Source organism: Sander vitreus, chromosome 6, assembly GCF_031162955.1.
Source record: "Sander vitreus isolate 19-12246 chromosome 6, sanVit1, whole genome shotgun sequence".
Lineage (NCBI taxonomy): Eukaryota > Metazoa > Chordata > Actinopteri > Perciformes > Percidae > Sander > Sander vitreus.
This window is the reverse complement of record NC_135860.1, coordinates 19,361,954-19,422,901: the sequence shown is the minus strand read 5'-3', so window position 1 is coordinate 19,422,901 and position 60,948 is coordinate 19,361,954. Positions and strand designations below refer to the sequence as shown.

General features: G+C 39.7%; 3 protein-coding genes across 3 annotated transcripts in view; all 3 read left to right on the top strand.

The window, feature by feature from the left end:
* Positions 1–546: 546 nt before the first annotated feature.
* LOC144519886 (tumor necrosis factor receptor superfamily member 11B-like) lies at positions 547–19,851 on the top strand. The gene is made up of 6 exons (XM_078253391.1): positions 547–686; positions 8,795–9,022; positions 9,716–9,860; positions 16,150–16,365; positions 18,146–18,370; positions 18,486–19,851. The coding sequence occupies exons 1-6, from the start codon at positions 639–641 to the stop codon at positions 18,878–18,880; spliced, it is 1,257 nt and encodes a 418-aa protein (XP_078109517.1). The 5' UTR covers positions 547–638; the 3' UTR covers positions 18,881–19,851.
* Positions 19,852–22,457: 2,606 nt separating this feature from the next.
* On the top strand, positions 22,458–27,890 carry LOC144519887 (uncharacterized). Its single transcript, XM_078253392.1, has 5 exons — positions 22,458–22,550; positions 23,473–23,863; positions 24,184–24,363; positions 24,515–24,596; positions 27,277–27,890. The coding sequence occupies exons 1-5, from the start codon at positions 22,533–22,535 to the stop codon at positions 27,500–27,502; spliced, it is 897 nt and encodes a 298-aa protein (XP_078109518.1). The 5' UTR covers positions 22,458–22,532; the 3' UTR covers positions 27,503–27,890.
* A 6,740-nt stretch (positions 27,891–34,630) lies between these two features.
* LOC144519885 (F-actin-uncapping protein LRRC16A-like) overlaps positions 34,631–60,948 on the top strand; it is a 74,492-nt gene continuing 48,174 nt past the window's right edge. Inside the window, exons 1-2 of the mRNA XM_078253390.1 lie at positions 34,631–35,113; positions 41,030–41,127. Coding sequence (XP_078109516.1) covers positions 35,074–35,113; positions 41,030–41,127 — 138 coding nt within the window. The 5' untranslated portion in view covers positions 34,631–35,073. The remainder of the gene's footprint in view (positions 35,114–41,029; positions 41,128–60,948) is intronic.

Genomic DNA, 60,948 nt, shown 5'->3' with positions numbered 1-60,948 from the left:
CATTAGGCATATGGAAATAGTTGCTTTGGAGTTTTACCTCATTGCTGTATTATTTTACCAGTAGTCAGGAAAACGTCATGCACATACTGTAGGTTATTGGCTTTCTTTCTCTCGAAAGACTCACATCCCTACTAAAAGACATTCATATTTTGCACTGAAGTCATACTTGTCATCGTGTTTTATTCCCATTCCTGGAACTATGTGTCATTTCTTGCTCCAGTACAATGTTCCTCCTCAATTTGTCATATTTATTAGCATTTCTTTTAGGGAATATTTGTATTTCTTTAAAAGGTGGACCCTTTCTGTTTCTAAATTCAGAATGAATCCACATCATCAGATGATCATTGACTGCTGCTTTTTAAACCTCGCTTTGTAACCTTTGTTGTCGCCTACACCATTCATTTCTTTGCGTAATCGCAAACAGTGAGGATGCAACAATTTATTTTTAGGACTGAAGGGACTGAGACACAAAGACAGACAGAGAGAGGGCTGTGCACTGGATAATGAGGTGGGTGGGCACATTCTCTCTCTCTCTCTCTCTCTCTCTCTCTCTCTCTCTCTCTCTCTGTAGCTACTGTATAAGTACAGATCTGTGATGGAGACCCCATCACACCGCAGTTCACTTTTACGCAGTGGAGATGAGCGCTCGGATAGCGAAATCCAACCCGGCCATGAAACTGATAGTGGTGAGTAAACAAGAGTTTCTGCAGCTCTTCTCCTTGGTCCGCTGAACCGATCTGATCCACTTAAGTGCAGGGACGCTTCTTACTGAAGGAATTATATTTTTGTTTTGCGAGACGTGGGTTATTGTTGCGCTACACGCGGTTTCAGATACATGCGAATCAGTTGCGTATGAGCACTCGCCGATAGTGTCATTATATATTCCCAAAAAAAAAGGGAATTCTTCGCTAATCCCGTCTCCTGTTCCCTCTGTACAGCATGCTTCCGTGCAGGTAGTGTGATGATGTTTAATTTATCGGGGCAAATAATTAGTCACTTCACTTAGTTTTTGTTTCTTCTTGTTTACAGCATGCCGCCATGTGAGAGTTATTATAGTTTTCCTTATAGCCTAGAGTACCTGTTTTACTTGTAGACGTATTCAAAATGACATGTATGTGTGACGTATAGGCTATTTAAATGCTCATTAAGTAGAAAACCATCCACTATATTAGGCTCGAATACTAGTACAGTATACTGTAGTATATTTGCATATTTGCATAGATGCACCTAAACCCAGTTTGTTAAGGCTGACATATTTATGATGTACAGGGTGTAGTCAAAGTAACACCTGCCAATATAATGCAGTCCCATAGCATCTCTGCAATATAAGCATGTACAGGTAACTAATATTCAGTTTGGTTGAGACTGTGTAGAGAGATGTCAATTCTACTTTTTGGTGACTTCTGAGGCTGTTTTGTGTTGTTAGTTGATTATATTAGATTGTAAGCTCACATTGCAGAAAGTATCAAAAGTAGGCTGTTACATTATATGTCTCTTAGAAGTAGAGCTCTTTTTAAGATGAATAAAAGTACATTATTTGATTTTTGAAAATAGAATTGAACTATGTTTATGCTGGAGGCTATTTGCTTTTGATGATAAATGGAGCTTATGTTTTGCCCACTTTTTTATTCACTGCTGTGAATACTTACAACCCACATAATGGACCTACAAACAAGTTCCACAATTTCCATCAATGACTGAAAGTTTAATTTAAGTCACATTTCATTGCTTTTTCTATGGCACGTTTGAAATGAATGAAACTTAACAAACTTGAGACGCAATGTGTTGCCAGATGGCGTTTACTGTGAGTTTGACGTAGTAGTACTAATTTGTTCTAACTAACGCTTCTCGGGGGGGATTTTAAATGTAAGCCTTCAGGGTTAGAAACTGTTATTTCTTTTGGGTGTGTTTTGCATGCTGTGCTGTGTTGGGGCCTTTGCAGGTTTTGCATATGTTCATGTAAAGATGTGTATCTGGGCAGAAACAGATCCAACACTGTTGCTACAAAATACTGGACCCACTATCTATCCTCATGATTTGCCTGTGTGTTTGTTTGTGTGTGAGAAAGACAGAGAGATCCTGTTGTGTATGGTCAGTTGCTAATTTTGTTTGTAAGTTGTGGTGCTTCTTTGTGTGTAAAGTAGGTGTACAAGGCATTGAAATACAAATGAATGTGTGCACGTGCCACCATTTAATGTGATATCATCCACCCAGAGTATTTCCTCTACCGCAGTGCAGGCTGCACTCCACAATTGACCTAAAATAGGCAAATATTTTGTTCTGACGTAGTGTTCTTGTGTTTATCCATCATTCAGTTAGTCATTTTCCCAGCCATACAAGCACCTGTTTAGCCAACTAATGAGTCAGACGGCCAACCACTCAGTCCTGTCTCCACTGCCACCATCCAGCCAATAAGTCAATCTGCACCCCAGCCAAACAGCCTGCCACTCACTCTGACTATAAGCAATTCTATGTTAAAGGGACACTGCGATTTTGTGTCCAAAACATTGTTTTGGCTTAGAGGTCCGGCAGTAAATGCACCTCCTGCACCTGTGTGCTCATCCTGTTCCCCTGCATGCTTCTGACTCATGTGGTTGTGTTCTGTCTGCGGCAAACACACACCTTTTGTTTGGGTCCTTGCCCGGGATGATGTCAGTGGAACATAGGTGGAAATTGGACACCATTATGTTACGTTGTCATTGTCTTTGTCTAGACACACATTCCAAAAATTGGTGGAGAGTTGAGGTGGGCACAGTAATTCTACTGAGGAGAGACCTGTCTGTCTGTTCAGCAGCTAGTCAACCAGCCAGCCAATCAAACAACTCCATCCTAGTAATCCAGACACTAACCCCCATTATCTCCCTCTATCATCTGTGCTCTCTTTATCTTTATGCCTCCTCTCCTTCACTCTCTGTTGTGGCCGTTTAGCTGCACCAAGTTCCCTAAACCTAGCTGCAGGCTCACACTTTTAGGACAAGAACAGGCAGACATGAGAAGCTACAGAGAGGTCACTTGGCCAAACTCAACTTTTTTTTTTTCTAGATAAACACTGGAGAAACGGCGAGGGAGTGAGCATGACAGGGGGAGGGAGACATACAGAGGGTGTGGAAAGGTACAGGATCAACATGTTTTAAACAAACATTTATTCAGAAAGTTGCTTCTGCACACCCAACTTCCCCTTTTCCACCAACAGTAGTACTGATAGCAGAAGTGTGTGTGTGTGTGTGTGTGTGTGTGTGTGTGTGTGTGTGTGTGTGTAGGACTGAGTGATTATCACACACAAAGAGCAGAAAGAGATATTGTTTAATCTTACAACTGATATAACTCATGTTAAAAACAGCATACATACATATGTTAGAACATGGAAGATAGAGTTTGATTTATTTTGCCTAAAAATCCTTCATTTAAAATCTCACATAAGTAAAAGTACAAGTATTATCAGCAAACGTACATGGTATTAAAAGAAGTACTCGTTATGCAGCAAAATGACTGATATATTATTAAATATGTAATTATTAGCTTGTTAATACTGATGCAATAATGTGTATAGCATTTCATTTTTGTAGCTAGTTGAGTTTTTTTATAGAGCGGTAGGAGGTCTAGTCGAGTTTATAAAAGATCAGAACTTTTTTTTTTTTTTAACTCTCCACAATTTCCCAAAGCCCAAACTGACATATTCACCAACAAAACCAGAACGTATCACATATGAGAAGCTGAAACCAATTAATTCTTTGCTCAAATTAATACTTATTGATTCATGAATTATCAAAACAGATGCTGAATAATGTTCTGTTTGTTAATTGATTCGTTGACTTATTGTTTCTGCTCTAATCATCATGACATACATTAATTGATTCTGCTTGGTTAACAGTACAACAGCAGACTGGTTCAAGTAAGTGATCATACAGTACTAAATTATTTGTTATGTTAAACGTGCTAATTTCTATCACAAGATTTTCGGCAGGAATTTTAAAATTAGAAGCATTTTAGTTTGAGGTGATGGGATGAGTATATGAAGTGAACATTGCATGCAGTATTTGAATTTAATCAAAGATTATGAATAACTGTGATGGTAGATTTTCAGTGATACAGCATGGCAGCATGTCTCTCTCCGTCTGAGTGAAAATACAGGTTCCATATTCACAGGATTAAAAAAAAACACACACACACACACACACACACACACACACACACACACACACACACACACACACACACACACACACACACACACACACTTCCAAGAGCTGGAATCCCCCCTCAGACCACCTGCGTTCTACAGTTAACTGAAGCCATGTGCCTGCTGGATAAGCTGGTGTAGTGTGGTTTGGTCCCTTTGCGCCATGGCTCTTGTCCTCATGCCATGATTTAAAACTGACCTCGGGCTACCCAAACTCTGATTCTCCTCTTTCTTAGCATTTCAGTGTGCTCCACATTCATTGTAACTCTAAGCCTGAACCCTATCCGCTGGAAATTATTTAAATACTGTGGCTAATTTGTTCTGGAAGCATTTTAATATTTCCACTAACAACACAATGGAGGCCACGTTTATTGTTTCAAAATGTAATCGTGATTCACTGAATTTGGTTAAGTTGTTGTCTGCTTACAGATGCTATTATTTTTTGCCCGATTTCCTGGACATTTTTTTTTTTTCTCACCTTTTGTATCCTATCAAAACAAATCAAAATGTATCTCCCAATCCCTACCAAATTTGTTAATTTTATTGTACATAATCAAGCTGCCTGACTTGCTCTGTTTATTTTTTTACTGTATCTTTAGTGCAATGCTTCTGATGAAGAGCATTTTAGCTGGTCTTGGTGTTTACCCATGTGTGTAAAATCAATAAGACCTACCTATTATCTGTAGATGGGGCTCTCTTTATAAGCCCATGTGGAAGGCATGTGTTATTATTTAAAGGCTATTTCTGTCAGGTGTCTGAACTGTGTAGTTGTGCCGCTACAGCTCATCTGTCATGCAGCGCTTAAAGTGCAGTTCAGCCACCAAAGCACTTTGTCATCATAACACTTGTCTACGGATATCCTTTTGACAGCAGAGAGGTTATAGAAAAACAAAAACCCTCATAAGCCTTATAAACCTTGTCTAGCCAAAGGACTGGCATTATTTCAGGAAAGATGTCATTGAATGTTAGAGATATTACATGTGTGATAGATAAACACACTGTGAATAACTGTAACTTTGCTCATCATCTCACCACCAATAACATCTGACTGGATTTTTCACTCTGTCTCTCTTGTGTTGCCTGTTGTGAGAAACGCGGCCCATCTCCTTGATCCAGGATGACCTCGTGTATCACCGCACTGTACAGACTGGAATACACTTGTTGTTTGTTTCATCCAAGAGGATAACATCTGTTAAAAAGCACATGTTCTCTGTTAAAGACTTGGTAACGATCGTCTTTGCTCTATATAAACACAAGGTTTTCTTTCAACTCACTTCAAATGGGATTTACTGGCATGGATTACATAAGCAAACCGAATCAGATTTATATAGTGTTTTTATTTTAACCATTATTTAACCAGAGGAAGGCGACTTAGTGAGCCTGCTTTTTCTAACAAGTAGCTTCACATACAGTTCTCATCACTTACAATGATTTGCTGCCCTGCCTTGATCAAGAGCATCATGCTTAGGGAAGATAGAACATTATCATTACCTTCATACCTTGGCCCATCCTTTCCCCTCAGCTGGCTGTGCTCCAAGTAGGATATGCCTCTAGCTGAGCTTCGCTCTGATGATGCAAACAGTATAATTATGGCTGTCAGTGGCCCCTAGCTGCTGTGTAATTTGGGTTTCCAGCGGTCATGCGAGATGTCGTCAGATGGCAGCTTCTACGGCGACAAGAAGGGTGAAAAGTTCAATATCTCTTTTAGCTGCTGATAGACGGATTCACGCAGACCACAAGACATTTTTACCAATAAGTTAATTCTCAAAAAGTTGACAGTTTTTCTTTTCCTCAGTAGCAGAAAGCTACTGTACTGGCTGGTTTGGAAAAGTGTGGTTCGGCCTTAAGTGTGTCATATGAATGGGGAAAAAAATAAGTTTGACTTAAGACATTGAACAGTTTTTTCATCTTAAACATGTTCTATGTATGACAGTCTTAGTTCTAAGATGTGGCTGGAATTGATTTGAGTATAAAATGCTTTGCTTTCCTGCACAGGTTTAAATTGGAAAAGATAAAAGAGTGAATAACAGGTAGCTCACAGTGTGTGAGGGTGCATTCAACCATTATGTTTTTTAACAGTTTCAAAGAGATTTTTAGATCTGATTATGAAGATGTGATATCATAAAGCGACACATCTGAGCATGCATGTGCTGTCATTTTATTTCACCAACATTAAATTGCTTTGCACTGACTCTATATTGTAGCTGGAGTCTAGCCAAACTACTGTGCTGTATGAAAGATATGAAGAACAATATGGACCTGACCACTTCCACATGTGCTCAGGCTCGTCAGCTCTCATAACTGCAGATTGACTGAAGATTCCAGTCCTGCCAGTAAACTCATCCTGACTCGAACCCAAGATTAAAGTCGAAGCGACAAGTGTAACCGTACCCAGATCAGCAAAAGCCCAGGTGACCTCTGGCAGTCCCTCGGTACACTCCACCCGCCTGATGTTTCCAAATTGATTGGATGTGGTCTCACGGCTTAATAGTGTGTATATACACTACTTAATTTGAAGAACAAGACTATGATTATGGGGTTGATTCCTGCTGAGGCCACCCATGCTACAAACAAACCGATGCAGCCATGATACTGCTCAGCGAGTCGCTTTGGATGAAAGCCTTCTACCAAATGTTGTGTTCAGAGGTCAATAGGTTTTGCCGGGAAAACCACTGCGCTCGCCAGGCTGTTTTGAAGCTTGGGTTTCTATTATGGTGTGTAAAACCCGTTCATTTATTTTTACTATCTTATTCAATGACCTCCGTTGCATAAGGAAAACAGAAATAGAAGGACCTACACATTTTTTTCTTTTCATTGTCGTGCATCATTTCAGGTTGATAACTCCTTATATATGAGTTGTGCTCAAAACAGAAATATATGTACAATGTTAAACATTTTGAAGGAGAACACAGATGAGGGGGAGACACAGCTCTACGTGAACACATGTAGATGTCTGATGAAAAGATTTCTGTAACCAAATATTTTGTAATATAATAGTGAATGGGAGACACATATGTGCACACACATACACTGAAAATAAACCTCTTTCGTTCTGGTTTTTGTTTTGTTTCACACACACATACACATAGTACATTGTGTTTTGCGGTTGCAAGTCTTAAGGTAAATGGGATAAGTACAAATACACACACACACACACACACACAGGAAGGAGATCAATGGTGTGTAGCGGGTAAACTATAGAACAGAGTGGGTGAGTGTTTTGTATTCTGGTGGTGAATGGGGAAAGCCCAGTAACCTCCAGCAGTTCCCTTTATGAACAGCAGCCAGGAGAGGAGACCACAGAGCACTGAGCAAGACAATTGGACATGAACACTCACACACACACACACACACACACACACACACACACACACACACACACACATGCAGCAACACACATTCCTCCATGTGTGCACTTTTGCACGTACATGCAGGAATGTGTTGTACTTGTTTGTTGTATGAATTCATTCCTTTTTGAAGATGCACATACAAACATGGTGGACAGCAGAAAACCACATACAAGCATATACACATACAATGCAAGGACGGCCCATTGTTAGTTTGTCCAAGCAGTGAGGATGTATCCCGGCCAATGGGAAAGTCCACAGAGCCAATGGCTGACGGACTGAAGGAGCCAAATGTGTGACATCTGGTCTGCATGTGGCCTCGACCAGATGCGTGGCTGCATGTCAAGCATGCTGCTCACGAACTGATATCTTGGATTTTAGGCCAAAGCTTTTCAGTTCCTGCTCAAGCGATGATACATGGGCTTGTTTTTGAGGCAATAGCTACATATGTCCGTCTCAGAGGCCTCGCTAACAGCCACCCACTTTACAGTGTGTCCATATGGATGGGTTGCTTTTAGCGGGGGAAAAGATATATGGGTGTGGTGCGCTCATGCTCCAGGGCGGTATTAAACTGCTGTAGATCAGTGTTGAATCACGTCAGATGCTTTTGAGCTATAAAGCAGCCTATCTTACAGAGCTGCTGACAAGAGTAGGAGACTGCTGGTGAGGTCAGAGAACACAGGGCTGCACAATTATCGTCTATAATCCTGTGTCATACACTTCATGTGCAGAACACTGGAATTACTGAAACATCTGAATTCATTTAAAAGCTTTGGAAAACTGATAACATAACAAAAAACAATGGCAAAAGTGAAATAAAATAAATATGATCCCTTAATCAAACTAATAGTCAGGATAAAATTTGCTCACAGCATTCAGCATCATGATTTGAGGCTACACAAAGGGACGATATTGCCTGCTGCAAACAAGCTAAGATTAAAAATGTACAGTTGTTGTTTAAAATGTTGGCCCTGTGCAGTAATCTATATCCATGAAACTGCTGCTGAATTTTCTGAACTCCCTGAACGGCTCTCTATAAAGCAGAGGAAATCACTTTAGGACTGCGTGTCCACCAGGAGCTTCAACTTTACAGCTCTGACCTTACTTTCAACTCCTTGTTACTGGAAGCTTTGGGTTGGCAAGTGCTCCAAAAATATAAAAATATTTGAACCTTAAGCCAAAGAGGAGCTGTGCACGAGATGGGTTTCATTAGAGATTTTGTCACTGCAGTTGACTCAGTCCTAAACCCACTTTCTTTCTTTTGCAGCTCTTCACAGCTTCTCTGTCCTGGGCCTTCCAGCAGCAGGCCGTACCACCAAAGTACCAGTACCGCGATCCTGTGACATCTGACCTCCTGCTGTGCGACCAGTGCCCTCCTGGCACAGCTGTGAAGCGACACTGCACCGCTGACACACCCACAGAGTGCCAGGCCTGTCCTGAGAGGCATTTTGCTGAGAACTGGCACTGGGGGGACACATGCCAATACTGCACCTCGGTATGTACAAGGCCAAAATGTTTACCAAAGGTTCTCTTTGGTTTAATACCTGGGTTGCATTTGTTTTTCTGCAGGCATGTTTCTCTTCTTTTTGCATTAAGTGTGTGACAGACAATAGTTTTCATGAGAAACACCAGTGTGTGTCGTATCTCCTTTGTGTGTCTTTTCACACTTAAGTAAATCATAAAAATCTGAGCTCATATCTTGGTCAAGAATTCCACTAAAGTTCAATATCCTTTTAATGTTTTTATCTACTCCTCTGTGGTTGTCCTTGTGCCTTTTCCTTAGATGCACGGCAATATGATTTGTTTACATTTTGGCAAAGCATCTGTCATTTTTTTTTCCACTTTAGTTGTTACTGAAAATAAAAGTTTGAATATGCTCATTGTGGTAGAGTTATCTTCCCCGCAGTTTAGATGCTTTCCTCTTCGCCACTCTCAATAAATTATGTCATATATTTCGTTAACATGTCCTCCTTGCTGTGTTTTTATTTTATGTTCTAGTATGCCATTTCTATCATTTTTCAAGATAATGTATGTTAATGACAGCTTGTGAACCAGCAGCATAAGAATAAATAAATTAGTAAGCTCTCTGTCTATATGTGCGCATGTAAATCAGCTTTTACTGTATGCTATTGTGTGCATGTAGCTGCATTGTTTCAATGGGTGTGTAACCGTGGTTTGTTGTGTTTAGGTTTGCAAAGAGAGACAGCTTGTGAAGCAGCAGTGCAACAGCACTCATGACCAGCTGTGTGAGTGCGCTCCAGGTTTCCACCTAGTGGTGGAGTTCTGCATCACACACAGTACCTGTTCACCTGGCTATGGAGTGACAGCTTTAGGTAAGACTGAGATCAACATTATGATTATCATTGTTGTTATTATGACTTGTACTGGCAAACTGCATCGTACAAAACGATGATTAGTTATTTTGTGGGTTTTGTGGGTTTTCTGTCTTTCCGGTAAAGCATGTAAATTACATTTAAATTGGAGATTGCTGAATTAAGGGTAGGCATCCATACTAAAACCAGAGAGAATTAGGAATTCAGTCAGCACAAAGCCTGGGAGGAAGCACTGGCTAAGTTCAGTGAATTAAAGTCCTATTGCCTGAAAAGTGTGCGTGTGTGAGTGTGTGTGCGTGTGTGTGTGTGCGTGTGTGTGTGTGAGTGTGTGTGTGTGTGTGTGTGTGTGTGTGTGTGTGTGTGTGTGTTTATGGGATATATGTGCATGAGTGTTTGTTACTATGTGTGCACATTGTTATACAGTGCTGTACATATGTGTTTTCAGTATCACTGTATACTTTATCTTTGATTGAATCTTCTCATCTCATGCTTTTTCTCTTTCACTGGCTCACATCATGTCAAAAACACTTCAATTCCAGATATGCTTTACTGACAGCGAGCATTATGCTGCCAAAGCAGAGACACACATCAGTTACAGATCAGAGTTTTTTTTTTGTAAATTATTTTTATTGGTTTTCTTTTCAAGCTGATAGTATACAATGATGATATCAATGCACAGAATGCATTGATATTATCAATCGAAAACATTAGAATCATAAGACCCAAAAAGCATAACTCATTCGAACTCATTGTTTAAATTCTGGGTCAAATTTTTGGACTTCAATACACTAACACACGCACACACACTTATAGACACAGTACAGATTACAATTAATGACTCACACATGGAAAAGAAAAACACAAAATACAAAACAAAACAAAGCAAAAACAAACAAAAAGAGGCCTTCGTGAATGACACGATCCTGCAGGATTTGTACATTAAATGTTATTTCCACTTACTTATAGCACAAATAAACTACACACATCTAGAAGTGTACAATACAGATTACAGATTGGCAGACGGGAACTGAATTGATTTCAGATGTTCAAGAAAAGGATTTCATATTTTGTAGAATTTAGTGGAGGAACCTTGCAATGTAGCCCTCATCTTCTCTAGCTTGGAGTAGGACAAAAGAGCTCTTAGCCAGTGATAAACTGTGGGAGGAGTGGAGGATTTCCATCTGAGTAAGATCAATCTCCTAACCAATAGGGTGGCAAATGCTATAAAGTCAGCCTTGAATTTAGGCACCACTAGGGTAGAGGGCAGATAGTTACTGGGATAGGCACATTTAATATAGTAGATTGGGTATTGAAAATGTCAGTCCAAAAATTATGGAGAGTTGGGCAAGTTAAAAACATATGAATTACGGAGGCTGGAGCCTGCTGGCATTGGTCACATAGGGGGTTTATGTAAGGGTAAATCCTAGAGAGCTTCTCTTTGCTCCAGTGAGTGCAATGGAGAATTTTAAATTGTATTAGTCCATGTTTGGCACAAAAAGAGGAGGAATGGACACGATACAATATTCTCTTCCAAATATCCTCATCAAACACTCCAAGATCCTGTTCCCAGAGTGTCTTAATGGAAGACAAGGAATGATTGTATTCAGAAAAGATTCTACCATACATGTACGAAATGAAACCCTTCTCTCTAAAAACTGGTTCTAGAAATGTGTCGTTGTATCTTGTGGTTTTGAGGGGAAATTAGGAATTTTCAGCTTGAACAAAGCTACAGATCTGTTTTGTTTAATAGGGGCATGAAGCAAGGAAGGAAGAATGCCAAAATTAAGTTTTAATTGCCTCCAGATTTTGAGAGTAGTCCTAACCACTATGTTCTTTGTGTATCGTACAGTAGGAGAGTTTCCTGGAGAGTATAAGAGTGCCGGAAGAAGGACGGTTTACAGGAAACAGATCAGAGTTTTCACATTAAGATGTCCTCTCCCTTGTATTACTGAAAGCCCCTCTCCCTCTCTTCATCTTACTCTAATTCTGTGAATCAGATCTGTTCCAGATGCAGACGTCTCTTTTCACAGAACCATTTTTTGTGTGTGTGTGTGTGTGTGTGTGTGTGTGTGTGTGTGTGTGTGTGTGTGTGTGTGTGTGTGTGTGTGTGTGTGTGTGTGTGTGTGTGTGTGTGTGTGTGGTAATCATAAAACACACATTTATGCATGCCTTTCTTGCACTTCCACACCTGGCCTGTTCTTAGTTGAGGCAGTGTGGCCTGAAACTTCAGATTGTTTTACAGTTACAGTTTAAGTGTTGCAGCAGCACTGATAATTGTCATGTCTTAATTCTGTCTTTTACAATTACATTTTAGCAAGCGCTTCACCTCTTTTTAGAAAGAGTTCTAATCACCCTTATCCAAACAATTATCTCAACACAGCTCTTGTGTATATTTATTTTTTTATATTAGTAATCAGACACTGAACAGTTGGGAGCAATGACTTGTCACTTGAATTGAAATGATCATTAATTAAGACATTATGATGGTTGGACTGATGGAGAAGACCATTTACTGAGAGGTAAATATCTATTTAATGGCCTTTGGAAATATGGTGCTGAATATTTCTAAATGAAACAGTGCTTTTGGGAATTAAAAAATCATCTTCACGTTGTTATCGTCATGTGGAAAAGGTTCACTTTATTTTTTCCATGAACTCCATTATTTTACAAATACAGCATTTTGTCATTGTTAAACAGAATCACTTATATCCATTGAGCTACAACTTCTGTCACTGTAATCAGCATGTGATGACTATCCATTTTATTCCATGCTGTCATAGATCCTCACACCATCAGGGCATATCTGCTGACATCATTTAGGAGATTATATTTAACATATTTCATCAGTGTGTAATTTGTTTCAAAAGAACCCAAATGATCCTTTGCTGCCAAGGCATACTTCCTCATAACGCTGTATGTACAAAAGTGAATCCGTCGGTTTAATTTTGATTGAATCAGGTTGTGTTTATTTGTTATTATTTTATTAATAATTAAATTATTTTATTTGTTTTTATGGGAGCGTTAAATAATCTTTAATTACATATTCTCGCATTCTCTTCCTGGTTCCTCTTGACCACAATACTTGATTATATTGTGGGTTCCACCTGTATAATACTAAGTTGTTGTTCTGCAACAGTGTCAACCTTAAACAAATTAATCCTAAATTATGAATGTTTTGGCCGGGTTGGGTCAGTGGGTAGAGCAGGCGCATATATACTGAGAGGTTTATGCTTCGACGCAGAGGTCCAGGGTTTGAATCCGACCTGTGACGAGTTCCTGCATGTCTTCCCCCTCGCTCTCCCCTTTCTCACCTAGCTGTCCTGTCGAATAAAAGTGGAAAAGCCCAAAAAAAAATCTTTAAAAAAAAAGTCAAGTTCCTGTCTGCAGGATACCAGACACAGCTGTTAATATAATAGGTGTTTGGTTATGATCGTACAAATCTGTCAGTTAAGGAATGGCAAATGGATGAGTGTTAGCTGTTATGAAACTAGCAATAAATAATGACATGGCATTTCCTGGCAAAGGGCTTTGTCACTTATTCCTCTTCATACATGAGTATGCATATTTTACGACACAGAACAACAGTTTGTTTTGCCTCAATAAAATGGTATAACCTTTCCCCTGCATTCCTAAAGCTGCACTGCCTCTTTGAACTCACTGCAGCTTGTCCGGCACAAACTCAAATATATTGACCATAACTATTTCTTTGTTTGGGCTAACTTAGTCATTGTGCGAAAAGCTCATGGATTCACTTTTCACTCACTGAAGAATGAAAGAAATTTTACTAAACAGATTAGAATGCCATACATGAGACAAAGACTGTAAACTGATCGCAAATATTTGGGTAATGTTTTGTCATTTTATGCATGTAAATTGGGAATCACTGGTTGTCTGCTTTCAACATCAGTTATTAGGTTCCCTTTAGCACAGAGTCCAATCCTTTTCCTCACAATACAGCACCAAAATGCAGTCTTGGCTTATTATTAAGCCAGATGCAGCCAAGGATGTCATTATCATGGTGATATCTGACCCGGTATTCCTGTTAGATTCTCTCCTTGGTGCGTCAGTAGTGATTGTGGGCAACTTAAAGAGAGGTTGATGCTGAATTTCAACATTCCAGTGAACAGAGCCTGACATTTCTACTGGAACCGCAGTCCAAACTGGCACTGCACTTCTTATGACTTCATCTTAGACCTGAGAGGCTGCATAGATGAAACAACATTTTCCATGGATTCTGGTTATTGTCTGACCCCTGTAGTGCTGACAACGCTCTAAAGATGAGATAACATTTTCCGTGAATTCCTCATGGATCCAACATGGGATCTACAATCATACCTGAAAGCCTAATGACGCTCTGCAGACATGAGACAGCATTTCAGGGGATTCCCCTCCCTGAAGCTGAAGGACTTATTATGTAATGCGTTGAGTTGTGGTTTGGACCTTTAAACCACAGGATGCTAGAAAACTGATTGTTCAGTCTCCCAACAACACATACCCTTTGTGACTCCATTCCTTTCCCCTTGATCTCCTGATTTGTCTGTTTCTAGTTGTGATTCTTTCTCGCTTTCTGAACACAAGATTTTAAATCTTTCTAGCTGGTTTATTATGGTGTTTTGGAACTATTGGTATCGACTGGGAAAGACAGTGGAACATAGAAGAAGAAATAACCAACAATACAGGTGATGTTTAGCTTTATATTAGGGCTGCAACCAAAAGTTGTCTGCCAAAAATCTGCCAGTTATTTTTTTGATTGATCGATTATATCTATAAAATGTAGTCAAAAAGGATCGAGATGATACAATAAATTTGTTTTTGACCAAGAAATCTAAAAATCTAAAGATTGGTTATTTAACCAGGTAGTTCCTGAGATTTGAAACCTGTTTTCTAGGGAGACCTGTCCAAGACGACAGCATACAAAAGTAGCCGACTAAAAAGATATAATAATATTAAAATAAAGTTAAAGTAGGCTAAGAACTAGTGCTGAGTCATTTACCATAAGTTTACTATACCATGACAAGACAGAAAATTAGCAATTCCTCACAGTTGAGGGTTTGAAACTAAAGGATTTGTTTTTGAACTATGGATTTTCAGCCAAATTAGGTAATTAATAAATCCCTTATTATGTAGACAGCAGAGCTAGCACCTCTGCTTTAGATGACGTCTGAAGCTATATCTCACGATGGTAAAGTGCAGCTGATTCTACATCGACAGGAAATTCTGAGGAAAAAAAAGATAAATGCCAGCATATGAAACCATACTATAGTTACATTCTTATGGACTGTACATGCTTTGTCATCAGTGGTGTAGGAAATTCACACTTTGCTGTACGCATATCAGCTTGCTGTTTCATGTTTTTAATGCCAAATGGTGAAACTGTGACACGATGAAGGGAAACTAATCAAAGGTCAAATCTGATATAAGCACGGCTCGTCCTCTTCCCACACACTTTCACATCTACGCTTTAGAGATAAAAATAAAAAAGAGGATGTAATACGGCACTAGTTCCACTACATAGACATAGTCATACAGTCATGTGTGCTGCAGGTAATGTACCAGAAGTTCCTCTAATTTACTGTAATGTCAGGTGTGGTTAGAACATGTTGAAATATAAAATGTCACGTAAATGGGTAAGTGAAAATGTGATTAAATGCTGGGTGAAGAAATTTTTTTACATTATTACAATAAACAGCATTATTAGATCTTGAGGGCAACATTCTAAGTGATGAAATAGTTTAAATGAATTCTTATTTTATTTTTTCAGATGTTATTAGTCAATAATGTTGTTATATCATCTGTTAAAAATACTCTACATGCATTATGAAGTCATAGTAAAATATGTTTTAAAATGCTCAGATTTTCTACGTTTTTTTCATCAAAAGTTCTTAACTGCTTTTTGCCTGATTTATACATTTACATGTGTCAGTCAAGCTGATAAATCAGCTGACAAATCACTTTGTGGTTATGGATTTCCTTAACGAAAACGAGATATAGAAACTGTACCGAGTAAGCCAGATGTGAGTAATTTCCAGAATCATAGTAATCTGTCATCCTGATGCGTCATCACATGTCGTTGTGGTCATAGTTCCTGGCACCACATCATCTTGATGTCTTTGATCAGCTATGGTTCTGTATATGTGGCAGGTCCCGTTCACACACTAAAAAAAGGTGGAGATGTTACAGATTAAACTTTTATTTAATATGTGATATAATGTGAATAAATAAACTGTATAATCACAATCATGTTTTCATTCATAAAATTAACACATGAACCTGTGTGTATGTCCTCCAGGTACACCGGTCAGTGACACGGCGTGTGAACGTTGTCCTGCTGGTCATTTCTCCAGCGGCGACTCCTCCACCGAGCCATGTCAGCCCCACAGAAACTGCTCCGATTTGGGCTTGAAGACACTGAGATGGGGCACGTCCACATCAGACAGCCTCTGCGGCACTCAGGACAAGACGGCAATGCTGGATTGCTCTCAGCCTCACACTTTGTGCCACACTGGTGAGACATACACTCTGCAGTATAGGGTTTAATCACTAATAGGAATCATATGGGAGGCTTTAGGACTAATGCGGGGTGGAATCAGGCTAGAGATTGTTTGTACAGTGTTTACACTGCACACACACACACACACGCACGCACGCACGCACGCACGCACGCACGCACGCACGCACGCACATGTGATAATGTTTTTGAGCAAACCTCAATTGTCAACAATTTAAAATCAGCCAGAGCTGAATTATTTCAGACATGTGGTCATTTTCATTCCTGAAGGCAGGGGATTTCCTCGGTCAGGTTCGTTGTCCAGATTCCATTCTTTTCCAAATTTCTTGCATGTCTGAAAACCAACACAAGAGAAAAAAGCCAAAGCGAAGGGTTTAATGGGATGTTTATGCCACTACTGTCATAATGGACCATGATGGATCAATTACTCTGTTAACTCCTCAATCTGCAATAACAAAGGAAAATGGGTCAATCACAGAGAGACACAAGATGAGCTGGTTAAGTCTTTGTTACTCAGACTTTAACTATGACAGATGCTGACAATTAATTTGAGAAGATAAACCTAAAAAATGACACTGAATTCCCAAGCCTGAGAAACCACAGTTACTGAGGAACACACACACACACACACACGCACGCACGCACGCACGCACGAGCGGTACAGATCTCCAGACCCTGGCACACTCGTGGCATACTGTGTACCACACTTAGAAGGAAACACACAAAGCTGTTGTCCCTCAGGGAGGGTGATGCTCTCTTCAAACATTCATTAACAAATTGTCTTCCTGAGGGCTACACAACCACAGATTGTCTGCAGCAGATCCTGGAACAGTTTAGCCGTTTTTTAACAAAACAAATGGGAAAACTGAATGCAGTTGGGATTCCAAAAATTGCTACGTGATTTGGAGAAACCACCAGGATGTCAATGTCAGTTATAGAGCAAGCCACACTTAAATTATCCAGACATCAGAGAAACAAGCCTAATATCCTTTTCAAATTAAACTCAACCATACAACACCGACATCGGTTTTACTTAAAAAAAATTTAATTCACTGGTGTCTCTCGTGTTCTGCAAGGCAATCAGAAAACATTTCCACACATACATGAATACAGAAATACTTCATAATTGTGTGAAAGTTACAATTTCATTTTGACAGTTTCACATCATTTTCAGTTTTGACTGTAATATGAAAGCCCTGCTCTTTGCAAAATGCATTTGCCTTATAAGGAAGACCCAGGAGGCCGTGGCTTGCAGAAATGAAAAGCATGTAATGATGAAATAGACTAGGTGTTTGTGTAGTGCAGTGTGACTCAGCAGCAAAGCGCAGCTCACCTCTATTCACTTCAGTTCAACATGCAGCTCTGGTTGCTTTGTTGCAGAGCAACACAGATGGGCACAGTTTGTCGGACTGATGTCAATGGTGGTTAATGTGCTGACAACCGAAAGAGAGTACATCCTTGTTTCTGCTGTGGTCAAATTACAAGCCAACAGTCTGAACACACACACAAACAGGGATAAACAAATCCAGACATATAATAGGCCGATGGGACTCTGCGGAGACCGAACCATGTGATCCAAATCTATTCTGAACATCACCTGTGCACCATGAATGAAACCTCTGTGAAGAATACATTTTGATTCACTTGGTCTTCGGTCTGATTGTATAATGCGCCCACTGCTATGAAGCCATGAAGCTTTGTATTGTATGTTGTGATAATGTTAATAAAAATGTTTGAAGCCCATTCTCCCTGTCCGTCTTGCTCTAATGTATTCCAGATGTGACCCTGTGTGAGGAGGCAGTCTTCCAGTCTCTCTCCTCCCTGCGACTGTCCTCGGTGCCCCTGGAGCGGCTGTTAGAGAGTCTCCCCGGGCGGAGTGTGGATCGTAAGAGCCTGGAGAGGCTGAAAAAGGCCTGCTCTCCCCAGCAGCAGGTCCTCCAGCTGCTGCGACTGTGGAGGGAGCAGAACAAAGACCAGGACAAGATGTACAGCATCATACAAGGTATAAAAAAAATAATAAAAAAAAGTCAGAATGTCTTCTTCTACACTTTATGTTTTAGTCAGTTCTTATTCAAGTCCTTGATTTGTGTATTAATGGTCGCACCCTGTCCCTTCAGGTGTGAACCACTGTGAGAGGAAAGTCTCTCGCTGCAACAGCCTAAAAAACCTGACCCTAGATGACCTCCTGAAGGTAACCAACAGCCTGCCGGGGGTCAGAGTTCAGCAGGAGGATGTCCGGGCCGTAGTCTCTACTTGCCTGCCCAGGCAGTACATCCTGCAGCTTCTTCACCTCTGGAAGACAGCAAACTATGACATGGATCTAGCCAAAGGCCTGTCTCACAGTCTGAGGGTGCTGCGCAGCCAGGGGGCACCACGCCATCTGCTGAAAGGCCTGAAGAAGATCAGCCGCATCATAGGAACCACCTCGGCGCACAAGATGTATGAGAAGATGTTTGTCAGTGTGCTTCACGATGAGTCCTGTTTTAAGGCTCATAAGCCATTAAATGAATAGGGATTTGGGAGGTTCAAATAGGAACATATGGTATCTAGCATAAACAGACACTAATGCATTGTCAGATAAAGAACACACAAACACATAAAGACACACACTTAGTGGAGAAATGTATGTGAAAGAGCCACGACATGGGTAACATGATAATGTCCGGTCTTTAAGATATCACCAAATGACATCAAGCTAGGCATACAGTGCCCAACTGTAACACAGGGGCAAGATGGGAGGGTAGATTTGTCACTGCTTCTCTGATTTTCCAGCCAAATCCTCTGCCAAAATAAGGCTGTTTTGATTATATGAGGTACCAGGGGATGCTAATAACTTCACCCTCAGTCTAAAGTATATGTCTGCAGTGATGAATCTAATAAGCCTCAAAAGAAAGAAAGAAAGAAAGAAAAACTATCACACATCTCTGTACTCCAGGCAGGCCGAAAAAGAAAAAAAGGGTTTCCTGGGAACTTTATGACCGGAGTCTGTGAAAAATGAAAAACTATTTAAGATGTAAATAGCACACTATTTTATGGAAGATAGGCAGGCAGATATTGTGTTTTATTATTATTGCTTTCTCGCTGATTGAGAGGAAGGATTTGGTTTCATAATGAAATACATGTATTTCCTACAGTTTTCCTTTGTTTGTTGGTTTGTTCTGGACTGCTGGCAAGTAAAGCTCATCTGAATTATTTTTAAATATGCTATATGAATGTACAAAGGAGTGCAATTGTTTTCTATTTAAAAAATAATTCTACTTTCTGAATATGTAAAGGCTTGTTTTTTTATAACTTTATCAGAAATACTGGATTCCAAATGCTGCAAGTTTGTGAAGTGATATTTGTTTTATATTTTGTTTTATCACTTTTATATTATTAAATGTATGATCTTTTTGTATATATGCCTGACTGGTCCTCTTTAAGCTCGAGTAACTTGTGAACACTAATGTCAATTTATCTGATTAAAATCAGTTTGTAAAAATGTATTGTTTCTTCATAAATAAGCAACTGGATTTGACCTATGACGCTGGCAGGGCGGGGCATCCAAGGAGTGGCCTGGGATGGCCCTTTGATTCTGATTGCCCACCCAATGTGCCACCCCATTGGCTATCTGCCCGATAAGATGCAGGACTTCTGCTGTTTGACAAGTAGACCGGACTTTTGTTTATAGGGGCATTTCAGATTTCAATGCACCGGAGTAGCGCCTAGCCTGCCAAAAACCCAGAACAAGAATACGTTTTTGGTTTGATTTGAATTGGAGCGGAGCGTTCACCCTCATCTTGTCTGTCACTTCTGAAAGATGTGAGTACACTAGATACACATTTTGTTTTCTTTTGCATAGCCTAATATTTGAATTTGTATACATATTTAACGTATGGAAGCTTTATTTTACATTTGTATGGCGACCCTCTGTTGTGTCATGATTGGTTGGTCTATTTAATTAAATTAAATTAAATTAAACATTTAAACACAAGAATGTAAGAAACTGTAATGTTAGTAATTAAAGTAGATGTGATGCTCCTCCAGCCACTTTACCTCACATTGGTCAAACTTTGCTAATATGTCACTGTGTCTTTCATTCATACAAAAAAACCTATGAATCCCACCAGGGTCCAAGTGTTTATGTTTAGGTTAAAGCCATATTTAAGTAAAGGTTTAAGAATGTTCCATCCACATCGGTCATGTCCAGTATAATTTTCTCTATGGGTGAGGAAATAAAGAGCTCAAAAGCCAATTTAATGTCATGGATATGGATGGAAGTGCTGGCAAACGTTGTAGGCATAATTTACTCTGAATCCTCCTCAGAGGAAACTTCACATCTTGGATCATCATTGTCTTCTGGCTCTGAAACATCTTCTTCCGCAGCACACATTTTCCCACAAGAGTGTCAGCCTGCAGCCTGGGGCATTTGGATGGGGATTTGACATGGGTTTGACTCGCCACACATGCTACACTCATCAGCAATAGCTGTACATCTACTAACAAACTGATGAAGTTAGGTTTCGTTTTTTAGAAAAAGAGGTTTTATAGAACATTAGTGTGAGGTACCAGTATTGAAACATTTCAAACTAAACCCAGCTCTACCCATCATAGTGTTTCCAAAGTAAGCATTGCTGAGCGCGGAAGTTTATCTTGACCTATAGGCCTTTTTATAACATATCCAGGTCCACTTAGTAATGTAGCTTTCCATTATACCACATCTTGCTCCAAAAGCTATAAGTAGACCTTTGAATGATGAGCACGGACACTATTGTATCCTGGTTTTACATATGAGATCATCAGATAAAAAGGAAATTAACTTTTATTCAACTAAAATTGACCCACAAGTAATATATTCTTGTTTTATTCATTATAAACACACCCTAACATGGTTGCATTATGTTCTTGTATTCTCTAGAAATAGGAGATGAGTGACATGTAGATACTTGTTTGACTCATTACAGTATTGTAATACTCATTTTGCCTAATCTGCACACTGTTGCACTGTACTCATATTTAGTGACTCATTAATTTTTCTGAAACAGATTACAAAGGGGGAAATGAATTATTGTCATGTTGACATAGTTGAGGCTGTTTCAGCAACCAGCAAGTGAAAACCGAATTTAAAATATGTTTTAGGTTTAATTCCAATATCACCTGATGAGGTTCCATGGGAATTTTAAGAATGAGGTCTTTTTCAAGTTGCATTTCCCTAAAACTTTGATTTAATGGTTTCAAAACCTCTGAGTCATGAGCTCTAATATATTAAATATGCATTGTTGATTTCTTTAGATTAATATAAATGTCATGTAGCTTAATCACTGTACAAATCAACAAAACTAAAAAGCTTAAGTTGTAAAAGCTTTTCATTTATAAAAGCTTATTGTAGGCACGGGAAAATAACTGTAGACTATGCATTTAGTGAGATGACAGAGGTACATTTTACTTTTCATTTACTTTACCTCAAATAATTCCAAGATCATGACGCAGCATTTGTGGAAATGTCTTTTCTTATCTGATATCTGAAAATTCAACAATTGCTTTTAAATTGTATGACATTGCATTGACATTGGTCTTGAAAGAAAACACACAAAGGAGAATGATACAAAATGATCACAGACCTTACACCGTGGTGATGAGTTCTATTTTTTGTTTTATTTATCTATTTATTTGTCCTTTTACTTTGCAGTACTTACAGTAGTAGAGCTGGAGAGAAATATCAGGAGAGAGGGCAAGGGGAAGATGTGTGTTGTAATTAGATTAGACGCCCAGGCCATAAGGACATTTGGATGTCAAATTCGATGCAGTCTGAATACATTCCAGTAAATGAGAAGCTGGTTATGTGGAGTAGAAATACCATTTTCTTCTTACAGACCAGAGAGATCCAGAAACAGCCTATATCAGATGTAGCAAAACAGTTTGATGTTGCTCTGTAGGTCAATCACGAACAAAAAAAACTAATTTAATACTTGAGTATATAGCTTTTTATCACCTTCGTTTAGGTGTCCAAAATTTAACTGAACTCTACACGTGGAAGTTGTTTGACCTTTCAAATAGTATATTTTTTTAAACTCATCATTTTTGCAAAACCACAAACACCCACACAGGTACAGTTCCTTATTAACACTACACTATAAAAATGACACTGGTGCTACTGTCAAAACCTCTTCTATAGCAGTGGCGACATGCACATCATCAGCATGGTGAGTAATTTTGTATAACAATAGTCTGTGCAAGTTTAAGATGATACAATCAGACACAACTGAGAGTGTCAAAAGACAGAGACAGATGTGATGATAAGCAATGCCTTATATTATGTTTAATGAAAATAATATGGAAATTACTCAAATTATCATCACATATAGAGGGTTTAAAACATGTTTAAGGTTTTATGTAAATTCTTAAGTGATCAAACTGTAAATTGACATAGGATAAATACCTTATAATCAGAAAGATGGAGAATCTATATGAGTGAATTTGGAAATGTGGTTGTTTTATTTGATTGGAAATTGCTTTCTTATGGATAATGGACTTACATTGTATCACTCTAATCATGGACTTGTAGCAGATTGTCTTACAACTAATGCAAGCACTGTCTATGTGCTTTTAACATAGAGGCATGCCAAGTCAATATCACTCTGAGGAGTTATAGGCATATTTAATCTTATCTCTGGGGTCTAGAGTATGAACTGACTGAAACAATCTGGCAGACTTGTTGTATGTTTTTATGACAAATGCTGCTGCTGTCAAATGATGTCTGCTGCAGGTAAATTACAGTGATTGAGATCTAGGTAACTGCTAATAAAATATAATATTGCAGACACTTTATCCTTTTCATTTACCTCATTCCTAGTTTGCATTTCTTTGCTGCGATTCACACACAAATGAGTTTGAAAACACTAACTGAAAAGGTAGTAACAGTATTATGAACAATCAAAAAAAAAAATTTTTAAAATTGTGTAATATTTGTAGTGTGTATTCTTCTGGGGGGGAGAATGGCTGTACAGCTGGTGTGGTGCTGTATCTAAATTGCTGGCCTAGTAATAAAAGACAACAGTAACCGTTATATTAAAACACAGAGGCCGCAGCACCAGTACCTAACAGAAATCTTGGTCCTCTCCTCAGCTTCTTTTACCGGTGCTGGTCCTGCTCTCTGCTGTCCTCCGCGGTGTCTCAGCGGTGGAATCCACTCCCACCTTTGAGCACCGAGACCCGATCACCCGGGAAACCCTCATCTGTGACAAGTGTCCACCCGGCACGTACATGGCCGCGTACTGCACGGCCACCAAGCCCACCGTGTGCGCGCCGTGCAGAAACCAGCACTACACCGAGTTGTGGAACTACCTGCCCAAGTGTCTGTACTGCCACAACTTCTGCACTGAGAACCAGGAGGTGGAGACGGAGTGCGGAGCGACCAATAACAGGGTGTGTCGGTGCAAACAGGGCTTCTTCATGACCTCTGGCTTCTGCATGAGACATTCAGAGTGCGGGCCCGGACACGGTGTTCAAACCAACGGTACTTTTCTTGTTTTACTTCGTCATCGATTTGCTTTTATCACAGTGTTATATGCTGACATCTATTTTCTAACCTGATATATGTCTTGGGTCATGTTCGCAGTGCGTCTGCATCATGCATCACGAGGGAGCATCAATTAATAAAACATCAATGTTCTTGTCTGCATTAGTAAATGTTTAGAATTGAGTTAAGGTTAAAGTAGAAATCCATGAAGTGCGCGGAAACGCTGCTGAAATACGCGGGATCACTTGGGCTCTCCGGAGCCACAACGGTATTTTAAAACATTACAATGACCCCAATTGCATTGTTGTTTTCTTCAGGTACGTCACAGATGAACACTGTTTGTGAAAAGTGTTCTGAGGGCTACTTCTCCACCTCATCTTCTGCGCTGGAGTCGTGCGTAAAACACCAGGAATGCGTAGGCGGACAGATTGCGCTTCTTCCCGGCTCAATTAACCACGACACGATGTGTGGCTCCTGCGAGGATCTTGCAAATGGAGGTTTGTACTTGTAATCTGTACAGTAACCACCCAGCACTCAATAATAACATTAATGACACAATGTGAAGGCCTCAACGTAATTTCGCGCGATACAACAATGATAACAACAAGTTTGAATTAAACCTCACGCGGTACAACTTTTCTTTTTCAGGTGAGACACTCAGGACATTCCTCTCAGGATTCTTCAGTGTGCACAGGATGCGTGTGCCGAAAATGAAGATTTTTGTTGCCAGGTGAGCCTACACTCACTCCGTAAATATGGGGTGCTGAATGTAAAAGTTCGGTTCCAATTTTTTACCTGATAAATTTTCAACATTTAGCTCACTTACCTCACATTTAGCGCATTTTCCTCACATTTGAGACAGAAATTATATATATATATATATATATATATATATATATATATATATATATATATATATATATTATATCTAAATGTTATATCTAAATCTAAATGTTAAATCTAAATGTTAAATAGATATCTAAATGTTATATCTCATGTTAAATCTAAATGTTAAATATATATCTAAATGTTATATCTAAATCTAAATGTTAAATCTAAATGTTAAATATATATCCAAATGTTAAATCTAAATGTTATATCTAAATCTAAATGTTAAATCTAAATCTTAATGTTAAATATATATCTAAATGTTAAATCTAAATGTTATATCTAAATCTAAATGTTAAATCTAAATGTTAAATATATATCTAAATGTTAAATGTAAATGTTATATCTAAATCTTAAATATATATCTAAATATTATATCTATATCTAAATATTATATCTAAATCTTAAATATATATCTAAATGTTAAATCTAAATGTTATATCTAAATGTGTCGCCAAGTGTAAAGCTAAATATTTAGAAAATATTCAAATCCCCAAGGAAACCACGCCCACTGCAGTGGCTTCATCCAGTGATGCCCCAGCAAGGGGTATCTCTGCTGTAGCCAGTGGGTACTTGGAAGGATTGTGGAACAGCTTAACTAATCAAAATAATAATTGAATTATGATTGATTTAAAACAATATATCAGCTAAAACAGCTCAACACATGTTAAAACATATAGCGAAGTAATCAATGGTAGATGATGTAGGTGATTAGCTAAAAGTAATGGATGACTTTTGAAACATTAACCACACTTCAAGTAAAAGTCTAGTTAGTAGAATTTCTGACCAAATCAACCTAAATATTTACAGTTCAATTGCATGAAAATGTAAGAATATTCACTTTAATATGATAAATAGTGTGAACACATTGGGAATTGATAGGGCGGGGTATGTGAGTTTATATGACAGGGCTGTGGGGGAACCTCAGACCAGAAGAGTTGGAAAGCACTGATCTACAATATTTTATAGTATTGGCCGACCGGTATATTACAGACATGCCTTAATAGTTGTGTTAATCACAATACCGTTGTTTGAATTACATATCTCCGTGTGTGACTAACGTCATCCTTCCCAAGCAATCTAACATTAGCCCAGCATGGATAAAGTCCAGCTATGCATCCAACATATTCATCCGAACACAACTAAAATGTCACAATCCAGCCACTTGTAAGAAGTTTGTAATACTGGTTACATAGCTAGTTATCGTGTTTTATTAACCTTAATTCTGTTTGCCAAGGCTATATTTTATTGGCTTGCAAAGTAGCTATCCGTTGCTAACGCTAACGTTAGCTAGCTAATTTATGTCAAAAAGCAGTAACTAACTAATGTTACTGCCAAGATATGGTTTCATTGTAAGACAGTGTAAACACATGACAACACTTGACGAGTCTTACAACACCTCTCTGGTCTCTAGTTAAGTCATATCTTGGCAGTAGTTAGATAACGTTTCTGCTTTTTGAGATAAATTAGCGTTAGCAACAGATAGCTCCTTCGCAAGCTAATATAGCAACATAATTCAGGTTAATAAAATACGGTAATGTAACCAAAGTATTGGAAACTACTTACATGTGGCTATAGTGTGACAGGCCTACTGCTGTTCAGTCTCGCATTGCGAGACCTAGCTAACTTAGCTAGTTACAGCGCTGCGAGGCCTGTTCAGATGACATGTCGGCTGCAGTGTGTGAGCTAGATTGCTTGTGAAGGATGAGTTAAACTAACGTTAAACACACAAGGAGATATGAGTCAAACAAAACAACGGCATTATAGTACACACAAATATTAAGACATTTCTGTGATATAAGTCAATTTTACAAAATACTGACCTAAATGTGTTTTAATCCAGTAACATTAGTCGAACAGCTCCACTGTAGTCAGTATGTACTGTACCAACAGGTGTACACTGCAGTGGGCGTGGTTTCCTTGGGGATTTGAATATTTTCTAAATATTTAGCTTTACACTTTTACACATTTAGATATAACATTTAGATTTAACATTTAACATTTAGATATATATTTAAGCTTTAGATTTAGATATAATATTTAGATATACATTTAAGATTTAGATTTAGATATAACATTTAGATTTAACATTTAACATTTAGATATATATTTAACATTTAGATTTAGATTTAACATTTAGATTTAGATATAACATTTAGATATAAATTTAACATTTAGATTTAGATATAACATTTAGATTTAACATTTAACATTTAGATATATATTTAACATTTAGACTTAGATTTAACATTTAGATTTAGATATAACATTTAGATTTAGATATAACATTTAACATTTAGATATAATATATATATATATATCATTTCTGTCTCAAATGTGAGGAAAATGCGCTAAATGTGAGGAAAGTGAGCTAAATGTTGAAAATTTATCAGCTAAAAAATTGGAACCGAACTTTTACATTCGGCAACCCAAATGTAAATCGTCTTTTAACCTTTTTTTCGACTATTCCCTTCACCACTTAATTCACTTAATGCTAATAAACCACAATCTCCCTCCAACAGGTACGTTCATAAGTCAGAAGAGGCTCTCCCCACACACAGAGGACCTCTCATGGATCAAATCCGAGCGTGGCTGGCCCAGGCTCCAGAGGAGGAGCTGAAGAAACTGCCACAGATGCTGAAGGCTTCACATCTCTGCTCCATGCAAGAAAAACTAGAGAAGATAGTCAGTGACATAAAGCAGCATAGCCCAAACTGTAGCTTACAATTCTTAGATGTTCAGATGTAGACTGTGGGTGGTACACACAGTATAGGATAACAGATACCTCTTTCTCATTTTTTGGGGCATTTCTGCCCATTTGAAAACAAGTATTTGAACATATTTTCATTTGCATGTAAATTGAGAGTGCATGCATTGTTGATCTAGTGATGTTTTTTTGGGATGTTTGTGTATCTTAAACCCAGGCCAGACTATGTACTTCATATTTATAAGAAGGATAACGTGAGTATTAAAACTTGGGAGAATTATGTAAATATCTCCAACATCATTAAGGCAAGTAGTACATAGAAACTTATGTTTGAACGTGAGCTTTAACTAAAATAAATGTTCGGTAATATTGTGTGATATCAAATTGTGTCACGTGCAGCAGCTAAATAAAGTTAACCGGTATGCATAAGCCTGTCTGCCAAATCACCACAAGATGTCGCTCTATTACCAACACACAAACGTTACATATCACCACCACCATGACCATAGGTTTGGTTCACTAAAAGAGTAACGATAGGCTACAGTATAGATATAACATGAACAAGGATACTCATTTAGTGTTAACTTTTTTATTACTGCCCATGAATAATTACAATTGGAGCACCTGCAAAAGGGTTGATTTTTTTCCTGTTTATTCAACTATTACAATTTGCAGCAGTCCAATTTGATTTGGCGTGATAATAATTTCAATAATAAATGATTTTACGCCCCTGTGAGTAGGCTACTGTTGAAACAGTTAGGTTTACAATGCCTAAGTAAGAATATAAGAAAAACTACAACTACATAAATGAAACATACAAGCATAAATATGGGGTCTTCTTGCTCAATCACACGCACGCGCGTGCGTCAATTAATGTCATGGAAACAGAATGATGACCGAACCGAGGGTATATAAGGTCTGCAAAACATTCTGATTTCTCACTTTGCTCTTGGTCTTGGACTTCTTGCAAAGCTAACCTGTGGAAAGCGAACTCTGAGTTTTAAACCGCTTGAGACAAACTACTGGAAAACTGATCTTGTTGAAAAAACAAAACTACTGAATCACTCAACTATTGTGGGAAACCGGAGAGCTTGAACATGGCCCTCTGTAGTCTACCTGAGGAACACCTGCTGATGGGAGTCGCCCAGTTGGACATCCGTGGAGGTAAGACACCTTTTAGATTTTTTTATTTTATTGTATTTATGTCTGATTATTTAATTTAGGCTATCCCTTGGAAAAGTCTACTTTTATTATTTTAATCAATGCAACTTTTAAAATGTAGCTAAAGGTGAACAGTTAAAGGTCTGTTGGAAAAACACAGATTCGGTGAAAACAGTCATTTACTCGGCCATTTCTCCATGTAAAATTATTATTATTTGCTGGACAGAATGTGGTAAATATCCCGGGACATGTGTGGAATGTATTAACAACTAGTGTGGGTATTTGAAAACATTGCTATTTTGGTTTGAGGGCATCAAATCTTCCTAAAGTTAGTTACAACGAAATTATTGAAAAAAGATGGCGACCGGGCCAAATTTCATAAAATGCCAAAAAAATGTTTTAGTTGGAAACGATGGAACTATTGGAGCGAACGTCGGTACGTCAAGACGCACAGGTGTAATCAAACCAGGGAACGTTCTGTGTGGATGGAACCCAGTTCGTTTATTTTGGTTGATGACGTGTGTCCTTCTAATTTCAAAATGTAGCTATCATATTAAATTAACTTATTTTCAGATAGATTAATGTTGTTAAGATTGATCACGTTTTTTTTTTGCCGAGCTCTGTGTCTGGTATAGTTGCATTCTCCACCGGGATCGGTGGTGTAAATTATTCTCCGTGCGTAAAATCACGTATCGAGCTACTTCTCTCCTCGCCCAACAATTATAATGTACATGTTGTTGTTCATGTACACCATATGATTAATGATGATTACTATTTGTATTATTATAATTAAAATGACTGTTGTTGCTGTTGTTATGTTATGAGTTCTCTGTTCAGCAACTCTAAAGAATAGACCAGAAAACACGTTTAACATGTTTAGTTTCCAAACTATTTTTAACATCTAGCTACAGTATGAGTTAAACACTTCAACCTCATATCTTAAAATACTTGTAATATCAACTTAAAATGTTTCTAAGGTCGACACATTAACAGTTAGGTTACGTTTTTCCAAGTGACCAAGAAGAGTAAATCATGGTTATCTGTAAGTCTCACATGAATGCCGCTTAAATTGATTGTCATGTCCTCGTGTTAAAAAAAACTGAGGCAAAACTGCACAGTATTTGATATTACTGTTAAACATTGTAGTCTCTTGTGTGTATACAGTATAGTTAATGTTATGAGCAATTCTTATAATATATATATATATATATATATATATATATATATATATAATAATATCATTTGATGATTTTATTTCCTCCTCAGGTGGTGTAAACCCCTTCATTGAGCGTCCTGCAGAACATGGCCTCCCTGAAGATGAAGGTGAGTATGAGGAAGGTGAGTATGAGATTGTTGTTGTAGATGAAGATGAGCTTTTTCTCCCCCTCTCCTTGGACGAAGAAGATGACAATCAACTGGTGGACACCGACCAGGATGAGGATGAAGACACAGGTGATGAGGACGACTGGTCTGACAGTGTCAGCGAAGATTCCGGGTATGACTCCCTGTCTGAAGATGAAGAGGATGAAGAGGTCGTTGAAGAGGATGTTAAAGACGATGACGATGGCAACATCCGACCTCGCTCCCCTCTCATCCAGCAGTTCCCACCTCCAAGCTTTTGGCAGGGATGGGAACAAGTGTCTGCCCCTGTTCCCGCTGGTGCCTTTCTCTGGCCCCACACTTTTGATGTTCAGCATCAGGAGATTCCTGCGCAGCAAGTGGAACGTGCTGAAGATGGTCTACCCTCAGCCTCTCAAAGGTCAGAAGAGTCTGCTCCTTCAACCTCAGGCCTTGGCTCCTCCATGAAGAGGAGCAGGGAAGAGAGCGACACGGTGCAGGTAAGTACGAAGAGGCAGAAGTGGAATTGTGAGGACAGCCATGACGAGTCAGCGCCCTCGACTTCAGGCCTAAGCACCTCCACGAAGAGGAGCAGGGAAGAGAGCGACACAGAGGAGGTAAGTACAAAGAGGCAGAAGTGGAATTGTGAGGACAGCAATGACGAGTCAGCGCCCTCGACTTCAGGCCTAAGCACCTCCACAAAGAGGAGCAGGGAAGAGAGCGACACAGAGGAGGAAAGTATGAAGAGGCAGAAGTGGAATTGTGAGGACAGCCATGACGAGTCAGCGCCCTCGACTTCAGGCCTCGGCTCCTCCACGAAGAGGAGCAGGGAAGAGAGCGACACAGAGGAGGTAAGTATGAAGAGGCAGAAGTGGAATTGTGAGGACAGCCATGACGAGTCAGCACCCTCGACTTCAGGCCTCTGCTCCTCCAGAAGTAGGGAAGACAGCTACAGGGAGTCAGCACCCTCGACTTCAGGCCTCTGCTCCTCCAGAAGCAGGGAAGACAGCTACAGGGAGTCAGCACCCTCGACTTCAGGCCTCTGCTCCTCCCCATTCAGGAAATACAGGATAAGCCCTTTTGATTACCTGAGAGGAACTGAAGACAGCGACTCTGATTAGGACAGAGTTTAGGACTGTTTGCTGCAGGATTGGAAAACATTTGCGTCTGGCAGGGCAGATAAATCCTCAGCTAGCGTTTGCGTCTGGCAATGCTAACACAGCCTATGGCAGCGTCTTGCACCAGGGCCATTTGTACATATCTGGATGCGGGATTCAGACACACACACACACACACACACACACACACTCACACACACACACACACACACACACACACACACACACACACACACACACACACACACACACACACACACACACACACACACACACACACACACACACACACACACACACACACACACACACACATGGCAGCAAGCTACCATGCAAGGCACTGGCCTTGCATGGTACTGACCATTGGGAGCAATACAGGGTTCAGTGTCTTACCCAAGAGTACTTGTTCTTTCATTTTTAAACTAAGCTGTAGATGCCTTATACAGGAGGTAAGTTAACAATGACAGCATTAACTATGTAAAAAATAATAATTACTAACAAACATTAAGAAAAGTCCCCAGCTAATTATCTTTTTTTCATATTCTATTAGACTCAACATTCAGGATTTCCTTGACGAAAGAGAAGACGTGTTTACTCCGGACCAGATGAGAAGGATGGATGACCACAGGACCAGCAGGAGAGCGGCGACCGCCTTTCTTTCAGTCGGCTAAGTAAGTACACCCCTCACTAAGATTACCAAAGTACCAGTAGTGACGTAAAGTGGTGATCACTTTACACACGTGGATTACATTTATTACAGCACCCTTCTTGAATATTAGATAAATAGATAGATGGACTTTATCAATCCCAAATTGCGAAATTACTCTGTTACAAGCAGCAAGTAACAAGTTACCAAAGACATACATACTCACTCAGACACAAACAAAAAATACAAGAAATATACTAGAAATAATAAATAACATAAAAAATAAGATAAAATAAAACAAGATAGAAAAGAAAAAAAGAAAAATGCCGGAACAACTACTGAAAAATATACTTGGATGAATGAAAAAGAATGTACATGTATGTACAAGTGTAGAATACAATTTACAACATACATCCATAAATACATCACAAAATAAAATATGTATAATATTAGATATTAAATATGAAGTGACCAGTGTGCAAGTAGCATAATAGTGCAATATTGCAATATATGTGTGAGGTAATGAGATAATTATCTCACAGACAGCTGTGAATTGTTGTACAGTATTATGGAATGAGGCAGCAATGATTTTTTGTAGCGGTACGTGCAACATCGAAGCTGTCGAAGCCCCTCTTTGAGAAGGTTATTATAATATATATAATATATATTATTATTCCATTGTTTAAATTATCATTCCAACATTTTATACCAACAATAGAGCTACCAACAATGCAAAGGTTGTACAGGTGTGTCCAACATTATTCACTTTTTTTTCTGTTTCACAGGACAGGACTCCTCTGTGTTTTTGGCACACCCCAGGCAGCTGAGAGTAGAAGTCAACCAACCAATCATCCCAGGCAGACCCAGCCCGGGGCCACAGCAGACCACTGACCCACTCTCAGTACTCTACCTGCTTCCAGACACCAAGCCCTGTCTGAAGACCCAGTGAGGACAGTTCCACCCCGACACCCGCCAACACCACCTTCACCTGCCAAGAGGATGAGGACCGCCCCAGTCCGACCAGCACAGAGGACGTTGTTACTGTCTGCTTCTTCTTCTTCTGTGCTGGTGGGTCCGGGATGCTCCTCACACACACAGGAAGCTGTCATCACAGACACTTGAGACTGAATGAAAACAATTCTAAAAGTAATTAGTTCGTACAATATGTAAACTGTTTATCTCTGAATAGTGCAATGCAATACTGTAAGTGTAAGACAAACCTTCTAAATATTTGTTATTATGTATACACAATATCATATACTTCCATGTATCATTCAGAAATCTGACACTGAAAACTGATACTCTGAAATAAAATATTGTGCAAATGATGATTTAGTGTGTTCTGGTTTTCATTTGACTCAAAGACATTAATGTTACAAGTATAACCTTTAACTGTCTTATAGTCATATATGTCATAGTTAAATATTATTATTTTTAATAATTTGGTAAGTATTAAATAACTATTACAATACTCATAATATTACATGCTGATATGATTAAATAGGTAAAGCTAGATGCAAACAATTGAAACTAAAGAGTCTTTGACAAATGTACAGTTCATTAAAGACATTATCCCATTGTTTTAAAATGATGTCAGTCAAGACTTTAGATTTACACAATTAGGCAAAATCATTTCCCCAGATGGTAGGCTGTTTATATTACACATAAAGTCCAGTATAAACCCATTTTCACCGGGACGTTTTCTGCTGCACTGATTCAGTGTCTGGTGGAGTTCTTTAAACATTCTCAAGATAGAAACTGAAGTGCCTCGACTTGCATGCAGTACAGGAGAAAGATGATGCTTCACTGATCCAGTTGTAAAGAAAACAGTTGTACGTTGCTTTAAGGGGAGAGGAGTGCAAGCCTTTCAAGTCATGAATAATATCAAACCTAGACAGAGAGAAAAGCTCTTAAAGGAAGGGTCCATGTTAACTAAATACATAAGATTTGTTTTTAAATATTTATCGTAAAAATGAATAAAGTGAAATCTTTAAATGAAACAATAAACTGTGAAATGATTTAATAAATTGATAAAACTCAAACAAATATGAAATATTATTTCAGAATTCTATGAAATTTCATTACAGTCGCCACTTGGCCAAATAACTCTATGGAAGATAACAAAATATAATGCAGAAAGAATAAAATAGCAAGTAGTAATAATTATAATATTTCATTTTAACATTCAGGAAATTCATGATGCGTGTCTATTGTAAACTTTACTTACTTACTGTAAGTAACTTACAGTAACTGTAACTTACTATTTCCATTCATCATTTTTATTTTATTGTGTTCCAAATGCAATAAAGGGACAAAGCGTATTACATACATGCAGTCAGTCAATACTGTTGCAAAAAGGACAAGAATCCAGCAGGTAGAGCTCTTATATAGGTATACTTTTCTACATCACTTATAGCTTCAACTGACATATGTATGGGCACATGTAGCCTAGAACAAACAGCTAACAAAGTGACCTAAGAAAATTCGCCTTGTAGATTGTCTCAATAAAAGCATTTTAAAATAGAGCACAATATTTAAAGAGGGCATTTTTATTCTCCCATTGTTACAGTGCATAGGCTATGTATTCCCATCATTTGTACAGCTGTGCAGTTTCTGGTATTTTCAATTGTTATTATTATTGATGTCAAATATTGACGTTACTATAGGCTAGTTAACGTAGGCCTGTATTAATCTCCCATGTTATGGATATTACCCATTGGGACTGGTAGATTCATGTAGCCCCCTCCTGTGCTGCAGCATGGGATTGGTACCCCGTGAGACCACTAGAGGTCCCTAGTTCTCAGGTTGGGAACCACTATTTTAGCCTGCTCATTAATATCTGGCTGACACCACCACCACCGCCCCCTGCTGCCACGCCATACCGTTCCGGCATCGCATCGGCTCGTGGGCTGCCGCATCACCTAGCGGGGAGGGGCCCCGGTTTCCACTATTGGCTGCTAGGCTACTGTATTACCGAGAGCTTTACGGTAGGGCCACGGCCAACGACGATGTGCGCGAGCGGTTGTCTTCTCATCTCCCTGGAGCGCAAAATGTACTGGGTTTCAACATGATTTTAAGGCGACTTTAGCTCGTGTTTTTCCTTCTTATTCTCCAGCATACAACCTCTAAACCCTGTTTAAACCGAAAAAAGAGATGCGCCCAGATAAACGCGGATACATTGTCCGGACACCGCGAGAGGAGGAGAGGAGCATGTAACCGGGAGAAACGCACCGGCGGCGGCGGCACCACCTGACACTTTTCTCTCGTGCTCCTTGTTTCCTCATAATTTGAGGCGTCTCGGTGTGTTGACTGAACTCTTCTCGTTGTTCTGGATATTATCTTCAGTAAAATGAGCGAAGAAGTGTCAGAGGTCCCCAAAGAGCTCCTGGGTAAGATAATATCATGTGTAGCCATGTGTGCAGCCTGAAACAATCACTGATACTGCTTCTATCACATTCCCAACTCACAGTGTGCATGTGCTCCTCGGTGACTTTTGTAAGGTCCTTATTGAACTGATACACTAAAATACATTCCATTCATGTATTATAGCCATACTTATAGTGGCTGAGACACAATATTAATGCTAGTATCTCCTGTAGTGTTGATAGTATCCAACCCATATCCATAAACAGGGACAGTTTTGTTGTGAAATTGTAATTGTAATGATTAGTAGGCTATTCCTTAACAAAGTATACAGTGGGATTACTAAACGGTCTAACACAGACTTTACTTTATACAATATTAGGTCACAGTATTAGTATTTTATAGCTGTTTATGATATCTCCCCTTAAATGAGACTATACATGCATGAAGTAAAGCTTTAAGCTGTGTATATATGGACCACTGCTTTAGATAAAGGTGCCAGGCACTGTTAATGTAATGTGGACTACAGCCTATATTTGGAAGAAAAGCTAGATAGTTAAGTTATGAGTGACCATTCTGTCAATCCACATAACAGGGTTTTCCCAACAGTAACCTTGGTCCACTCTCACATCTTTCGCCTGGAGTTTTAACATTGTCTCAGTTGGTCTGTCCTCTTGGCTAAAGTCTGCCATATTTCTTATGATTTTTTTTGTACTGATTGTGGATGAAGAGTCCTGCGGGCTGTTTGGCTCCAGCTTAGGGTCTCTTTGTTTGGCAGAGAAGCTCAGGTTTTGACACCTCAGTGCAATGTTGGACAAGCTCAAGCTCTTTCTCCTTATCCATTTCTTGTGGATACTTACAAGCCTACAGTGTTCTTTTGGCTCCATTTATTTCTTAAAGAGACAGAAATAGTGCAGAATGTAGACTAGGCTTAAAGGAAAATGCTGGGTCATGCAGTCACTTAGTCAGGCATCTATTCATTCACTGAGTCACAGAATTTTACAGCCAGTCATTCGCTTTGTGGTATCATTTATACCCTTGTACTTCCACACAACTATCATACAATTGTTTCTATGTTATCAAGACTGTTGTTTAAGCTCCTTCAATAGTTAAAAAGGAAGGACAAAAGTATGTTCCTTGTGGGAATTTTAGCCGCTTGATGTTAAAGTGTATGTAGAATAGTATCTTTTAACCTGTTAATATACAGTGTAAACCTTAAATTCTCCCTTAAGTAGCTTTAAGGTTGTTAAAATCATCCTATTCAACTCTACCTCACAGTATCATATGCTGTATCAGCTGGATATATTCTCCATGTCTTATTCATAATTGTATACACATTTTCCTAAAAATAACATTTTCTCTATTATTTGACATTTTGGGATGTGGACTTTAAAATGCCTGACCCACCAGTGGGTCAATGCTATTTTAGGGGTTAAGATCACAGAAATAGCTTGTTCAGCTCAGTTATCTGGAAAGTATTTTGGATGTGCACATCTTCTCTTTTTTTTATAGCTCTGTAAGGACCATTCAGGCATTAGGGCCACATCAAAGGAAAAAAAATGAGGAGGAAGATATTTTCTTTATTTATTTTGCATTTCGAGAATAAAGTCGAAATGTCGAGAATAAAGTCAACATGACGAGAATAAAGTTGAACTATACCATTTCGAGAATAATGTCGAGATTAAAGTTGAAATGACGAGAATAAATTCAACTCCTTTATCACTTAATCACATTAGAGTGACTGTCGGCCATGCCAGCTGCCATGTAGGCAACACCATAGATATGGGTTACATCCTTGGAGTGCCGCGCTCGCCTAAGGCGCCACTCCTTCATGATCAAACAAGTTGATCAATTGTCTTATTGTGTATTGTGATACAACATATCCTCTCTGTATTGCACGTAGGTGTAACCATCGATACCCTTGCATCTGTCCTAATACTTATCACCATACTGTGTTTATGCGCTAAAATAGAAAGAGTATTTTGTAGAATACTATAGGTAAAGGTATTAGTTTGGTTTATTCTCAAAAGTCCGACTTGATTCTTGAAATATCAAGTTTTTTCTCGACATGTCGACTTTATTCTCGACATTTCGACTTTATTCTCGAAAAGGTATTTCAACTTTATTCTCGTCATGTTGACTTTATTCTCAAAATGCAAAATAAATAAAACATCTTCCTCCTTAATTTTTTTCCCTTGATGTGGCCCTAATGCTCCGTCGTACACAAGGCCCAGGGAACTCAATAACAATGCTTCCAGTTCCTATAATACCAGTTCAAACAACATGGTTTGCCTGCTGACATACTAAAACCCTGTTTAACTGGGACACTCGCACATCATTTGTTTTTTTGACTTTTTCCAGGACTAGAAACAGATTCTCTTATGGTCTAATGTCCACTCAAGCATAGAGTCAGTAAGTTCTCTATCATCATCCCTCGCTTTAAGGATTTTCCTGATTCGAGCTGTCTAATTTTCCCAACACTGCACACTTGTCATGATCATGTATTACATGGCATGTGATGTTGTCTGGATGAGTATATAACCAGCCATTGTTTGAAACATTCACTGGTGCTGGTGATTCAGTATCCTACAAGATCACTCTTGGCTTCCAGCACATACAAGGAATTTCATCATGATGCTGCAGATGGCAATACTAGTTGCAGAAAATGTCAAGGAACTAACATGGAGCAGTGGGGTGCACACATTCAGAAACTGTGTTTGTGTGCCAAGAAGATATTTTACTGAGATGTACTCAAACACTTCGTGGAAGACAAAGGAAACATTTTCCTTTTTAAGTGATGAGGCAAAGAAATGACCCATCAGGGTTCACAGGCATTTAAAGCTGTATCATTGAGCAGTTAGTGGTGTCATGTTGTGTCAAAACAGGTAGGCTGTGTTGTACTGTCTAAACATTGAAGAGTTCTCTTGGTATGCTAAGGATGCTTACATGCCTTTCCCCTATGTGTTTGTCTGTAAACTAGTTTCTGTTCATGAGGGAGAACTTTGAGGAAATGTCAGATTGAGGAGGAAGAGCAGACCAGAGCAAAGCACAGCTGATACTAGTGAACAGTTTGGTCTTCATCTCTGTGATCCTGTCGGTGCCTGTTATCAGAACAACAAAATAACAAGAATATGTTAGCTGGCGTTAAAGCTTTAGTGCGTAACTTCTTGATATTAATGAACGTCCGTTACATTCAAGCCATGCCAAGTGAGTTGCTACAAAGCTAATGGTTCGTGGTCACGGAAGGCTTGTATCATGTGGACGCGCCGACAGTTTTGTTGTCGTTACTTAGAATTCTTCATGTGGGCGGCAGAAACTATGCACTATAGCTTTAAATGCAAGAACCTAGAATGCTTTTTTTTTCTGTCAAGTGTTTAAATTCTTTCTTGATTTCTTTGCATACACACAGAGAAATGTTGATAGATGAGACAACATAAATAACTTTCCAATAAACTCGTTTGATTATCAGTAAATACATTTTCCTGGTTTATCTTCACCTCATCCTCATTTCTACATCATCAACACACCGATCTGGATTGGCTGAAGGTCAATAAATGGGAGACTGACTTTATGGGCTTGTGAATTGTTTGTTTGAGCTTTTTACAAGGCCCCCCCATTTCCCTACCTTCCACATGAGTCCCTACTAAAATTCATCCCAGTGTGACCAAGTGCACATGCCTTAACTGCCTAATTTGAACCACGGCAGCTGGCTAGTAAAATTTCCACTCCTGTCACAGTTTTAATGAATTAGCAGGAAAAATTGAATTAGTAGAAACGTGATATATGAGAGTCTGTCAGGGGCTTTTTTTTTTTGTCTGGGACCAAAAACTGCCCAGGCTCATTAAAAATACTATATTTAATTTTGTGTAGAAACCCACTAGAAATATGTGACTTATTAGAAATGCTGCAGTAGGAACAGGTTCACAGAGTTTATTCAGAAAGGCTGGCAGATGAATCACTTTGCCTAATTATTAGTTTCACTTTGATCTGATGATGGTTTGTGGAAGCCTGTAGGCGAGGATACATGCATGCCCGCCAGCGCAGATGTACACACACAGAATCCCTCTCTGTCTCAGACACATGTGCGCAGTGTGCTATACTGTATCAGCCGCTGTTTGGTGGGTGGGTGAGTGAGGAGCGTGAAGAGGCTGCTGACCCAGTTCTGCTCTCTAAATCAGTTTCCTGGGTGTGGAAGGTTCCACTGGGTGTGAACAATCAATCTGAACAGTGCCACACAAACTTAGCATATTGCTCTGTGTGTATGTTTATGTTTGTACTGGGAATTTGAGTGTAGATATACTTAGCCTATAGATTAACACAAATATTTTCGTCCAGTAACTAATTTCATGACCAAATGCCTGCAAAATTAATGATATTCCCACCAGCCTCAGTTGCACTTTTTGTGTTTAGTACTGCAAATGTAGTGCAAATGTTAGCATGCTAACACACTATATAGACAGCGAACATGGTAAACAGTATGCTTGCTAAACATAAGCATGTTAGCATTGCTTTTGTAAACTTGTTAGCATGCTAAAGTTACCACCACCACTACACAGAGGTGCTTGATAAATGTCCTAATAATTAGTTGATTATCAAAATTGTTGTTTAATGCATTTCGGGTTGATCCAACAATTTTTTTTCAGCACTTATATACAATAGAAAAGTAGGGTCGGGCATGGTTTTGATTTTAACAATTCTGGTTCTTATCGATTCTCGATTCAGATTTTTTGAGGGGTGGAGTTGAAACGGGTCACATGCTTATTTCACAGATAAGAGGAATATTTTATTTTGATTCAATGGCGGTTTACAGTTTTACCGGGTTTTTTCAATGTAAAGTAAAGCCACACTAGAGTTCCGCTTATTGTGCTCCATGGCTGCAACACAACAAGCTTGGAAATACGATGGCCGCTACGGAAAACAATACTTGCGCATGTTAAATTTGGAACCGATGATCGGATTCCAAACCAAATTTTTCCAAATGATTCCAATAAAAAAACGTTCCCATTAGAATCGTAATTTTTGAAATGGTTCCAAGTTGGAACCGGTTCTCGATGCCCAAGTAGGCTATGTATGTGAGGACATGCACACAGTTTGTTCAGTTTACTCGTTTGACTGACTGTGTGTGTATTTGATGTCAGAATAACTGATGACGGCTTCACATTTGACCACAGGTGTGACAAAATCTGACACAATGAAATTAGAAGAGGGATTCATGATGTTAAATGAAAACTAGAAGAAAGTAATTCCTGCAGTGCTGTGTTAAAATTGGACTTGATACTTTTTTTTTTTATCAATGTTCTTTTCTAATCAGTGGTTATGAAGAATCGTTTCCCCTGTGGTAGAAATGCACTGATCTCAGCTGAGCTGTGGAAGTCAAAATGTTGAAATTCTGACTCAACTTGAGTTTGTGATTCAGATGGGCTCTGTGTTAAGACTTTGTGGGAAAGAGCCTACAAAGCAAAGGGATCCCTTTTGTAATTCATGATAAACCACTTGGCAGCTATTTTTGTCTTCTTCTAATTCAATGCACAGTTATGCAAATTAAGGCTGGGCGATAGGGAGAAAATCAGATATCACGATATTCTTGACCAAATACCTCTATCGATATTCTAGGGTTGAAAATTGGTGCTCTAACAAAATATCTTCACACTTAGATTTTAGATAAATAATCATCAGTAATGTGGACATAATGTCTAAGTGGGGATGTGGCAAATAATAGAACAGCTAGTCTGGTAAGTTCAGAAAAGTACATCACTTTACACAACCAGTAAAAGACAACACTTATGTCATACCACGATATTACGGTATCCAAAATCTAAGACGATATCTAGTCTCATATCACGATATCGATATAATATCGACATATTGCCCAGCCCTAATGCAGATATTTCCAAGTTGAAGTCTCTCCTCATTTTATCTCCTCTCTCATCTTCTCTGTGTAGAGAGTGTGAGGGATGCAGTGGGGAGGAAGGTGAAACTGTCGCTGAGGAGGCGAGTCAAACTGGAGATCAAAGGAGACAAGACGGAGAACAGAGTCTTGGTGAGTCAACTCCTGCTGCTTTCAAGCTACTTCTTCATTAAGGGTTTTTTTCTCCCACGTTTTTCTCTGCTCTTGAAATGTACAATTTCCATTTAAGAACATCAAAACCCTCCCTGGTTTTCCCTCTCTTGTTTTCAGCACTTGAAAGACATTCATTATTTAATCCATCTCAATGAGCATCACTTCATCCTTCTTTCAAGTTCAGTTCTACTTTTTTTAGGGTAATATACTACAAATCAAAGTTGGAGAGATTGTAAGAAAAAGTATTAACATCACCCTGAACATCTCCTGTCTCATTTAGTCTGAGGACTGGGCATTATAGTGATGTCCAAATGGGAAAATTCCAAAACGGTTTCAAAAAGCATTGTTATCTATCAGTCCCGCTAGTCACATTCACTTTAAGGGGAACCAGCATCTACATGCAGATCGGTTTCTCCCAGCACTTGATTTTTTTTGTTTTGTAAAAGATTGCCAGTATACTTCCCAGTATCTGGGTCGTGTGATTTTTCTCTGAGGGTTATATGTGTACCAAAGTTTTAAGACTCCTGTGCAAATTACGCAAGAAAGTGTTGCACGAGATTTGAATGACTAATTTATTGCAGTTTGATCAATCGGGCTCAAATGTAGACGTGAGCCATGGTTTCAGTAACTTCGCCCTGTTTTTTGGGCACCATTAAAAGTTGGCTGAAATAGCTATTAGCAGTTCCTATTTGCAATGTACCCATTGATGTACAAACTATCACTGGACTACTTTGATAATGAAGAAAACTTCTTAAATTATAAGGAGTGTCCTTTTTCTGTTGACTTTTGGATGTTGTATCACAACGGATATCAGAGATAATAATAGCCTTGGAAAGTGTAAGTCACCCTACATCTAAAAATATGTTTGTGTTTTCAAAATTTGACTAGGTTATGACTCCAAGAGAGAGTATGACTTTGAAGCGAATTGCGGCAATCAGGCACCAAGGTTTTAAAGTACCGTAATTGCCTGTATGAACTATGTGCCACTGCTACTCCAGGCCAAACTACAATAACTAACTTCCTGTTGTTTTTAGAATAATGGAATACACCTGTCCCTTTTATTTCATGCAGTATCTGCCTCACATCTCTCCCTGCGTGCCTCCCCTTAAATCTTAATTTAGCTTCAATGAAAAGTCACCCTTAAACAATAAAAGCAGCAGCTAAAGTTAAACACATTGGCCCACTATTGAGGTAATTCATTCATCCAGTCACACCTCTGACTTTAAATCATTAAATCAGCCCTCAGTGTGTCTATTGGCCAGGTGGAAATAGCACCTCATACCCTTAACTTCTGGCCACGGAGCAGTAAATCCACTGAATGCTAAATAATTAATACCTGGTAGATCATTTAAAATGCATATGGGGCCTCTTTCTCGGCTTAAACCAGATAAAAAGCTGAAGATAATTAGACAGAAAAGTTTTCTCAGTGAATGAGTGTCTGAGCAGGGTCCATAAAGTGTGATGGTTGAATCACAAAGCCTTAGTTGCTGTGAATGAATCTGCACAACATTTAATATGTGCAGCTCTCGCTGGAAAAGGCAGGAGCTTTTTAGTTCTACAACACTCAGAGGAATGAGAAGCTTTTAGTTATACAGCTAACGTAACATAAATTAGGTTGAAGAGAAACTTTTAAAAGCTCTGTGGATAGACCTGCACAGCCAGGTTGTCTGCTTTAGGATTGGATATTGTGTCACATTAACAAAACTATCAGCCAGACCCCCAGGCATGATAACTCTAACATGGTTATTATTTTTTTACTTTAACATCTAGACATTTGTAGTTACTGTAGCAAATTAAATATGTCATCGGGGGACATAAGCAGAGCGAGGGGTGAGAGACAGAAATGACGAGCTTCACCTTCACATGTCTTGTACTCGCTAAATGATCTGGGAGCACGCTGAGGGGGGCACAGCAGGAGAGAGCGTGTTCCTATGCAAGAACATTGCTCTTGTCAGTTTATGTAAGGTAATCATTAATTGGATACGCATCATTACTGTTGGAGTCTGGAGCTATCAGTGTTATATCACCAAGGAATATGGAGATCTACAGCAACATTCATTTAAAGCTCTGTGTGAAGATTTCAGGGAAATGTTGACTTCTAATATTCGCTAGTGCTCTAATTTACTATAATGTAAAATCTTGACTTAAAGGAAAATGTTTACTTGTTCTCAAAGAGTTAGTTCTGATGTTTTTTAATTGAGGTTGTATGAGGTACTTATCCATAGTTGGTGTGTATTACCTACAGTAGATGTCGGTCGGTACGTCCCCACACGAAAGCTAAGCAATGAACTGATGTGGTCAGTGGTACCACGGGCTGCAGCAAAACATATTTCAGCCACCAAAACAAAGGCCCACCTAAAAAACATCAGTTTAATTGGACCTTATATTTGGAATATTTTCGGCGCTTGACCTTGCCGTCATGCAGCCCTTACCGACAGGGAACTGAAGCCGTTATATCCATCTATGCTCTCATTTAGGCCACCAGCCTCCTTTGACATACATTTGACCTAGCAGAACCTGGGAGTTGCTGGTTTACCGCTGCCTCAGTTGGTTAGTTTGTATTATTTTGTGACTTTGGTGATTCCCAACTAACCCTTTAAAACACCTAAAACCACCTATAACAGTGGAAGCAGTGCAAGCTCCCTAAAGCTTTCTAAATCAACTTGAATTCTACATAGGCAAAATCTTTTCAAACTCTTGTCTCTAGATCCAATCTAAAGTCAATAGAAAGTAGCCCCCTGGATTAACTATTGTAGCTAACTGTGTAGGGATGTACCTCTGGGCAACTTGCCAGTATATTATATTTGCCTTGTATATATGACCCATAGCCAGACTGGCCATAACGTTGAGAATAAGTTCCCTGTTAAGAACTTTGAGAGCCGTCCATACTGATTTGTGGTGTCCTTGATTGTACACTAATGCTTAAGTGGATTTGATGCATTTTTTGGTTGTTTGTTGAAAATGTTTTTACTACTCAGCATGTGTTTCTGGGCGTTTTCACACCTGAAAGTCCGAACCAAGGTCCGGACCAAGGTTCATGTTTTTGTTACATTGTATACATTTGATCCGGTAAGTTTTGGTTTCACACTGCAGTTATGCAAGTGCACTAAAGATCTATACGTGACAAAACTACGTCCTGCCGTCATCACATACGTGAGCTGCATCTCCAGATACTTATAATTGATTGGTTTGTAGATGGGCTTCCCCGTCCTCTCGTATCCTCTCTCTCTCTGTCGGAGTTTTTTCAACTGACTGCTGCTCTCCCCTACTGCTGCGGCTCTTTTTGTTTTGTTGTGATGTTGAGAAGCAAGATACGGGAACTTTCTTTCTTGACAAAGAGACAAACGGAAACCTACACATTTACTACCACTTAACAAATAAACTGCTGATGTATTCTCTGCTCTTATAGCCGACAGCTGTCTGCTCTGAGCGCATTCACCGTCACACACTCTCTCATGTAGCCTACACACGAAGCACCAAGCTATTCCTTAAAGGAGCTTCCCCAGTCTTGTAACACAAGGAGAGCCTGCCAGAGCTTCTTGTATTTGGTCCAAAAGTCCGAACCATCCAAAAAAATGCTTTCACACTGTAAACGAACCACACCGAGACCACCTCTTTTTATCGGACCAAAATTTAGTCTTTTGATCCGTGGTCCGGTGGAGGTTTCACACCTGTAATTTTGGTTTGGATCAAACTGAAAAGTCCGAAAGTCTGGACCAAATGAGGTATGTGTGAAAATGCCCTCTGGTTGCCCAGTGATCTGCCAACACAAGGCAGCACAAAAAACTGCATTTAAAAAAAAAAAAAAAAAAGGTCTAGTCCAGTCAAGTGCTTGGATTGGGGGTAATTTTCTTGACGTGGTGATGACAACAATGTCATTATGTGGGAGCTGGAAACAGAGGCTATAGTAGTGCGAGCAAACACACACAAACACACACATATATACACTTACACACAAAACAATGCAAAGAAGTGGGAGTCAGTACTGGGAAGTGAGGAATTCCAGTGGAGTGGTTCTGGTATTTCATCCAGACGCAGAGCATGACAATGACTCTGTGAGTTTGTATCAACGCTCTGCGGACTGAACAAATAAACCACTGTTTGTTGGTCTGCAGAAAAACACAGTTTGAGAGACCGATTATACAGGAAGTGGCTCAGAGAGAAATCAAACATGTCATGTGAGTTGTATATCTAATGTTAGAGATGATGAAAGAACAATATATTTACAGATTGTTTTTGAGATCAGATGTTGTAATCAAATAAATATTGGCTGTGAAGTGAAACACAGTCTTAAGTGTTCCTGAGACACGTACAAGCATGATGCAGCAAAATGTTAAAGGACCACTCTACCGAATCTTACACAAGAAAATCACTTCACTCGTCATGGGGGTTTCAGCCTGTGAAAACTGTTGTATAATCTTGTCTGTTTATTTAAAATCTGTCGCAAAAGTTGCAATTCAACTTCATGGAAGTAAAATTTGAAATTGCAGGAGTACCTCTAAGATTATAAATGCATATTCTAACATGATAACTTGAGACACTCAGCTTCAGTTTATTTTATCGTAATCTATTTTTACAGTGGTCACAGATGTAATAAAATGAGAGAAATAATAATTACGTTACATTAACTCAGATACTTTATTGGTTTATTTAGCAGGGACAGTGCTTATAAGTAAACATTGCTGTAAATGTGCAGGAGGCTTTTAAAAAAATAAATAAATCTGTAGTCCCTAAATGGGTGTTACATAGTCCCCCTAAAAAGTAATATATAGTTAAAATCACACAGCTATCACTTTAAAGACAGTGTACATGTTTTATTCTTTTATATATATATATATTCTGCCAATGACAATGCATGTTAGAGATTTTAAACAACTATACAAAAAATATTGAGCATCTGTCTACCAGTATTACACATTTAGCTGCCTGATACATAAGTTGTATAAAACCCCTCAAATGTCAAACACAGAACCGATCTAACTCTTATTGTGATTTACAGCCCAGATTTGATGTTTACGTTGACATTTATTGAACTTCCCTTGTTCAGCTTACTGCAGCCATACACAGTAGAGAGTTTGATTTACTTCAGAAACTACAGGGCATCTATCTACAGTGTAACTACACTGACAATCAAGGCAAGAATATGGTTATTTCCTCTATCAATTTGCTCTTCTGTCAAATACACACAAGGCTTTCCCCCTTTTTCCTGCGGAGCTTCGCTCAGACTGGGAGTAGAGCACTACTGTGCCCGAGGCCTCTCTTAAGCACACTAAAGCTTGATAGATACAGTCATCTTCCTCCTTTGAAGACGGAGGGCTGAAGGAGGTAGAGATAATAACATCAGTCCATCAAACACACCCTGAAGAAGAGGCGAGGGGAGAGAGGATGGGAGGAAAATGGGCAATGTACTGTACAGGGCAGACGGGATGGAGGGGGGAAAAGAGAAGAATTAAAGAAAAACAGCTGTGTACTTTAAAGCTGTTGCAGCGTGACAGACATTCATCATCAGGGACAGTGGAATGCTGGTAAGAATAGTGACAACCCAGCAAACATTGAAAAGATTTTAACACAACTTAGTGTCACAATGAAAGTGTATACAGAGGCATAGGATTGCTAATGGCGCTGCTATGTAAAATCATTCAATATAAACCTATATTATGAAAGCTTGACTGACTGACTGATTTTGAAAGATGTTTTCAGACCTAGAGGTCATAATGCTTTCTGTGTTGTTGCCCTGCCATAACTCATTTAGCAGTGTTACTCATTCACAGATCCTTGGCTCCCATTTAAAGCTACAACACTGGAGGGTTGGCATGGTGTCAAACTTCCTCTTTATCTCCTGGTGTGAATAAAGGGAAGTGTACGGGTGTATGTGTGTTTGTCCTAGCCAGAGACTATCACCGTTAGTTAACTGCTTTATTGCATCTCATTGTTTGCTTTGCAGATGAGAGTGGCCCTAACATAGCACGAAGCTGCTACACCTCAACACAATTAGATCTAGAGTAGCATAGATTTTAATCTTATTTTTGTACTTTCAAGATGATAGAGAGGGTCGAGCCAATATCTGACTACAGGATGTCAGCATTCACATCATTTTGTGGGTCCCACCACTTTAGCACACCTTAGATGACAATGGATTTCTGTTTAGGTTGACAACAGGAAACTTGACTTTACATCACATGTTTATGTTACACTGCAGAGGATAGAATCTGTCATACAATCGTCTTGTGTCACACAAAACTAGGGCCTTGGGGATTTTATGTATCACAGATAAAACATGGTCCCAGTTCTAATCTTGTTAAGTCACCTGTTTACAAAGAAACAGCCTGTCGCTAATAGTGAGAAATAGTGCTTCACAGCATCATAGTAGCTCTTTATATTTATGTTTCCTTGTCCTGAAATGTGGCTTCGACTTTTAAACCACAGGAAGTCTTTTCTTCATTCCGTCCACACTGTACTTTACTGTACACCACTTCTCTCCCTCAGTTTGCCTTGAGTTTGTCATTGGTTGTCATTACCACCATTTGCACACATCACCCCTCATCATTTCACACATTTGCCTCTGGCCGAATCTTGGTCCATTTAGACCGATGCAGGGGTCTGTGTATCGATGTAGTCTTATCTGTGATAATACAACCGGATACCGATTTGTTAATCTTTACACCCCTATTGTGTGTATATATATATATATATATATATAAAAAAGTTTGCTGTATGGATTTTTTAAAAACCGTAACTGTAGTGACCCTTCTGTTTTTGTCAGATTCCTCAAACTTCCAGCACGTCCTAACATGACTCTGCTGATGACAGCTTAGACGAAAATGGGATCTTAGACCATTTTACAGAAGAATAATTCAATCGTAGGTCAACAAAAAGTCTAAAGTCCAAGCCATTTCCAAGTCTAACAAAATGATAGGAACCAAGCTGTTACAAAAGAAGAATTAAGCCTTAGTAATTGTATTTTATTGCAAATTAATTGCAGTATTGTACAAATATTGTTTGTTAAGCATACTGTCTTGCTAATTCTAGTCACCTCAGTGAGACAAAATGTACTGTACTGTAATCCCAAGGTAGAAAATGTTTAAGAAGACGTGCTCACATCTGAGAACAGACCAAAGCCTAGAATGTTGTCCAACTCTCCTTTACAGTGAGAAAATGGAAGTGACCCAGTTCTGTACTCCCTGATGATCACCTGTAATGTCCTCTCATGGGAACCTGCACAGGTATCTTGTTAGTGGTGCTAAAACCACTTCCTTGAAGGCTGCAGAGCAAGTATCCTCCACATTTTAAATTCCCTTTGATAACAGACTGTGGTATCCTGTCTTTGCTATAGGCTGTTGGAGGTTTTTTATAGTCTGCCTACTTTCTCTACAAAAAAGTTTTTTAAATAGCTGTGAATTATTGCAAAGTTTACATTTTAATGAAGTGCTGGAAAAGAATAATTGAAGAGGGAGATAGATTAGTGTTTTAATAATATGACAGCAATGACATCATTTTGTTTCCCTATTCTGTGCCTTTAAAGTATTAGGCCATGTCATGGTTCTTTTTTCTTTCCAAGTCATGCAGTGGGTGTTTGTATTTTGGGATTTGTGCTCATAGCAGTCTAACAAAAACCACAGTGACCTCACAGGGGCTTCCCTTTTAGTTTTGCTTTAATGTTTGGAATCATTTTGTAATATACAGCCCGAGTTTAAACAGTTATGATGTTGTTTGGCACATAATAATTGTGTCTATTCAATAGTTAACTCTGCTTGAAGGTTCTCTGTGTTTTCTATCATGCAATGCTGTGGTGATTATTAACATAATTGGGCTGACATTTAGAGCTAACCAGGCAGAAGAAATGTGTCGAATAGGTCACCATTTCCCAGCTGATCAAAAGATCCAATACTAAGAATTTCGTTGAAGTGCTTTTGGATGTAATTATTGGACCACTCATTAAGTAACCCACTTTCCTTTCAAAGACAATAACGCCTATGAACGACTTAGAATTTCCAATTCCCCTTACTTTCCGTGTGCGAGGGGAAACATACAAACGGCAACACAGAAAGGTCCCAGTTGGCCCTGGTAAGGATTGAATCCATGGCTTGTTTCCTCCCTCACACAGATAAAAATATGGATATATTTAAACATTTAGTGTTGTCAGTCTGAAATAATCCCATTAGGGATTAGTGAGTACTTATCTACTTCTGCTCAAATGGAGCAATGTGTTATCTTATTGCATTTAAATAGGATACAATATCTTAAAAACACCATGATTCCTGTCAATGTGAGGCTGATTTGCTGTGTCATGCTGTGACCAATTCAACCAGGAGCTGTCTTTCAGAGTAGGCTGAATGCAGATGTAGCCAGAAGAAGTTTAGGTTAGTCAGGGAGTCTACTGTAAGCACACTGAGCATCCACACCATATTTTCAACCTCTTTCTGAGTGGTTTGGCTTCTGTAAAGTGCTGGGACAGACTCAGCTAAAGTGCTTGAGTGTGTGTGTGAGTGTCCCAGAGAGATGGGGCTGCAACACTAAAGGCTCTGTCTCTGAAGGTACAGAGTCTGGTGTGGGGAATGGAGAGCAGGCCAGCGTCTGAGGACCACAGGTTTTGGGGTGGGTTGTATGGATGGAGGAGGTCGGAGAGGTACTGTGGGGCCAGGGCATGGAGGGATTTGTAGGTGAGAAGGAGGATTTTATATGTGATGCGAGACTTAATTGGGAGCCAGTGAAGGTGAATGAGGGTTGGGGTTGTGGTGATGTGCTGTCAGGTCTTGGTGTGGGTGAGGACCCTGGCGGCAGAGTTTTGGACATACTGCAGCCTGTCTAGGATTTTGCTGGGGACTCCAGACAGGACTACATTGCAGTAGTCCAAACGGGAGGTTATGAAAGCATGAATGAGGGTTTCTGCCATGGAGTCAGAGAGTGAATGCCGAAGTCTGGAGATGTTTTTGAGATGAAAAAAGGCTGATTTGGTGATGGATTTGATGGGAGTATGGAAAGAGAGTGTGGAGGCCAGGATTACACCAGGGTTGCGGACCTCAGAGGATGGGCAGAATGCACACCCTCAACATCCAGGATGAGATCTCCAACCTTCTGGAGCAGCGCCTTGGGGGCCACAACCAAGAGCTCTGTTTTATTGCTGTTCAGTTTGAGTAGGTTGGTTGACATCCAGGCTTTGATGTCATGCAAGACAGTTGACCATGGAGAGGGGGAGGGGGGGTGTGTGAGTGGATGTTTTGGTGCTGATATAGAGCTGTGTATCATTGGCGTAGGAGTGGAAACTGAGACCATGTTGTCAGATAATCTGACCAAGGGGGAGCATGTAGATGGTGAAGAGCATGGGTCCAAGCACAGAGCCTTGAGGCACGCCTTGGTTGACCGGAGCTGGACCGCAGCGGGAGTTGCTAATGGTGACAATTTGCTTCCTGTGTGAGAGGTAAGACTGATACCAGCAGAGAGCTGTGCCAGTGATACCAAGGTGATGGGATAGGCGGTTGAGGAGAATGGTATGGGAGATTGTGTCAAAGGCTGCGGAGAGGTCGAGGAGAATGAGTGAGTGTGCTGATGTGTCTTGAGTCAGCAGTGGTGAGTAGATCATTTGTGATTTTTGATGAGGGTGGTCTCTGTATTATGATATAGTCTGAATCCTGACTGAAGGGGTTCATAGAGCTCATGGTTGGACATATGCTGATGGACTGCTTTTTCCAGGATTTTACTTAGGAATGGAAGGTTGGAGATTGGCCGGTAGTTGTTTGCATCCTCTGGATCCGAACCTGGCTTCTTGAGGATAGGTGTGACTGAGGCAGTTTTAAAGTAGGTGGGTATAATTGGTATGGTGTAATAATTTGTCTTGGCTATGGAAAGAGCTTCTTTGTAGGAGCTCACATGTTCTTTGTAGGCCTCCAGGTGGACAGTGAGGTCAGTTCTTTTATAAAGTCTCTCCAGTCGGCGACCAGAGGCATGGAGTGAAATTCAGTGGTGTACCAGGGAGCTGAACAGGTGACAGAGACAGTACAGGTTTTAAGGGGGCGAGAAGGTCTAGGCTCAGAGACAGAGCAGTGTTGTGGTGGGTTCCATGGCATGCACTGTGGTCAGGGCTGTTTTGGTGGTCAAGTGGGTGGCTACTGGGCTGGGGTGCTCACTGATTTGATGTTTCGAAATGTAATTGTACGTGTAGTACGTTGCCTAGGGAGAGAGGCGGGGATAGTAAAGAGGATAGCATGATGATCAGAGACAGCAAGGTCTAGGCACTGTAGATGGAGGGGTGTATTGCCGGTGGAACACACAAGATCCAATGTGGGACGTTTGGTGTCGGTGGGACCTTGGACATGCTGTGTGAAGTTGAGGCAGTCCAGTAGAGATAGAAGTTCGGTGGCTAGTGTGCAGCTGGTGGAGTCCACATGGATATCAAAGTCACCAAGGAGGAGTGTGGAAGGAGACCTGGAGCAGACAGTCGAGTAGCTCAGATAGCTCAGACATGAAGGTGGTGGAAGCTTTAGGGGGACGGTATATAAGGACAATCTGAAGTGGAGCCGACCCAGTTAGACTGAATGCAAGGCATTCCAGAGATGTGACATTGGGTACTGAAAGCATCTCGTAGCCCTGTGCACATAACGAGGATGACAAACGAGTCCAAGGGATTTTATGTCGGCAATGCAAGCTGGAGCGACGTAGCAGATGACGTTGAGAAGTTGCAGTGAGGAAAATTTTAGTAGCACCATTTTCGGCAGTGCAGAGAGGTAGTGGCCAACACTAACGTTAGCTGTGTTAGCTATTTGCTTGAGCCGGGAACAGGGCTAAAAGAGCTCTACAGCAAACAGATGTACTCGGCGAGCTGTCAGTCGGTGGAAGCTAACAGAAGCTAGCCGGCGTAAGCAAACAGCTGACCAGGTGTCTCAAAGCTACCAAGTGATCGGTGGAGACAGGGAGTACATGAACTTGAAAGAGTCCGGCAGTCTTGGCAGACGGCGGTCCAGTCGGGAGTTTGGTTGGAGAGTCCACTGAAGTCCACTGTGGTCTGAAGGGATAATCCTCGCTAGATCACTAGCTAGCGGTAACCGTTATTCGGGAGGTTGACAGCTAATGTTAACCAGCTGAAGCTAACAGTCAATCGATGGTGAGTAACGTACGTCATAGCAGCACAGTCCAAAATTGATGAGTTAAAGCAGGGGATAGAAAGGTGTTGAGAATGACCAACACCTAATCTAAAACTTAAGGTACTACTAGAAACTAGAATTTACTAGAAAACAAAATGTATATTTATATTTATTTCGCGTATTGTGAAGCGGCGATATTCACGCCAGCATCCTCACGTTTTAGATACATACCATCTATTTTTCATCAATGCTCTCTGTGTCTTTCTGGGACAAGAAGTCAAGAAGGAAAATAGTGGATAATATACAAAAATAAATAAATAACTAAACTACATTCTTTGTGTAAAATATTTTATAGCCATGCATAAAATACTGCACATTAGCCAACATAGTCTCAACAGTCAACAAAGGTGTGTGTGTGTGTGTGTGTGTGTGTGTGTGTGTGTGTGTGTGTGTGTGTGTGTGTGTGTGTGTGTGTGTGTGTGTGTGTGTGTGTGTGTGTGCGCACACCTTGTTTTGATAGCCGGTCTGGCTGCACGTGCATATTAGTGCATGTGGCCATGAAAAAAACGTAGGGGTTTCACGTATTGGGGAACAGTCTCTGAGGCTCGATGGTGTTTTAAGCCCCCAACGTCGACTTCAAGGCAGCGCTGCAACCGTCGACTTCAAGGCACCTAACCCTAACCCTAACCATTGACTAATCCTCGTGCCTTCCAGGCAACACCAAACACTGTCTCTGAGAGCCGTGTGGAGGCAATCCAAGCCTGTGTTTTTTCTTTTGAGTACATCGAGTACAGAGCCTTTAAAATAACTTCACTTTAATGCATACCTTCTCAGTGAAAGTCCAGAACGAAAAGATTATTTCTAGAACAGTATATTAACAACACGTAAACAAAGGGAAATTCATATGAATAGCATAACACCGGTATTGTCCGGTATACAAAGAGTGCCTTCTATCTTTTTCAAAATAAAAGTCTCACCTAAATCCACATAGGATTTTACAATAATCTATTATGCCTTGTTCATTATTTAGCACACCAACATATGCACTAACATTAGTTAGTGGTGTGTATGCATAATGTAACTCCTTTTCTCAGTCTCCTCCCATTCTCAGTGTGGCTGTTCTTTGAAAATGGTTGAAAATGCTCATAATGTCCTGTTGTCTGTTCTGAATGTTCCTATAGTCTCACTGTTATAAGATGAGTATCTATCAGTCGCACTCTGTGTTGTATTGCTCTCCACCAAGCTGAATAGGGGATTTTTAATAACAAAGCTTAAAATGTTTCTAGTCCACAATGCCGTACTAAAGCCTCCCTAGAGAGATATTAACCAGACACGTATCCTGGCTTCACGCAAGCCCCTCCCACAGTCATTCATCTTCATTATCTCATAGGTCAGGGTCATTGTCACTCAGACTGTCTTGGTAATATAATTCACCCTGCCTCAGGTCCTTGGCTTGATAGGTTTGGTGTTTATAATCTCATAGTACTGACATCCAATGTCCGGTTTCAACCACAAGATCAAATGTGGCAAGTTAAGTTTTGTTACATCATGGAGATCTTTTTTCCTATTTTGATGACAACAATTAATGGCCTAGTTTTGAGTTTTGCACATTGTTTCCAACATGCTGAACTGGTCTGACTGATCCTGTCCCTTGTGAGTACTATTTGACCATACTGTGGTTAAAGTGGCTGTTTGGTGTTAATGTGCAGTGGCCTGGTTGGTACAGTGTCGGTCTGCTCTCGTTGGATGTAATTAAATGGTGTTTGTAGGTCACAGACAACAGTCAGCATTGATTGAATAATGATGACATTTGTGCACTATGTCATAGTAAACAACCACAACAACAATCAGGCCTAATCAATGTGATGTTTTCTGTTGAAACACTGAAGCCTGAGTGATCAAAATAAAGACAACCTGCATAGTTAATCTCCTCCAGAGAGGCTTTTTTGTCATTTTGGTTGCCTGTATGATGAGTCCTTAAACCCATATTTTAATCTTGAGCATTATTCAGACCGTCCGTTTTAAACCAGATCAATACAGATCAGAGGATGGTGGAAGCATGTGTATATAAGAGAGTTTGCCTCTGCCTTTAAGGACTCAGTCACAGACATTTGCCAGCACACATGCAGCTATTTTTCAGCAGAACAACTGCAGTGACTTCTCTAACAGCACTCTCATATGCTTTTGCCGCATGGTTGGTTTTCATGGTGTCCTTGCAGTTGATATTGCATTACTGGTTTTTATCGTTCTGCTAACTGCTTACCTTCTACCCTCCAGTGTTCTATTTTATTGCCTTTGACTTTTTTTTTTATTTCATTTAAATGTTTTATGTGAATATATATGAAATAATAGCTTATAGTGGGTTCAAATCTCATATAACATACATTGTAAAGGAAATATCCATCCTTTTAACCTCCCTGGTCACTGGGTCTTTGTGTGCAATTATGCGTTTCCATGTTTCCCTGTGTGGGTGTACTCATCATGCGTGTGGTTTTGGACGGATCAGCAATATGTTGAACTGGGTATTGATGTTTTGTGACCCTGACTCCATGAAATATAATGCTAAACACTGTTTTGCTTAAATGGGTGAAACTTGCACAGTAGCTGTGTCTTCCTCTCCTTTTTTTCAAAATCTTATTTAGGGCTTATTTAAACTGGGCTTCAGTGATTGTCACAGTACTTAGATATGCCACATTCTGTGCTTTAAGTTTCTCCTAAAATAATCAGTTTTTCCCATTAAGCAGCATCGACCCAATTAAAGATACTTTCCCCATTATCAGGTCTTCTGTTTTCTAATTACTCTGAAATGCATAGCGTCCCTTTAGAGTACAACCCGGTGTTAGTTAGTTTTACATAATTTACATCTCCTTTTGATCACTTTTACTTTGCTTATATAAATCTGATCATCATTATCTAAACCACCACACTAATTGTGTTTTTACCATTGAAATCCGTGTTCAGCACTGTGTGCTTTAGTGCCGACTGATGTTATCTACCCACTCCAGAGGGAAACCACGGGTAATGCCAACGCCAGCCCAGATCAAAATCCCCCTCCCTCCTCCCCTCTCCCTGCTCTGCCTGCCTTTGTCTCTGTCATTCCTTTCTTCTTCTTTTCCTCTCGCTTTTCCTATGTCTTACCTGTGTACATCTCTCTTCTTGACAAAGCAATGCACTTCACTTTAAGGAGGTTTTCCACTTTGGGTTCCTTTGTTACTTGACTTGTAAAAAAATAATAATCTCTTCACCTCTGTTCCTTTCTCTCTGTTTTGTCTCACTCTTTCATCTCTGTGGTCTACAGCAATATCCTATTTACCCAGAAACCTTGGCTCACCATCACATAGCTACACACACACACACACACACACACACACACACACCTCCCCATTGTGTCTGGCTGGCATTCTGATGAATGAATGAACCGTTGTGATTATTCCTTATCCCTGTAACCTAAATACACACAGGGTTCTCAGAGGACACCCTACAGGCTCACACTGTTGTCAGAGGTACCCGCCCTATCACTCGCACCAGAGTCCAGTTTGTTAAAACCCTGATATCTACCCAGTTTTAAATGGGTGTCTTGCCAACCTGGGCTATAACCCTAATCTGAAAGCACAATCATTTACTCCCTCTGCCCAGCCCTTTGAATGCTTGGTCAGCCTCAGTTGTGTTGTGTGGAACACATTTGGGAGGTTAACTGAAGCCTGTTAGTGAGGCACTGATACACATGCAGCATGCAGAGATATGGTAACATGCATTGAATTACTGTTATTGATCTTGCCTAATTCAGTAAAAGCATTTTGTTTTCACTCAGAACAGAAGACAGTCAGCGACTGAATTTTATTGCCTTAAATGTGTTTCCATCAATTTACATCATCAAACGTACATTATATGTCTCATTTATTATTCAACACATTGTGCAGTGCATGTTCGCTGACACTTTGTATTCTGCAAACAAAACAAGCAAGAGTAGCAATACAAATTGGAAGTAAAGCATATCATATAACATAATCAGACCCCACATTTATTCATGCCTCAGCTCGTTGCAGCTGTGGTCTGATGAGACTAGCCAATCAAATATGTTCGGGAAGTACCACTGTTAGCTGCCTTTGTTCCCCACTATGCTCCTCTCCTCAGCAGTAAAACACATAATGATGAGCAGGGCAGTAATAAAAGAAAATTGATGTCTCTCTCTTAATTCTTTCCTCGGCTGATTTTGCACTGTGGGGAGAATTTGCGCTGCTGAGAGTGGTTTGCTCCAAAATGGGATATCCATTAAAAAAAAAGAGTGTCCTGGCAAAGTGATTTGCAGCTTAGCTCTCTGACTCTTTCCTAGAATTTTTTTTTGAATTATTAAGCATTTCTGCTGCCTGAGCAAGAGCGATTTTTATTTTTGTAGTGTGGTGTAATTGTCCTAAAAATCCTACAAACCATTCTATAAACATTTGAGACTAAGGTGATGTCTTTACTTGCCATTTAAGGATGCTGCAGGCAGACCAATACACTGTCTGATGGCTGTTGTGTTTGTGTGATGCTGTCTTGTAGAAGGGTCCACACAATTATATCATGATTTTTGTCTTGTCTGAGAGTGCAGAAAGAGACCAGACTGTACATCTTGTTAGCTGTTCTATGCCTAAACCATGCTGTACTATGAAAGAGTACAACATACTCACATTGTGCTGGTGGTTTGGCGCAGTGTGAGTCTGCAGAAATTACAAGACTAGACCTCAGCTGCACTGTCAGCATCTTGTCTTGGCAGCAGAGAATCGATGTATTGTAAAACAAATGATTTCTCTGCCTGAGTGAAGAGAGGTAAGGAAGCTTTTTTTCTGGAACCAGATTAAGTTCATTTGGCCTCAGAGCAGATCCCACCATGATTTGTCAGCCCGATTGAGGTTCTTTTTTCAGTTTTCCTCTCTATCAACCAAGATAAATGGTTATCTTTGGCTTCTGAGCCAATTCCCTTTGCAGGCGTATGGCAGGAAAACAGAAAAGTGTGCTTCCTCTGCAGCTGAGGGGATTAACAGTAAAATTTTGCTCAGGGTTGTTCTTGGGATGTTTTGACAGATTTTGTCCCCCGGCATTTCTGCTTTATTGGATAGTGATAGGTTTGCGAGAGACAGGAAGGGCAGGAGAGAGAGAGAGAGAGAGAGAGAGAGAGAGAGGGGATGGCATGTAGGAAAGAGCCCCGGCTGGAATCGAACCCGGGCCGCTGCGGTGAGGACTCAGCCTTGATACATGGTGCGCACGCCCTACAGGGGCGCCCCCATGTTTTGACAGATTTGATGGCTATGTGTAAGGTACAGTTCAGAGACTGCTAGAGGTTAATTAAAACTGGATTATTACAAGATTTTTTTCAGGAGTTGATGATATCTGAAAAAAGACTTACTTAAATACAGTATTACTATATACATAAACTTTAATAGCTAAATAAATGGCTTCTCAAGAAAAGTCTCTAGTTTATACCCTACTTTGCAGTAGAAGTCTTCATGGGTTCAAGATGTTGGACTTAATTGGAAATGAACCTGGGGACAGACTCGGAAACCGAAAACCAACCTGAACGCGACACAAAATAATTAATTTACATAAAGGAGAGAGACCCAATCTGAAGGAGACCTTAGGATAATTAGTCCTGATCTTAAATGTGACCTTAACAGAGCATAGTAGAGAGAGAACAGCAAAAAGCAACCATGGTTGAAAAGAATGGCAATATAATAATATTGATATAAAGAATGAATGAAAAAATCCTATAGAAAAGCTCGGGAAAGCATCTGTGCACTTCTCCTTAATGGGGGTGAGGTGGTTAACCAGACATACATTTGCCAAACCAACCAGTCAGTCCTCATCCTTAAAGTCTTTACTCTTGCAAAACCAAAATATGTCTGATAAGCATAAACCTCACATCAACTGCATGGACTTGTGAAGACCCCTACCTTGAAAATGGTATTGTACAGTATTTCTTCCCTGTGTAATTGCTGCTGTATGTTAGCCTGTTGAGCAGCAGCCTCGAGATTCTTGCTCCTCCCTTACACTGAGTTACACCATCCCTAATTATTCAAAGATAAAAGCGGGACGGTGTGTGTTTGTGTGTGTGTTTGTTCTGCTCCATTGTCTCAGGATTCATACATGCCTCCTCTTTTGAATACATTCACCCTTGCACCACACAAACAAGCACATGCAACACACACATAATAATATGTACTGTATGAACAAGAAAACAGGGAGATGGTACGGAAGGAAACGCTACAAGAAAGAAATTCAGGCTACACTTTACAATCTGTTAGTATCTTCTATGATTACTGTGCCTCATGTCCAGCATGCATTTCTTCATGGTGCAGTCCACATGGCATCTAATTTGAGATAAGGAAGACGTAGAGCAAGAATACAGAGGAAGAAAAAATTACTGAACATTTTTCTTCTTTCACAGAAGGGATTTTTCTGTCCAGTGATGGTTCGATTATCCAACACATATAGACATCGTGGCCCTTTTTTAATCTTTTGGAACCTTTTGTAATCATGTAGTGTAAGTATGCTTTTAGGCCATTGTTAAAAATACAGAAAAGAGAGCCTGGGGTTAAAGGAGGATGAGGACCTTAAGAGATGGAGTGGGAGGGGAAAAAGTGAAAAGTGCAGGATAAGAGGAGAGAAGTGCACTGCATTGGATCCATGGTGAGCTGTTTGATTTCAGTGTATTTAAAGCTAAGATGGGGTCGTCCGAGCAGCTTTGGTTTTAACAGAGATGAAACGGCTTTTAAACACTTCCCTTCATTAAATATCTTCCCCACTGATTGGATTTAAATCTTGGCTCTTTTATCAGCAAAACACCACTTAGAATCTATTAAGTAATTTCACTTTGCCCTTCAGCCACCTCTTCTCTCGTGCTCTGTCTCTCTGGTGTCCACTCTGCTTGTCTCAATGGCTGATCTCTCTCTCTTTCTTTCTCTTTCTATTTCTGTCTCTCTTTTTCCACATAGCCCTAAGAATACTCATCCTACTGTGACGCCTCGACCCCTTGTTTGCAGCCAGCATATCATGACTCATTAATGTTACTTGCATGCGCATGCAGGACATGCTGACATTAGTTATGCAATAAAGAGTCTGTGTCAGCAGCGGTGTGGGGATGAATGTAATTGTGGCTGTTTTTTATCCCACTATGCTATTTGTATTGGTGATGCAGCAGATGATTATGTTCTTATTCAATAAATCTCTGGTTTGTTTTTCCAATTATTTGGTTTGGTTTTAAAATGTCAACAAACGGTCAAGTGATTAATACAGGAAATCACACACTCGTTTCACCAGCAAGTCTTGTCCTTTTTGTACGTATTCAAGCTATATATTTGTTGTTATAGGTGGACATTTTTAGAACTGCGCTTATTCACTTTCTTACCAAGAATTAGAAGAGATGATGGTTGAAACCACTCCCATTTCTGTCCTTTAATTATGAAGCTACAGCCATGTACGGTTAGCTTAGTTCAGCATGAAGACTGAGAGAAGGAGATAAATGCTAGCCTTGCTCTGTTCAAGGGTCCAGCACATAACGCCCTATAACACTACAATTTGTCATTTTTACAGTTTAGTTTTTGTACTGATTAAACAAATGATAATAGTTAGATAATTATTGAGCTTAAGAGAGTTACCTTTGGACAGAACCAGGCTAGCTGTTTTCCCCTTGTTTCCATTCTTTATGCTAAGCAAGATATCATCTCCTGACTGTAGCTTCATATTTGACTAATAGATATGAGAGTCGTATTAATCTCAACAAAAAAAGTGCATTTCTTATAATGTCAAACTATTTCTTCAAATTCAGAAGGTTACAAGTACACAAGAAGAAAGGAGTTAACATGATTGAGGAACGTGTTTATTAATTGTTAAATTAAATTTCCAGCAAGATAAATTAAAGCATAACTCAGGGTGATCAAACATTTGAGGCATTTGTAGCATTTTTGATTATGTTTTAAAGATATTGCTCGCACCCTAGTCTCCCTTTGCCAGACCCTCCTCCACAGCGCTGCGGAGGAGGGTCTGGCTAGTCCACACAGCATTCCTGGATGGGAGAGCCACGGTGCCGCTGCAAAATAGCCTCGGGAAGGAACTTGTTTTGGTGCAACGGAAAACTCAGACTGGACAGATAGTTTAGCTATCTGTCTGGATTTACCCTGCAAAGATCTGAGGAGCAGTTAACCATAGTCTTCATAAATCCACCGGAGTTTAAAATGCCAACTCAAAGAAAGAGGAAGGTAACGGACATCCGGCCAAAAAAAGTGAAATACGGCAGAATTTCCACCGGGAACAGAGCAATCCTGGAAGTGGAACGTCGTGGATATAGACCCAAACAAATAGATGTGAAATAGTGTAATAGATAGATATATTAAAGTGTAAATGCACCCCAAGACATGATGGATGAATGAAAGCATTTTTGGTGGGGGTAGATTTCCTGTGGCTGAGTGTTGCCGCAGCTGACTGACTGCAGATGAAACACTGCTTTGTGTTGCTTCGGTTCCTACAGAGATTCAGCCTAACTGTTAGGCCAGCGTGAATGTTGTTTGGGGGGGTGAAAACTCATTGACATTCTCAAGCAAGACTTGGCAATGCAGCGTGCTTTCTTCATGTGTGATCGAGTGTCTATCACTGTGTGTGTGCGTATATGTATTCACAAATGTGTGTGTGCAGTATGGACTAGATGTTGCCATAGTAACAGAATGTGTGTATGAGTTGCGTCAAATTG

Bases quoted from the DNA above. Each gene is read 5' to 3' on its own strand.
- LOC144519886 (XM_078253391.1), top strand. From the start codon at position 639: ATGAGCGCTCGGATAGCGAAATCCAACCCGGCCATGAAACTGATAGTG. The intron at 9,023-9,715 runs GTATGTACAAGG...TGTTGTGTTTAG, and splicing joins CATGCCAATACTGCACCTCG to GTTTGCAAAGAGAGACAGCT. The intron at 18,371-18,485 runs GTATAAAAAAAA...CTGTCCCTTCAG, and splicing joins GATGTACAGCATCATACAAG to GTGTGAACCACTGTGAGAGG.
- LOC144519887 (XM_078253392.1), top strand. The intron at 23,864-24,183 runs GTACTTTTCTTG...TGTTTTCTTCAG, and splicing joins ACACGGTGTTCAAACCAACG to GTACGTCACAGATGAACACT. The intron at 24,597-27,276 runs GTGAGCCTACAC...TCCCTCCAACAG, and splicing joins ATGAAGATTTTTGTTGCCAG to GTACGTTCATAAGTCAGAAG.